Below are 71,769 nucleotides of genomic sequence, written 5' to 3'. Positions count from 1 at the left end.
CAACCTCCTCCACCAGTGGGTATTGCTGAGATTCTTGCCGCCCAGACGGAAATTTTGCGGCAGTTGGTTCAAGCTCAGCAACAACCACGGGGTGGGCATCATGCTCATCAAGCACAAGAAGCGAGCTACCAAGATTTTCTCAGTACTCAGCCTCCGCTGTTCACTAAAGCGGATGAGCCTCTGGACCCGAACGCTTGGATTCTCACAATCGAGTCCAAGTTTTCTCTATTGACTACTCGTTCAGAAGCGAACAAGACTCGCTACGCCACGCAGCAGCTTCGCGGATCAGCTCGTATGTGGTGGGATCATTACCACGGGATGCTACTGGCTGATCATGTGGTGAATTGGAATGAGTTCAAAATAGCTTTTTGGGATCATCATATTCCAGCTGGACTTCTTGACCTTAAGCTCAATGAGTTCTTGGCCTTAACTCAGGGCACTCGTACTGTAGTGCAGTATGCCTAAGCATTCAATCAATTGTGTCAATATGCTGGACATCACGCGGATACCGACGCTAAGAAGCGTGAACGCTTCCGTCGAGGCCTTAGCACCAAGTTACAAGAAAGGCTAAATCTTGTCCGTGCGGACTCCTTCAATGAATTGGTGAATATGGCTATCTCCCAGGAGGATCTTATTTCTGCACACCACGCTGAAAAGAAGCACAAGGCACCTGCTGGACCCTCGAGTGCCTCTGCACCGAGGTATCGCCTTGTGCAGAATAACCCACCCGCACCCTCTCAGAAGGCCCCTCAGCCAGGGCGTTGGATTATTCGTTCTCCTCAACAGCAGCAGCAGACTCGATTTGGGCTACCTCAGCAAGCTCGATTTGCACCTCAGCAGCAGTAGACCGGCCCTAGGCCGAGTACTCAGCAAGCCACTCGCCCTGACAACAATAACCGCTGTTTCAAATGCGGGAGTCCGGATCACTTTGCCAAGATGTGCCCCCAGGCGGGACAATCTCAAGGGCAGGCTTCTCGCAGAAATGATCAGAACAAGGGCAAGAAACAAACCATTCAAGTCAGGCAGGGCATACTTAACTTCACCAACCTTGCTGAACTTCCCGAAGGAGTACCAATTATGTCGGGTACATTCTCTATAAACCATCACCCCGCAGTTATCTTATTCGATTCTGGTGCATCTCATAGCTTCATTAGTTCTAAATTTGGAGCAAGGGTTGGGTTAGATTTTTGTCACACGAAAGGGTCATTCATGATATCTACTCCGGGTGGTAAAGTCGCATCAAACCAAATCGTTCATAATGCGCCACTTAGTTTGGGTAGTAAAACTGTTTCTACCACTTTAATCTTATTGCCACTAGAAGGTATGGATATTATTCGGGGAATGGATTGGATGAAAAGACATGGGGTATTGTTAGATATCTCTTCCCGAGCCGTTGAAATAAAGTCTCCAACTCATAGTCATTCGGTCCTATATTTACCTCATCACCCATGCAACAACTCATGTGCCTATGCCATGAAAGATATTCGCCTCGAAGATATTCCTATAGTCCGTGAGTATGCAGATGTGTTTCCGGACGACTTGCCTGGTATGCCACCAGACCGGGATATCGAATTTGTCATTGAACTTTAGCCTGGTACAGCACCTATTTCAAAAAGGTCGTACCGAATGCCGCCTAAAGAATTTGCTGAACTAAAAATCCAGCTGCAAGAACTTCTAGACAAGGGTTTTATTCGCCCAAGTGCTTCACCTTGGGGTTGTCCAGCATTGTTCGTAAAGAAGAAGGATGACAATCTGAGGTTGTGTGTTGACTACCGGCCTCTTAATGCGGTGACCATCAAAAATAAATATCCACTTCCCCGCATTGATATACTGTTTGATCAGTTGGCTAGAGCAAAGACCTTCTCCAAGATTTAACTTCGTTCGGAGTATCATCAAATTAAAATCAGGCCTTGTGATATTCCCAAGACCGCTTTCTCAACCAGATATGGCCTCTATGAATATTTGGTTATGTCTTTCGGTCTCACCAATGCTCCAGCTTATTTCCTGTATCTCATGAACTCGGTATTCATGCCGGAACTTGACAAGTTTGTCGTAGTTTTTATCGACGACATTCTGATCTATTCCAAGAATGAGGCAGAACATGAACAACACCTGCATATTGTTCTTCAACGTCTCAGAGATCATAAGCTGTACGCAAAATTCTCCAAGTGTGAATTCTGGATGGACACAGTCAAATTTCTGGGTCACACTATATCCAGTGAAGGCATCTCAGTTGACCCCAGCAAAGTACAAGAAGTGGACTGGAAACCTCCTACTTCAGTTCATCAGATTCGCAGTTTTCTCGGATTGGCGGGGTATTACCGCAGATTTATTCCGGACTTCTCCAGAATTGCAAAACCCATGAATGAACTACTAAGGAAGGATGTCAAGTTTTAATGGGATGCGAAGTGCGATGAAGCATTCCATACATTGAGAGCACATCTAACCACAACATCATTCTTGGCTCAACCTGACAACAATAAACCCTACGATGTTTATTGTGATACTTCAGGTACTGGTCTTGGTTGTGTTCTAATGCAAGACAATCGGGTTATAGCATATGCTTGCCGAGCTCTTCGGCCACATGAGCTAAATTATCCCACTCATGATCTTGAGCTAGCCGCAGTGATTCATGCTCTCAAGATTTGGAGACATTATCTTATGGGCACTCATTGCAATATCTATACCGACCATAAGAGTCTCAAATGCATTTTCACCCAAAGTGAGCTGAATATGAGGCAACGAAGATGGCTGGAATTAATCAAAGATTATGACCTAGAAGTTCATTATCATCCGGGCAAAGCTAATGTCGTAGCCGATGCGCTCAGTCGCAAGGTTCACTGCAATTGCCTTTCAGTGGAGTCATATAATGACACATTGTGTGCTGAAATGCAAAAGCTGAAATTGGAGATCATTCCTTTGGGTTCTCTGACTCATATTTCTATAGAACCAACACTGTATGACAAGGTCATCATGGCACAATTACATGACAAAAGTGTTGGAATCATCAAACAGAAAGTATTAGAAGGCGAAAATAAATACAAGTGTTTCTGTGTGGACCATAAAGGAATTTTGTGGTTCGAGGATCGCCTAGTCGTTCCCAAAAATCATGAGTTGCGGAAACAAATCATGGACGAAGCACATCTCTCTAAATTTTCTATTCATCCGGGTAGCACCAAGATGTACCAAGATCTCAGACAAAATTTCTGGTGGACTCGCATGAAGAGAGAGATTGCCAAATATGTCACAGAATGTGACACATGTCAGAGAGTGAAAGCTAGTCACTTGAAAGTTGCTGGAACTCTCCAACCTCTGCCAATTCCGTCTTGGAAATGGGAAGATATCAGTATGGATTTCATCATGGGCTTACCGAATACCTCTCAGATTCATGATTCCATTTGGGTCATTGTCGGCAGGCTCACAAAGACTGCTCATTTTATTCCAGTGCATACTGAATATCGAGCCAAGAAATATGTCGAAATCTATATCAATCGAATTGTCTATCTACACGGTGTACCCAAAACTATTATCTCTGATCGTGGTCCTCAGTTTGTGGCAAGGTTTTGGGAGCAGCTCCAAGAGGCTCTCGGAACTAAATTAATTCGAAGCTCAGCTTACCATCCACACACTGACGGATAGACCGAAATGGTGAATCAAATTCTCGAGGACATGCTTCAAGCATGTGTCATCCATTATGACAAGAACTGGGACAAATGTTTATCCTTGGCTGAGTTTTCTTATAACAACAGCTACTAGGCCAGTCTGAAGATGGCACCATTCGAGGCCTTGTATGGTCGACGGTGTCGAACTCCTTTGAGTTGGTCTCAGATTGGAGAACGCAAAATATTTGGACCCGAATTAGTGGTCGAGGCTGAAGAAAAGGTAAAAATAATACAACCAAATCTCCGAGCAGCCCAGTCTCGGCAAAAGAGTTATTTTGATAAAAGAAGGGATCCTTTGAAGTTCATGGTTGGTGACCATGTTTATTTATGAGTATCACCAACTCGAGGCGTTCAACGTTTCGGAGTCAAGGGTAAGCTAGCACATCGCTATGTCGGGCCATATGAAATCATTGAAGAATGTGGACCCGTGGCTTATCGTCTGCGACTTCCTTCACGACTCGCAGCCATCCATAATGTTTTCCACATATCCCAACTCAAGAAATGTGTTCGAGTTCCTACCGAAATCATCGAGCAACAAGAATTACTAGTGGAGCCCGACCTCTCTTATACTGAATATCCACTCAAAATTCTGGATCAAAAAGAGAGAGGCACCCGTCGAAAAGTGGTGAAAATATTTAAAATTCAGTGGTCACATCACATTGAAGAAGTCACTTGGGAGACGTGTAACACCCTAGTTTAAATTTCAGCATTTTATAATAAATTTAATTGGCTTTATTTAAATTTCTAAGGTTTAATGTGTTTAGCCTTGCATTTAATCTATTTTTGTCTCACAAAGTAATTAAAATTGTCTAAGTTTAAAAATTTGATGTTGCATTCATGCTGGTGCATGGTTTTGTTTTGTTTGTTTGTGTAGGAGTTTGAATTCAAATTCATTTGAATTCAAATAATTTTGAGTTGAGAAGAAAGAAATAGAAATAGAAAGGAAAAGGGAAACCCAAACCAAGGTAGCAGCTCACCCGGCCAATGGCCACCCTTCTCTTTTTCTAGTTCCAGCCCAACCCGCGGCCCACTTCCTTTCTCCCGAGCCGGCCCAGAAGACCGCCTGGCCCAGCTCACGTGGGCGCAAAGCCCAGCTCGCGCCGGCCTGCTCCCGCTGCCCCCGCTCTCCCTCACGTGCGTCGCCCGCTTGCTGCGCTCCCGGGCCCGCACGCCAGCGCCACTCCCTCTCAGCCGCGGCACTCCGCACGCGTTCCCTCCCCTCTGGCTGACGACACGGTCCCGCACGTCATGTTCGTCTCCCCCGCAGTGCAACGCCCGCGCCTGAATCCCGCCGAGATCGCCGGGATTCCCTTCCTTGCTCCCATGCCGAGATCTCCGGCCTGCCTCCTTTAAACCGCCCGCAACCCCCTGCGTCTCTCATCCCGCTAGCGCCGCCACCCCGCAACCCTAAAGCGCCACGCCGCATCTTGCTCTGCCACACAGAGCCCTGCGCCGCCGCGACCAAGCCACTCCACCGTACCAGAGTCTCAGCTAGGCCGCGCCGCAGCCTCGCCACGATCCCAAGAGCGCCACCGAAGCTACAATTCCGATCCCCAACCTCTGCAGCGGCCAGAATCGCCAAGACTATCTCCGGTGAGCTTTTCTGTCCACCATGCTAATTCTTGGATGCCGGCGATCTGCAGTCCCTTCCTGACCCTGTTCCGCCTTCGTAGCACATCGGCGTGTTGATTGGAGAGGACCCGAGTCTCGGAAGACCACTGCAGCGAGCCGGATCGCGAGCTCCGTCCGTGAGCCGCCGCCGAGCTTCGTCGCCGCGACTTCTGCACGATGCCTCTATTCGTTTCGAACCACGGTGAGCTACACCCCAATCCCCTCCTTCTTTTGTGCCTGTTCCCGTAGCCCGTGACGCGCAGGAAGCACCAGAACGCTGCACGCCGGCGTTTCGCCACCACCAACGCCGCGATCTCACCGCGGCGAGGTCACTGCAGTCCAACCCAGCCACGCCTGTGCCTTGTTTGGGCTCTGAGCATGCGCGTAGTAGCTCCCTGACTCCGTTGCGTCTTGAGCCGAGCCTCAACTTTGTGCAAACGCTAGCGCCGGCGAACCCTATGGCCGCTGAGCCGCCATCGCCATCGAGGTCCCTGCTCCGAGCCCAAACCGCCTCCCTTTTTGTCTCCAGTGGATCACGCATGGAGTGAGGAGCATCCCCGACCCAAGCTCGCTCCGATTTTGCCCTGGAAATGCCGGATTAACAAGCTCCGGCGAGTTCCCGGCGAAGCTCCGCTGTGGGGACTTAAGTCCGGCGACTCGCGCCGCCGCTCCCTCACCATCCCGACCCTGGGCCGTCCGATCAAGAAGGGACGCACCAGATTAGATCGACTCCCCATTAGATCTGAAACGCTGGATCTCGATCCTACGGCCCATACTCGTTGATAACGGTTCGGCCTAAACTTTTTGCTAAAGAGGCCCTGCCTTTTATGGATATCAACCCGCAGTCCATCACAAGTCAAAAGGAATTGCAGTTTGGTCCGAATTTTAGCACGCAGCCCCCTGAGCTTCCTGGAAATAGAACCCGCCGTCCAGCACTTGACTTTTTGCGTGTTAGCCCCTGAGTCTATGGGTTAATTGCATATAAGTTCCCGGTTTTTGCCCAGAAACCCCTGGAACTCCAGTTTTCTTACAATTAGGTCCCTGGATCTTGTTTTTAGCCTAGATTTTGCGTTTTAGCTCCGTTTTAGGCGTTCTTTATGTCCACGCGATCGTTGTAGCACGTAGAATAGTTCTAGACTAGTTTGGTGTGCTGTTTTCTTGTATTGTTGTACTATTTCTTAGTTTTTGCTAGTGTTTGTTTGTATGCTTATTGTTGTGCATTGTTTTGGCCATGTGTTCGTGAGTAGACGCTGAGTTACCGGAGGAGCCCCAGTACCAGTACCCGGAGCAGCCATCTTTCGAGCATTTTGAGTAGCAGCAGGAGCAGTACGAGGAAGGCAAGTATAACATGAACAACCTATCATCTTTAAATACAATTTCATACTGCATTTAATTCTGTATGCCTATAAGGACTGTCCTAGCCACTTTATATCCTTTATATATCCTTGTGGGTTGCATTTTGGTTAGTTGTGCTAGGTTGCTGCGCAATAACACACTCTGGTCCTTTTTAATTAATTTGATTAATGGTTTATGCAACTTAATTCTGGGAGTGGCCCTCTGTGCTTCGTGCTTGGGTGGCTCACGTCTCGTTAAAATATGGTTTTCGTAGAAACATGGTTTAGGGGGCCAGCACGGTGCTTAGTGCTTGGTTGGCCACTCTCTATAAGGACTGGTTCATAGAGCGACAACCTGGGACAACAGCGCTACCACAAGGCTAGAATGGGATAGACTTGGCGTAATAATTAGATCTTTTTGGTTTGGAGTAACTTACCTGCGGGGCAGGGGTGGTAAGCTTCTATGGCCCTCGTGCTGAGTGGCCTCGTCTGTGCTTCGTGTCTTGACGCCCACTAGACCTGCTCCATAGTCGCCGATCCACCCTCGCGGTTACTCCCTACCAACGAGATTCTTTGTAAAGGCCTCGTAGTGAGTCGCTAGTCATCTCACCTAAGGACGTGTGATGAACCTCTAGCGTAGCTCACGACTTGTGGGTAAAGATGTGCAACCTCTGCAGAGTGTAAAACTGGTATACTAGCCGTGCTCACGGTCATGAGCGGCCCAGATCCTCCTTTTGATTAGTGGGGTTGTCTCCTTCCGACGAGGGAGGTGCCTCTCGGGGTTACCTTGGTGGCTTGGTTGTGGTTTGGTTCTCAGTAGTAACATGTTTAATCTCGATTAATTACTATGTTACTAGGTTAATGGTAATTCATCAACTTGTAGTAATTAGCTTTAATAAAATTTTGCCAAGACTTAAAAGCTAAAGCAGTTGAGTCAGCCAACCTAGAGCCTCATAGTTTGTGTTATACTTGTTGAGTACAAGTTGTGTACTCACTCTTGCCTCTTCCCTACTTTTTCCTCTTGGCTACGCTACTGCTGCTCAGTTCTTGCCAGCACGAGGGAGTTCGCTCAGCGCTTCCAGAACTACGAGGACTTCTAGGTGTTCGTCTCCCAGTCGACGTCCCTGTGGCGCCCTGCTTCCGAGAGCTTCTCGTATATGTTTTTACGCTTTCGCTTACTCTGTATCGGACATTTTTGTCATTAATGTAATAAATAATATTCGTATTTTGATTTATTATGAATTATTCGTGATATGTGCTGTGATATACTGTTCATTCTGTTGTATATACATGTGACTTGATCCTGTCACGTATATGATTGCTCGGTTTATGTTCTTTTATAAACCGGGTGTTACAGAGTGGTATCAGAGCCGTATCGACTGTAGGACGAAGCCTAGATAGAATTGGTCGAGTTGTAGGACTTCTTCTCTCCAATCCTTGCCTGCTGAAACTATTTTACTATTATACCCCTTGAATTCTATGACTTTTACTCGTCTTGCCTTGATTTCTCTCTCTGAAAAATAGTTTTCGTAGATTTGGCCTGAATCAGTCATCTGACCACCATGAGTAAGCTAGGTGACCCTTTTTAATATGATAGTACGTTCTGCGACGCGTTGTGGTTAGTCGAGTCGGATGTCAAACTCGGCTAAGTTGTTAAAATTGTCTGCTTGTTATTATGCTACATGTTTGATTTGGATTTTTGAATGATTGCATAGCTTAGTGGTTTAAATTTGTTTAAAGAAAATCACTCTCATGTTAAAGTTAACTAATTAATAAAATGAGTTAGATCGTTGGGGGTAAAACAGTCCACTCTATCCTATCTACTTTATCATGGCTGAGTCTTTTTCCGCAAAAAGTTATCCATCTGAATTTATTCCTGCAATATCCTTACTCGTGAAATCTTTTGTCCAAAATCAGATGGTGAACACCAGGCGTGGTTCTGACCAGTAGGGGCAGAACAACCAGGGTCAGAACACCCAGGGGACCGGTATCCCGATGCCTCCGCCTTTGACTCCGGAGCAGTACTTCCAGCTCCAGATGCAGATAATGGCTACCCTGAACAACACGGTTCAGGCTCTTCAGCAGGCTCACACTCAGCCTCCGCCTCCTCCACCACCATAGCCTCGCGACAGGTGTGCTGAGTTCCTGAGGGGTCACCCGCCGACATTCTCTCACACGTCCGACCCTCTTCAGGCTGACGACTGGCTCCGTGCAGTGGAGCGTCAGCTGGACATCGCCCAGTGCGATGATCGGGAGAGAGTTCTGTACGCAGCAGGACAGCTGCGAGGGGCAGCTTTGGACTGGTGGGAGTCCCACCCAGTTCATGACCGCGAGTCTCTCACTTGGCTCCAGTTCAGGGAGCGTTTCCGCAGCCACAACGTCCCCGCGGGCGTTATGAAGATGAAGCAGAAGGAGTTCCTTGCACTGAAGCAGGTAATCTTAAATATAATCATTCAGCGGTTTCTTTTGAGCTAATGCCCCTTGTTCTATCCTTATGAATCTTGAGTTAATCTTTCGATATCTATCTGTCTTTGTCGCATCAGGGGACTATGTCGGTCACGGAGTATCGTGATCGCTTTCTGCAGCTCGCTCGCTACGCCCCTACCGATGTTGCGGATGACCGCAAGAAGCAGGAGCACTTCATGGAGGGCCTTGAGGACTACCTCCAGTATGCACTGCTCAACCTCCGCTTCGACGACTTCAACCATCTGGTTGACAGCGTGCTCAACACTGAGCGCAAGCACCTGGAGATGGAGGACAAGAAGAGGAAGATTGTCCCCGTTGCTTCCGGCAGCAACACTCGTCCTCGCCTCCAGCCGCCCCAGCAGTACCAGCAGCAGTACCGGCCTCCCCAGCCGTACCAGCCGAGGCCGCAGCAGTACCCGCCTCGACAGCAGCAGCAGGCAGGTCAGGGCCCGAGGTTACCGGCACCTCCGGCTTGTGCTGCTCCACCAGCTCCGCCAGCACCTTAGGCTCCACGTCCGACAGCTCCTACCGGACAGCAGGCTTCGACACTTGCACGCGTCTGCTATCACTGCGGTCAGCCGGGGCACTACGCCAACACTTGCCCCCGGAAGGCGCAGGCGGGACAGCAGGGGCGCCCAGCTCAGCCCAGGGCTCCAGCACAGGGTCGGGTGAACCACGTGACGGCCGAGTCAGCGGCCGAGGCTCCTAACATGGTTATTGGTACGTTCATGGTCAACTCTCACCCCGCTACAGAGCTTTTCGATACCGGTGCTACCCATTCATTCATTTCCAAGTCATTTGCCGAGCAGCATGGTATACCGGTTTCTTGTATGAGGATAGCTATGGTAGTTACCTCACCTGGGGGTTAGATACGTACATGTTCTATATACTCCAGAGTTAGTACTGTCATAAAGGGGGTAGAATTCCGCACTGGCTTGATAGTTATTGACTCCTCGGGGATAGATGTGATTTTGGGCATGGAGACACTTACCAGATGGGGAGTCCGTATTGATTGTGCTCAGCGGACAGTTCACTTATCGGCATCTGATGGCCAAGAGGTGACAGTCAGTGCTTCAGAGCCTTCTGGATTTCTTCATCAGATGGAGGCTAGACCCACGGAAGGTATTCGCGTGGTGTCTGAATTCCCGGATGTCTTTCCGGATGATCTGCCAGGTATGCCGCCTGAACGAGCCAATGAGTTTTGTATTGATCTCTTGCCTGGCACAGCTCCTATTGCAAAGCGGCCCTACCGTATGGCACCTATAGAGCATGAAGAGGTCAAGAAAACTATTGATGAGTTGCTAGCCAAGGGCTATATCCGTTGCAGCTTCTCTCCTTGGGCTTTTCCATTGTTGCTGGTAGATAAGAAGGATGGCTCGAAGAGAATGTGTGTTGATTATCGGGAGCTGAATGCAGTCACTATCAAGAACAAGCATCCACTGCCCCGTATTGAGGATCTCTTTGATTTGCTTCGAGGTGCTCGTATATTCTCGAAAATTGATCTTCGCTCGGGTTATTTTCAGCTGAGGATCCGTCCTGGGGATATTCCGAAGACGGCATTCACCTGCAAGTACGGGCTATATGAGTATACGGTCATGTCCTTCGGCTTGACTAATGCCCCAGCTTTCTTCATGCATCTGATGAACATGGTCTTCATGGATTATCTGGATGTCTTTGTGGTGATTTTCATTTATGATATTCTGATCTTCTCCAAGACAGAAGAAGAGCATGAGGAGCATCTGAGACTCGTATTGCAGAGATTGAGAGAGCATCAGCTGTATGCCAAGTTTAGCAAGTGTGAGTTTTGGATTGACGAGGTTCCATTCCTCGGTCATGTTATCTCTCAGGGAGGCATTGCTGTTGATCCAAGCAAGGTGAAGGATGTGCTAGAGTGGGAGACACCACAGACAGTAAAGGAAGTCAGGTCATTCTTGGGCTTAGCTGGATATTATCGGAGGTTCATTGAGAATTTCTCCAAGATCGTGAAGCCTTTGACTTCTTTGCTAGAGAAGAATGTGGCATTTATATGGACTGATGAGCGTCAGAAGGCCTTCGATGAGCTGAAGAAAAGGTTGACTACGGCGCCAGTCCGGACTCTGCCAGACCAGACGAAGAGGTTCACGGTGTATTGTTGTAACACCCTAATTTTAAATATCAGTATTTATTAACAAATTAATTGGCTTTAGTTAAATTTTCTAAGGTTTATTGTGTTTAGTTGGCATTTAATCTAATTTTTGTTCCTAATTAATTAAAATTTATCATAGGTTTAAATTTTTGTTGCATTCATGCTGGTGCATAATTTTATTTGAGTGTGGTTTGAATTCAAATTCAAATTTGAATTCAAACTTTGGTTGAATTAGATTTAGAAAGGAGAAGAGTAGGAAATAGAAAACCCAGCCCAACCCCAAACCCAGCAAACCCCCAAACCCACCTCAGCCCAGGTCTCCCTCTCCCTTCCCGCGGGCCCACTTCGGCCCAGCTCGCCTCCCGCTCCGGCCCAGCAGCAGCCCAGCCTTCCTTTCCTTTCCCCGGCCCGCTCCTTTCCTTCCCTAGCGGCCTAGTCCGCGCGCCAGCAGCGCCTCAGCCAGCCCGAGCCGGCCCATCCCGCCCGCACTCCCTCTCCCCTCTCCGCGTCGCCGCCCGACCTGCCGGTCCCACCTGCCAGCGCCTCCCCGCGCTCGTCCCGCGCGCACGACCCACGCCCGCTCGCCCGCGTTCTCCCTGACAAGGCTGGCCCGCTTGTCGGCTCCTTCTTCCTCGCCGTGACGCCCGCTCCTCTGCTCCGCTCCGCAGCGCTGCTTCCCATTGTCCCGTGGCCCCGCTCCACCCCAAGGCCGTGGCCCCACTGGCCAGCCTCCCGAGCACCCCCTCCTTCTAGAAGCGCCACATCAGGGCCAGGATCACGCCAAGAGATCCGCCTTCCCCGCGCAGAACCAACCCGCCGCGATCTCTGCGCTACGCCAGCCGAGCACGCACGCCGAGATTAGCGGGCCCTCTTCTTTAAACTCCAACCCGCATCCCCCTGCGCATCCCATCTACGTCTCATCCACCGCCCTAGCCACGAGAGCAACCACCAGCGCCGTCAATTCTCCGCTAGGAACGCCGCCGCAGGTGAGCTCGTTTCGAGCGATTGCTCGTCGCCGGCGCATCTCAGGCCCATCTGACCCCTTCTCTGGCTTCACAGCATTCTCGCACATCGACCCGCGGACCAGGACGACCGGAGTTGCCGTCCAGTGACCCCGCCGTCGAGCTCTGTCCGCAACCGCCGCCGACCTCGCCGACGACCTGCCAGCGCGGTTTCCTTGCTCGCTTCTGACCCGTGGTGAGTACCCCCGAGACTCCGCCGCATTGTTACGCTAGCTACCTTAGATTGTAGCGTGCCCCAGCAGCCGCGCGAGCGCTCGCCGGCGGTGCCCCGCCGCGCACACCCGCCTGCACCGTTGCGCACGCCGCCCGAACCCATGTCGAACCCCGCTCTGAGCCCTAGTGGTCTACGCATGCCACGTACAAGCTTCAGGGCCAAGCCGCTGTCCAAACCGGCCACGGGGACGCCGGATTGGCCATCACCGGCGATCCCCCGCCGCGGAAACACTGTTTCCGGCGAGTTCCGCCGCCTCCTGTGCCCCTTTTCACCTCAGCCGTCCAATCCGTAGCCAACGACCCAGATTAGATCTTGCCCCATTTAGATCTGAGCCGCCAGATCTGAATCCAACGGATCAGATCTGAGGATACCGGTTCGGCCGGAACTTTTGCTAAAGAGACCCCCGGTTCTGTCGAAATCAACCCGCGGTCCATCGGTTTAGAAAAATATTTACTTACAGGTCCTGTTTTTAATGTTTAGGCCCCTGCCCTTTCCGGAATTAGTGCCCGCCGTCCCTGTCCTTGTGTTTTTGCACGTTAGCCCCTATAGCTACGCTTTAATTACGTTTTAGCCCTCGGTTTTAGCAGAAAAGCCCCTGGAACTTCAGTTTTATTACAAATAAGCCCCTAGAACTTGTTTTTAGCCCAGAAAATGCGTTTTAGCTCCGTTTTTAGCGTTCTTTATATCCACGCGATCGTTGTAACGCGTAGAACAGTATTAGACTAGTTTAGTGTGCTGTTTTTATGTATTAATGTACTGTTTCTTAGTTTTTGTTAATGTTTGCTTGTATGCTTATTATTGTGCATTGTTTTGGCCATGTGTTTGTGAGTAGACGTTGATCCATCTGAGGAGCCCCAGTACCAGTACCCGGAGCAGCCGTCTTCCGAGCACTTTGAGCAGCAGCCAGAGCAGTACGAGGAAGGCAAGTATAACATGAACAACCTATCACCTTTAAATACAATTTCATACTGCATTTTAATACTGTATGCCTATAAGGATTTCCTAGCCACTTTATATCCTTTATATATACCTTTGGGTTGCATTTTGGTTAGTTGTGCTAGGTTGCTGCGCTATAACACACTCTGGTCCTTTTTAATTAATTTGATTAATGGTTTACTTGAATTTAATTCTGAGAGTGGCACTCTGTGTGGCTTGAGTGGCTCACTTCTCGTTAAAACTGGTTTTGTTAGAAACATGGTTTAGGGGGCCAGCAAGGTGCTTACTGCCTGGTTGGCCACTCTCCATAAGGACCGGTTCATAGAGCGACAACCTGGGACAACAGCGCTACCACAAGGCTAGAATGGGATAGACTTGGCGTAATAACTAGATCTTTTTGGTTTGGAGTAACTTACCTGCGGGGCAAGAGTAGTAAGCTTCAATGGTCCCTGCTCCTCCGGCTTGGTCTGTGCTTGGATTGCGCTCCTGTGCTTGTACCCCCGGAGGTGGGCCCCATCGTCGCCGACCTATCTCTCGCGGTTACGCCTTACCAACGAGATTCTTTTTAAAAGGCCTCGTAGTGAGTCGCTGGTCATCTCACCTAAGGAAGTGTGATGAACAACTGGCGTAGCTCACGACTTGTGGGTAAAGATGTGCAACCTCTGCAGAGTGTAAAACTGGTATACTAGCCGTGCTCACGGTTATGAGCGGCCCAGATCCTCCTTTTGATTAGTGAAGTTATCTCCTTCCGACGAGGGAGGTGCTTCTCGGGGTTTACCTTGGTGGCTTGGTTTTGGTATGGTTCTCAGTAGTAGTATAATTAATTCTGATTAATTACTATGTAACTGGGTTAATGGTAATTCATCAACTCGTAGTAAATAGTTTTAATAAAATTTTGCCAACACTTAAAAGCTAATGCAGTTGAGTCAGCCAGCCTAGAGCCTCATAGTTTGTGTTATACTTGTTGAGTACAAGTTGTGTACTCACTCTTGCCTCTTCTCTACTTTTTCCTCTTGGCTACGCTACTGCTGCTCAGTTCCTGCCGACACGAGGGAGTTCGTCTAGCGCTACCAGGACTACGAGGACTTCTAGGTGCTTCGTCTCCCAGTCGACGTCCCTGTGGCGCCCTGCTTTAGCTTCGGAGAGCTTTTATCGTATTTTGTACTTCGCTTCCGCTGTATCAGACATTTTGTCATTATTGTAATAAATAACATTCGTATTCGCTTTTTACGTGATATGTGCTATGATATACTGTTCATTCTGTTGTATATACGTGTGACTTGATCCTGGCACGTATATGATTGCTCGGTTTATGTTCTTTTATAAACCGGGTGTTACAGAGTGGTATCAAAGCCATATCGACTGTAGGACGAAGCCTAGATAGAACTGGTCGAGTTTTAGGACTTCTTCTCTCCAATCCTTGCCTGCTGAAACTATTTTACTATTATACCCCTTGACTTCTTTGACTTTTTACCCTTCTTGCCTTGATTTCTCTCTCTGAAGAATAGTTTTCGTAGATTTTGGCCTGAATCAGTCATCTGACCACCATGAGTAATAGCTAGGTGACCCTTTTATAATAATACGATAGCACGTTCTGCGACGCGTTGTGTTAGTCGAGTCTTTTGCTAAACTCGGCTAAGTCGTGAAAATTGTCTGCTTGTTATTATGCTACATGTTTGATTTGGATTTTTGACTGATTGCATAGTTTAGTAGTTTAAATTTGTTTAAAGAAAATCACTCTGATGTTAAAGTTAACTAATTAATAAAATGAGTTAGATCGTTGGGGGTAAAACAGTCAACTCTATCCTGTCTACTTTATCATGGCTGAGTCTTTTTCCGCAAAGAGCTATCATATCCATCTGAGTTTATTCCTGCAATATCCTTACTCGTGAAATCTTTTGTTCAAATCAGATGGTGAACACCAGGAGCACCGGTTCCGGTTCTGGCCAGCAGCAGGGTCAGAACAACCAGGGTACTGGGATCCCGATGCCTCCACCTTTGACTCCGGAGCAGTACTTCCAGCTCCAGATGCAGATGATGGCTACCCTGAACAACACCGTTCAGGCTCTCCAGCACGCTCACACTCAGCCTCCGCCTCCTCCACCGCCGCAGCCTCGCGACAGGCGTGCTGAGTTCCTGAGGGGTCACCCGCCGACGTTCTCTCACACGTCCGACCCCCTTCAGGCCGACGACTGGCTCCGTGCAGTGGAGCGTCAGCTGGACATCGCCCAGTGCGATGACCGTGAGCGCGTCTTGTACGCAGCAGGACAGCTGCGAGGTGCAGCTTTGGACTGGTGGGAGTCCCACCCGGTCCATGACCGCGAGTCTCTCACCTGGCTCCAGTTCAGGGAGCGTTTCCGTAGCCACAACGTCCCCGCGGGCGTTATGAAGATGAAGCAGAAGGAGTTCCTCGCTCTGAAGCAGGTAATCCTAAGTATAATCATTCAGCGTTTTCTTTTGAGCTTATGCCCCTTGTTCTATCCTTATGAATCTTGAGTTAATCTTCCGATATCTATCTGTCTTTGTGAATTCAGGGGACTATGTCGGTCACGGAGTATCGTGATCGCTTTCTTCAGCTGGCACGCTACGCCCCTGCCGAGGTTGCGGATGACCGCAAGAAGCAGGAGCACTTCATGGAGGGTCTTGAGGACTACCTCCAGTACGCGCTGCTCAACCTCCGCTTCGACGACTTCAACCATCTGGTTGACAGTGCGCTCAACACTGAGCGTAAGCACTTGGAGATGGAGGACAAGAAGAGGAAGGTTGTCCCCGTTGCTTCCGGCAGCAACACTCGTCCTCGACTCCAGCAGCCCCAGCAGTACCAGCCTCAGTACCGGCCTCCTCAGCAGTACCAGCAGAGGCCACCGCAGCAGTACCCGCCTCGACAGCAGCAGCAGGCAGGTCAGGGCCAGAGGTTACCGGCACCTCCGGCTCGTGCTGCTCCACCGGCACCGTAGGCTCCACGTCCGGCAGCTCCTACCGGACAGCAGGCTCAGGGACCTCCTCGCACCTGCTTTCACTGCGGCCAGCCGGGGCACTACGCCAACGCTTGCCCCCGGAAGGCGCAGGCGGGACAGCAGGGGCGCTCAGCTCAGCCCAGGGCGCCAGCACAGGGCAGGGTGAACCACGTGACGGCCGAGTCAGCGGCCGAGGCTCCCAACGTGGTTATTGGTACGTTCATGGTTAATTCATATCCAGCTACAGTGCTTTTTGATACTGGTGCTACGCATCCTTCATTACTCAGTCTTTTGTCGAGCATCATGGTATTCATACTAGCACATTAAAGAGGTGCCTGTTAGTATCTTCACCGGGAGGACAGTTGAGGTCTCACACTTACTGCCCGAGAGTCAGTGTTTCTTTGAGGGGAGTAGAGTTCTGTACTGATCTGATGGTGCTAGACACCAAGGGCATTGATGTCATTCTGGGAATGGAGACTCTGGCCAAGTGGGGAGTTCGGATAGATTGTGCTCAGAGGACAGTCTTGCTATCAGCTTCCAGCGGCCAAGAGGTTGTTATCAGTGCAGTAGAGCCTTCTGGATTTCTTCATCAGATGGAGGCTAGACCCACGGACGGTATTCGCGTGGTGTCTGAATTCCCGGATGTCTTTCCGGATGATCTGCCAGGTATGCCGCCTGAACGCGCCATTGAGTTTTGTATTGATCTCTTGCCTGGCACAGCTCCTATTGCAAAGCGGCCCTACCGCATGGCACCTATAGAGCATGAAGAGGTCAAGAAAACTATTGATGAGTTGCTAGCCAAGGGCTATATCCGTCGCAGCTTCTCTCCTTGGGCTTTTCCATTGTTGCTGGTAGATAAGAAGGATGGCTCGAAGAGGATGTGTGTGGATTATCGGGAGCTGAATGCAGTCACTATCAAGAACAAGCATCCACTGCCCCGTATTGAGGATCTCTTCGATTTGCTTCGAGGTGCTCGTATATTCTCGAAGATTGATCTTCGTTCGGGATATTTTCAGCTGAGGATCCGTCCTGGGGATATTCCGAAGACGGCATTCACCTTGCAAGTACGGGCTATATGAGTATACAGTCATGTCCTTCGGCCTGACTAATGCCCCGGCTTTCTTCATGCACCTGATGAACATGGTCTTCATGGATTATCTGGATGTCTTTGTGGTGATCTTTATTGATGATATTCTGATCTTCTCCAAGACAGAAGAAGAGCATGAGGAGCATCTGAGGCTCGTGTTGCAGAGATTGAGAGAGCATCAGTTGTACGCCAAGTTCAGCAAGTGCGAGTTCTGGATTGACGAGGTTCCATTCCTCGGTCATGTTATCTCTCAGGGAGGCATTGCTGTTGATCCGAGTAAGGTGAAGGATGTGCTCGAGTGGGAGACACCGCAGACAGTGAAGGAAGTCAGATCTTTCTTGGGCTTAGCTGGATATTATCGGAGGTTCATCGAGAATTTCTCCAAGATCGCGAAGCCTTTGACTTCTTTGCTAGAGAAGAATGCGGCATTCAAATGGACTGATGAGCGTCAGATGGCCTTTGATGAGCTGAAGAAAAGGTTGACTACGGCGCCAGTCCTGACTCTGCCAGACCAGACGAAGAGGTTCACGGTATATTGTGATGCTTCGAAGGATGGTCTTGGGTGTGTTCTGATGCAGGAGGGCAGAGTAATTGCTTATGCTTCACGGCAGTTACGTCGACATGAGCTGAACTATCCTACTCATGATCTTGAGTTAGCCGCAGTTGTGCATGCTCTGAAGATTTGGAGGCATTACTTGTATGGGCAGCGGTGTGATATCTACACTGATCACAAGAGCCTCAAGTACATTTTCACGCAGAATGAGCTGAACATGCGGCAGAGAAGATGGCTAGAGTTGGTCAAGGATTATGATCTGGAGATTCACTATCATCCGGGCAAGGCCAATGTTGTAGCAGATGCTCTGAGCAGAAGAAGTTATGTCAACATGGCCGTGGCTTTCCAGATGCCTCCAGAGTTATGCGAGGAGTTCGAGCAGTTGAGTCTGGGCTTCTTGCATCATACCTCCAATGCAGCATTTGAGGCAGTACCGACTCTAGAGTCAGAGATCAGGCAGCATCAGAAAGATGATGAGAAGCTGCAGGAGATTCGTGAGTTGCTCAAGAAGGGCAAGGCTCCTCATTTCAGAGAGGATGATCAGGGTACTTTGTGGTACAAGAACCGGATCTGCGTGCCTGATGTGCATGACCTTCGGAAGTTAATTCTGAGTGAGGCCCATGATACAGCTTACTCTATTCATCCGGGCAGCACGAAGATGTATTATGATCTGAAGGAACGTTTCTGGTGGTATGGGATGAAGCGTTCAGTGGCAGAGTACGTGGCTATTTGTGACACCTGTCAGCGTGTCAAGGCTGAGCATCAGAGGCCAGCAGGTCTATTGCAGCCTTTGAAGATTCCAGAGTGGAAATGGGAAGAAATCACTATGGACTTCATTGTTGGATTGCCTCGTACTCAGAAAGGGTACAACTCCATTTGGGTAGTAGTGGATCGTCTGACGAAGGTTGCTCACTTCATTCCAGTGAACACTACTTACTCCGGTGCTAGACTTGCAGAGTTGTACATCTCTCGGATTGTCTGCTTGCATGGTGTGCCGAAGAAGATTATATCTGACAGAGGGTCTCAGTTCACTTCTCGTTTCTGGGAGCAGCTCCATGATTCGTTGGATACGAAGCTGCGTTTCAGTACGGCTTATCACCCTCAGACAGATGGGCAGACAGAGAGAACCAACCAAGTGTTGGAGGATATGCTGAGAGCTTGTGCTATTCAGTATGGTACTAGTTGGGATAAGTGCCTGTCTTTTGCCGAGTTCTCATATAACAACAGCTATCAGGCCAGTCTAAAGAAGTCCCCATTCGAGGCATTGTATGGCAGAAAGTGCAGGACTCCTCTCTATTGGGATCAGATTGGTGAAAAGCAGCTCTTTGGCCCTGAGATCATAGATGATGTAGAGCAGATGGTCCAGGCTGTGCGAGAAAATCTGAGGATTGCACAGAGCAGGCAGAAGAGCTATGCTGATGGCAAACGGAGAGACCTGACTTTCAGTATCGGTGATTATGTGTATCTGAAGGTGTCTCCGATGAGAGGAATTCGCAGATTCAATGTCAAGGGAAAGTTAGCACCTCGTTATGTGGGGCCATTCAAGGTGCTAGAACGGAAAGGCGAAGTTGCTTATCGCCTGGAGTTACCCCTCAGCCTCTCAGGAGTTCATGATGTTTTCCATATATCTCAGCTGAAGAGATGTCTGCGAGTACCCGAGGAGCAGGCACCCCTGGATGGAAGTAGATGTCCAGGAGGATCTGACTTATACTGAGCATCCGGTGAAGATTCTGGAAACATCAGAGAGGGTCACTCGGAACAAGCGCATCAAGATGTGCAGAGTTCAGTGGAGTCATCACAGTGAAGCTGAGGCTACTTGGGAGCGAGAAGATGAGTTGAAGAAGACATATCCAGATCTCTTTGCTAGCCAGCCCAGCTAAATCTCGGGACGAGATTTCTTTAAGGGGGTAGGGTCTGTAACACCCTAATTTTAAATATCAGTATTTATTAACAAATTAATTGGCTTTAGTTAAATTTTCTAAGGTTTATTGTGTTTAGTTGGCATTTAATCTAATTTTTGTTCCTAATTAATTAAAATTTATCATAGGTTTAAATTTTTGTTGCATTCATGCTGGTGCATAATTTTATTTGAGTGTGGTTTGAATTCAAATTCAAATTTGAATTCAAACTTTGGTTGAATTAGATTTAGAAAGGAGAAGAGTAGGAAATAGAAAACCCAGCCCAACCCCAAACCCAGCAAACCCCCAAACCCACCTCAGCCCAGGTCTCCCTCTCCCTTCCCGCGGGCCCACTTCGGCCCAGCTCGCCTCCCGCTCCGGCCCAGCAGCAGCCCAGCCTTCCTTTCCTTTCCCCGGCCCGCTCCTTTCCTTCCCTAGCGGCCTAGTCCGCGCGCCAGCAGCGCCTCAGCCAGCCCGAGCCGGCCCATCCCGCCCGCACTCCCTCTCCCCTCTCCGCGTCGCCGCCCGACCTGCCGGTCCCACCTGCCAGCGCCTCCCCGCGCTCGTCCCGCGCGCACGACCCACGCCCGCTCGCCCGCGTTCTCCCTGACAAGGCTGGCCCGCTTGTCGGCTCCTTCTTCCTCGCCGTGACGCCCGCTCCTCTGCTCCGCTCCTCAGCGCCGCTTCCCATTGTCCCGTGGCCCCGCTCCACCCCAAGGCCGTGGCCCCACTGGCCAGCCTCCCGAGCACCCCCTCCTTCTAGAAGCGCCACATCAGGGCCAGGATCACGCCAAGAGATCCGCCTTCCCCGCGCAGAACCAACCCGCCGCGATCTCTGCGCTACGCCAGCCGAGCACGCACGCCGAGATTAGCGGGCCCTCTTCTTTAAACTCCAACCCGCATCCCCCTGCGCATCCCATCTACGTCTCATCCACCGCCCTAGCCACGAGAGCAACCACCAGTGCCGTCAATTCTCCGCTAGGAACGCCGCCGCAGGTGAGCTCGTTTCGAGCGATTGCTCGTCGCCGGCGCATCTCAGGCCCATCTGACCCCTTCTCTGGCTTCACAGCATTCTCGCACATCGACCCGCGGACCAGGACGACCGGAGTTGCCGTCCAGTGACCCCGCCGTCGAGCTCTGTCCGCAACCGCCGCCGACCTCGCCGACGACCTGCCAGCGCGGTTTCCTTGCTCGCTTCTGACCCGTGGTGAGTACCCCCGAGACTCCGCCGCATTGTTACGCTAGCTACCTTAGATTGTAGCGTGCCCCAGCAGCCGCGCGAGCGCTCGCCGGCGGTGCCCCGCCGCGCACACCCGCCTGCACCGTTGCGCACGCCGCCCGAACCCATGTCGAACCCCGCTCTGAGCCCTAGTGGTCTACGCATGCCACGTACAAGCTTCAGGGCCAAGCCGCTGTCCAAACCGGCCACGGGGACGCCGGATTGGCCATCACCGGCGATCCCCCGCCGCGGAAACACTGTTTCCGGCGAGTTCCGCCGCCTCCTGTGCCCCTTTTCACCTCAGCCGTCCAATCCGTAGCCAACGACCCAGATTAGATCTTGCCCCATTTAGATCTGAGCCGCCAGATCTGAATCCAACGGATCAGATCTGAGGATACCGGTTCGGCCGGAACTTTTGCTAAAGAGACCCCCGGTTCTGTCGAAATCAACCCGCGGTCCATCGGTTTAGAAAAATATTTACTTACAGGTCCTGTTTTTAATGTTTAGGCCCCTGCCCTTTCCGGAATTAGTGCCCGCCGTCCCTGTCCTTGTGTTTTTGCACGTTAGCCCCTATAGCTACGCTTTAATTACGTTTTAGCCCTCGGTTTTAGCAGAAAAGCCCCTGGAACTTCAGTTTTATTACAAATAAGCCCCTAGAACTTGTTTTTAGCCCAGAAAATGCGTTTTAGCTCCGTTTTTAGCGTTCTTTATATCCACGCGATCGTTGTAACGCGTAGAACAGTATTAGACTAGTTTAGTGTGCTGTTTTTATGTATTGATGTACTGTTTCTTAGTTTTTGTTAATGTTTGCTTGTATGCTTATTATTGTGCATTGTTTTGGCCATGTGTTCGTGAGTAGACGTTGATCCATCTGAGGAGCCCCAGTACCAGTACCCGGAGCAGCCGTCTTCCGAGCACTTTGAGCAGCAACCAGAGCAGTACGAGGAAGGCAAGTATAACATGAACAACCTATCACCTTTAAATACAATTTCATACTGCATTTTAATACTGTATGCCTATAAGGATTTCCTAGCCACTTTATATCCTTTATATATACCTTTGGGTTGCATTTTGGTTAGTTGTGCTAGGTTGCTGCGCTATAACACACTCTGGTCCTTTTTAATTAATTTGATTAATGGTTTACTTGAATTTAATTCTGAGAGTGGCACTCTGTGTGGCTTGAGTGGCTCACTTCTCGTTAAAACTGGTTTTGTTAGAAACATGGTTTAGGGGGCCAGCAAGGTGCTTACTGCCTGGTTGGCCACTCTCCATAAGGACCGGTTCATAGAGCGACAACCTGGGACAACAGCGCTACCACAAGGCTAGAATGGGATAGACTTGGCGTAATAACTAGATCTTTTTGGTTTGGAGTAACTTACCTGCGGGGCAAGAGTAGTAAGCTTCAATGGTCCCTGCTCCTCCGGCTTGGTCTGTGCTTGGATTGCGCTCCTGTGCTTGTACCCCCGGAGGTGGGCCCCATCGTCGCCGACCTATCTCTCGCGGTTACGCCTTACCAACGAGATTCTTTTTAAAAGGCCTCGTAGTGAGTCGCTGGTCATCTCACCTAAGGAAGTGTGATGAACAACTGGCGTAGCTCACGACTTGTGGGTAAAGATGTGCAACCTCTGCAGAGTGTAAAACTGGTATACTAGCCGTGCTCACGGTTATGAGCGGCCCAGATCCTCCTTTTGATTAGTGAAGTTATCTCCTTCCGACGAGGGAGGTGCTTCTCGGGGTTTACCTTGGTGGCTTGGTTTTGGTATGGTTCTCAGTAGTAGTATAATTAATTCTGATTAATTACTATGTAACTGGGTTAATGGTAATTCATCAACTCGTAGTAAATAGTTTTAATAAAATTTTGCCAACACTTAAAAGCTAATGCAGTTGAGTCAGCCAGCCTAGAGCCTCATAGTTTGTGTTATACTTGTTGAGTACAAGTTGTGTACTCACTCTTGCCTCTTCTCTACTTTTTCCTCTTGGCTACGCTACTGCTGCTCAGTTCCTGCCGACACGAGGGAGTTCGTCCAGCGCTACCAGGACTACGAGGACTTCTAGGTGCTTCGTCTCCCAGTCGACGTCCCTGTGGCGCCCTGCTTCAGCTTCGGAGAGCTTTTATCGTATTTTGTACTTCGCTTCCGCTGTATCAGACATTTTGTCATTATTGTAATAAATAACATTCGTATTCGCTTTTTACGTGATATGTGCTATGATATACTGTTCATTCTGTTGTATATACGTGTGACTTGATCCTGGCACGTATATGATTGCTCGGTTTATGTTCTTTTATAAACCGGGTGTTACAATTGTGATGCCTCGAAGGATGGTCTTGGGTGTGTTCTGATGCAGGAGGGCAGAGTGATTGCTTATGCTTCACGGCAGTTACATCGGCATGAGCTGAACTATCCCACTCATGATCTTGAGTTAGCCGCAGTTGTGCATGCTCTGAAGATTTGGAGGCATTACTTGTATGGACAGCGGTGTGATATCTACACTGATCACAAGAGCCTCAAGTACATTTTCACGCAGAATGAGCTGAACATGCGGCAGAAAAGATGGTTAGAGTTGGTCAAGGATTATGACCTGGAGATTCACTATCATCCGGGCAAGGCCAATGTTGTAGCAGATGCCCTGAGCAGAAGAAGTTATGTCAACATGGCCGTAGCTTTCCTGATGCCTCCAGAGTTATGCGAGGAGTTCGAGCAGTTGAGTCTGGGCTTCTTGCATCATACTTCCAGTGCAGCATTTGAGGCAGTACCGACTCTAGAGGCAGAGATCAGGCAGCATCAGAAAGATGATGAGAAGCTACAGGAGATCCGTGAGTTGCTCAAGAAGGGCAAGGCTCCACATTTCAGAGAGGATGATCAGGGTACTTAGTGGTACAAGAACCGGATCTATGTGCCAGATGTGAAGGATCTCCGGAAATTGATTCTGAGTGAGGCCCATGATACAGCATACTCTATTCATCCGGGCAGCACGAAAATGTACTATGATCTGAAGGAATGTTTCTGGTGGTATGGGATGAAGCGTTCAGTGGCAGAGTACGTGGCTATTTGTGACACCTGTCAGTGCATCAAGGCTGAGCATCAGAGGCCAGCAGGTCTGTTACAGCCTTTGAAGATTCCAGAGTGGAAATGGGAGGAAATCACTATGGACTTCATTGTTGGATTGCCTCGTACTCAGAAAGGGTACAACTCCATATGGGTAGTAGTGGATCGTCTGACGAAGGTTGCTCATTTCATTCCAGTGAACACTACTTACTCCGGTGCTAGATTGGCAGAGTTGTACATCTCTCGGATTGTCTGCTTACATGGTGTGCCCAAGAAGATCATATCTGACAAAGGGTCTCAGTTCACTTCTCAGTTCTTGGAGCAGCTCCATGATTCGTTGGATACGAAGCTGCGTTTCAGTACGGCTTATCACCCTCAGACAGATGGGCAGACAAAGAGAACCAACCAAGTGTTGGAGGATATGCTGAGAGCTTGTGCCATTCAGTACGGTACTAGTTGGGATAAGTGCCTGTCTTATGCTGAGTTCTCATATAACAACAGCTATCAGGCCAGTCTGAAGAAGTCCCCCTTCGAGGCATTGTATGGCAGGAAGTGCAGGACTCCTCTCTATTGGGATCAGATTGGTGAGAAGCAGCTCTTTGGCCCTGAGATCATAGATGATGCAGAGCAGATGGTTCAGGCTGTGCGAGAGAATCTGAGGGTTGCACAGAGCAGACAGAAGAGCTATGCAGATGGCAAACGGAGAGACCTGACTTTCAGTGTTGGTGACTATGTGTACCTGAAGGTGTCTCCGATGAGAGGAATCCGCAGATTCAATGTCAAAGGGAAGTTAGCACCTCGGTATGTGGGGCCATTCAAGGTGCTAGAGAGGAAAGGCGAAGTTGCTTATCGCCTGGAGTTGCCCACCAGCCTCTCAGGAGTTCATGATGTCTTCCATATATCTCAGCTGAAGAGATGTCTGCGAGTACCCGAGGAGCAGGCACCACTGGATGGAGTAGATGTGCAGGAAGATCTGACTTATACTGAGCATCCGGTGAAGATTCTGGAGACATCAGAGAGGGTTACCCGGAACAAGCGCATCAAGATGTGCAGAGTTCAGTGGAGTCACCATAGTGAAGCTGAGGCTACTTGGGAGCGAGAAGATGAGTTGAAGAAGACATATCCAGATCTCTTTGCTAGCCAGCCCAGCTAAATCTCGGGGACGAGATTTCTTTAAGGGGGTAGGGTCTGTAACACCCTAGTTTAAATTTCAGCATTTTATAATAAATTTAATTGGCTTTATTTAAATTTCTAAGGTTTAATGTGTTTAGCCTTGCATTTAATCTATTTTTGTCTCACAAAGTAATTAAAATTGTCTAAGTTTAAAAATTTGATGTTGCATTCATGCTGGTGCATGGTTTTGTTTTGTTTGTTTGTGTAGGAGTTTGAATTCAAATTCATTTGAATTCAAATAATTTTGAGTTGAGAAGAAAGAAATAGAAATAGAAAGGAAAAGGGAAACCCAAACCAAGGTAGCAGCCCAACTGGCCCATGGCCACCCTTCTCTTTTTCTAGTTCCAGCCCAACCCGCGGCCCACTTCCTTTCTCCCGAGCCGGCCCAAAAGACCGCCTAGCCCAGCTCACGCGGGCGCAAAGCCCAGCTCACGCCGGCCTGCTCCCGCTGCCCCCGCTCTCCCTCACGCGCGTCGCCCGCTCGCTGCGCTCCCGGGCCCGCACGCCAGCGCCACTCCCTCTCAGCCGCGGCACTCCGCACGCGTTCCCTCCCCTCTGGCTGACGACCCGGTCCCGCACGTCAGGTTCGTCTCCCCCGCAGCGCAACGCCCGCGCCTGAATCCCGCCGAGATGGCCGGGATTCCCTTCCTTGCTCCCACGCCGAGATCTCCGGCCTGCCTCCATTAAACCGCCCGCAACCCCATGCATCTCTCATCCCGCTAGCGCCGCCACCCCGCAACCCTAACGCGCCACGCCGCATCTTGCTCTGCCACGCAGAGCCCTGCGCCGCCGCGACCAAGCCACTCCGCCGTACCGGAGTCTCAGCCAGGCCGCGCCGCAGCCTCGCCACGATCCCAAGAGCGCCACCGAAGCTACAATTCCGATCCCCAACCTCTGCAGCGGCCAGAATCGCCAAGACTATCTCCGGTGAGCTTTTCTGTCCACCATGCTAATTCCTGGATGCCGACGATCTGCAGTCCCTTCCTGACCCTATTCCGCCTTCGTAGCACCTCGGCGTGTTGATTGGAGAGGACCCGAGTCTCGGAAGACCACTGCAGTGAGCCGGACCGCGAGCTCCATCCGTGAGCTGCCGCCGAGCTTCGTCGCCGCGACTTCTGCATGATGCCTCTGTTCGTTTAGAACCACGGTGAGCTACACCCCAATCCCCTCCTTCTTTTGTGCCAGTTCCCGTAGCCCGTGACGCGCAGGAAGCACCAGAACGCTGCACGCCAGCGTTTCGCCACCACCCACGCCGCGATCTCACCGCGGCGAGGTCACTGCAGTCCAACCCAGCCACGCCTGTGCCTTGTTTGGGCTCTGAGCATGCGCGCAGTAGCTCCCTGACTCCGTTGCGTCTTGAGCCGAGCCTCAACTTTGTGCAAACGCTAGCGCCGGCGAACCCTATGGCCGCTGAGCCGCCATCGCCATCGAGGTCCCTGCTCCGAGCCCAAACCACCTCCCTTTTTGTCTCCAGTGGATCACGCATGGAGTGAGGAGCATCCCCGACCCAAGCTCGCTCCAATTTTGCCCTGGAAATGCCGGATTAACAAGCTTCGGCGAGTTCCCGGCGAAGCTCCGCTGCGGGACTTAAGTCCGGCGACTCGCGCCGCCGCTCCCTCACCATCCCAACCCTGGGCCGTCCGTCTTTAAATACAATTTCATACTGCATTTAATTCTGTATGCCTATAAGGACTGTCCTAGTCACTTTATATCCTTTATATATCCCTGTGGGTTGCATTTTGGTTAGTTGTGCTAGGTTGCTGCGCTATAACACACTCTGGTCCTTTTTAATTAATTTGATTAATGGTTTATGCAACTTAATTCTGGGAGTGGCCCTCTGTGCTTCGTGCTTGGGTGGCTCACGTCTCGTTAAAATATGGTTTTCGTAGAAACATGGTTTAGGGGGCCAGCACGGTGCTTAGTGCTTGGTTGGCCACTCTCTATAAGGACCGGTTCATAGAGCGACAACCTGGGACAACAGCGCTACCACAAGGCTAGAATGGGATAGACTTGGAGTAATAATTAGATCTTTTTGGTTTGGAGTAACTTACCTGCGGGGCAGGGGCGGTAAGCTTCTATGGCCCTCGTGCTGAGTGGCCTCGTCTGTGCTTCGTGTCTTGACGCCCACTAGACCTGCTCCATAGTCGCCGATCCACCCTCGCGGTTACTCCCTACCAACGAGATTCTTTGTAAAGGCCTCGTAGTGAGTCGCTAGTCATCTCACCTAAGGAAGTGTGATGAACCTCTAGCGTAGCTCACGACTTGTGGGTAAAGATGTGCAACCTCTGCAGAGTGTAAAACTGGTATACTAGCCGTGCTCACGGTCATGAGCGGCCCAGATCCTCCTTTTGATTAGTGGGGTTGTCTCCTTCAGACGAGGGAGGTGCCTCTCGGGGTTACCTTGGTGGCTTGGTTGTGGTTTGGTTCTCAGTAGTAACATGTTTAATCTCGATTAATTACTATGTAACTGGGTTAATGGTAATTCATCAACTTGTAGTAATTAGCTTTAATAAAATTTTGCCAAGACTTAAAAGCTAAAGCAGTTGAGTCAGCCAACCTAGAGCCTCATAGTTTGTGTTATACTTGTTGAGTACAAGTTGTGTACTCACTCTTGCCTCTTCACTACTTTTTCCTCTTGGCTACGCTACTGCTGCTCAGTTCCTGCCGGCACGAGGGAGTTCGCTCAACGCTTCCAGGACTACGAGGACTGCTAGGTGTTCGTCTCCCAGTCGACGTCCCTGTGGCGCCCTGCTTCCGAGAGCTTTTCGTATATGTTTTTACGCTTTCGCTTACTCTGTATCAGACATTTTTGTCATTAATGTAACAAATAATATTCGTATTTCGATTTATTATGACTTATTCGTGATATGTGCTGTGATATACTGTTCATTCTGTTGTATATACATGTGACTTGATCCTGGCACGTATATGATTGCTCGGTTTATGTTCTTTTATAAACCGGGTGTTACAAGACGGAAGATTATCTCAATCGACATTATCCGGGTTTTCTTAGCTCCACCTCAGGTATCTCATTTTTTCCTACATAAATTCAATCATCCAATCTTGGGGCGAGATTCTTTTTAAGGGGGGTAGGTTGTGACACCTCAGGTGTCAGTACTCCATTTAAACTTAAAAGGAAAATGTGGGAAATTAAGTCAAAGAGGAGAGGTCAAATAAAAGTCAAAGTATATAAGAGAAATTAAAGGAGAAAGAAAAAGGAGTGAAAAGCTACTCAAATTTCAATTCAAAAATGTGCACAAAATTTTAGTTGGCTCATGAGAGGTACTTCAATTGACATGTACTCAATTGAACTTCAGCCAAAAACCAACCAAAAACTGAATAAAACCAAAGCCCTTTTGTGCAAGTTTAAAAATTTACCAATAGTTCAAAATTTGAGTTTCAAATGAAAATTTGCATAACACAAAAGTTGTAGATCTTAAAAAGTTATGCAAAATTGGTATTCAACACTTTTTCATTTGAGACCTCTAAGAAGGAGATATTTTTAGTTTACCGAGAGGTCCCAGAATTTTCATAAATCACAAAAGGCCCTCACCTCCATCTCTCTCCTCTCGGCTGCTCTGTTTCGCCCGCCGCACGCCGTACGCCACTGGTGGACCTCATCCACGGCACGTCCGCGGCCAAGTGGACCCAGGGGAGTGCTCCAGTGCCACCTGGCCTGCCCCTTGGCACATCTCCAAGAGGACACGCGCCCTTGAGGCCCTCCCGAGCAGCCACGCCGCCCCGCCATGCAGCTCACCACCTGCTCGCTCCGCCCGCTCGCCGTCGAGTCACCCCGGACCAAATCGACCTCCCCCAGACGCCAATAACCTTGCCCAGGTGCTCTCCGGCCTATAAAGAGGACCCAAGGCCCGCAGTCGCGCGACTTTCCCTCCTTCTTCCTCCTTCCGCCGTCCGCCATGGCCGGCGAGATCTAGCTCGCGCGGACCGACCACCACAGCCCCGCATTGCTCCATCCAACCACCCCAGCAGCTTCACCACACCCTAGTTAAGCTCCACGCGCGCAGAATCGAGCCCAAACCTATTCCCGTGGCCGTTCCTCTTCCGCGCCGCCGCCAGCGAGCTCGGGCTCACCGCGGACCGGCCAACCCAGAGGGAGACCGTGCACGAGAGCTACCCTAGGATCTTCCTCATGCTTTCGTGGTGCTCGTGCGCGCGACGTTCCTCTGCCCTGAGCCCTCCTTCGCCTACACCGCCGGCGACCCGACCTTCACCTCCGCCATTGACGCCGACGAGCTTGTTTCCGGTCACCATACACTCGAACGCCGACCTCGGTAGGTGTTCCTCGACCTTCTCTCTCTCACGCGCCTCCTCGTTGCTGCCAAGGTAAGCCCTGCCTAGTAGAACACCACCGACAAGATGCAACGGCGGAGAAGGCCGGCGAAGGACCCGATTGTAATTTATTTTTTCGCTCAAGGGTGTGTTTGCAAGATTTCCAATGTTTGTCAGTGAACTTCTAAAATGCTAAACAAATCACAAAAAAATCATAAAAATGAAAAATTAACTGATCTGGAATCCTTGTAATAAGATCTACAAGTTTTGTAACAGTGAAGTCTGCAGAAACTCTACCTAATTTAATCTAGGAAAAAAATAAGAAAATCAACCCATGCATGTTCAGGAAGTTCCACTCAACAAAAGACCTTGATTTTTGAATATGTTGTCACTTATGGAATATTAAGCTCACAGTAAAAAGATGGAACCCAACCAAAATAGTTATCATGTTGGAACAATCAAGATTCTCTAATCTATTGTTGACTTTCAGAATTTAATACTGGAAAACATATACATAAACTTTCTCTGGAATTTCTGCTGCATGCTTGTGTAACTGAAACCTTGTTAATCCTTTAATTTCAGATTTATTAGAGTTCATTTGCTGTATACCATGTGTAATGCTTGTTTAATCAACTTAATTCATCATATATAGTTTTTGTCCTCAGAAAAATCTATATTTATTTCTGAAGTCTCACTTTAGTTCTGTGATCCCACCTAAAAATTTTGAGCTACATTTACTGAGTTTTGCTTTAGTTAAAAATCATGCTTACCATCTCATGGTTAGATTTACCATTTTTGTTATGAGTAAACTAGGCCGTATCTGATCAACTTTTTTGGACATGTTCTTAGTTAGAGTTTATGCTCATTATAATAAAAAGTTCACATGCAGTACTGATCAAATGAACTTTGAAAAATTTATGCTAACTCATGATAAGTTAACTGCATAACTAATTTATCTTGATGTTATAAAGCTTGATAATTTTTGCAGAATATGTTTAGCTTATGACTAGGCTCTGGTAAAAAATTGAGGACCATATCCCTAGTATAACTCTCTGTAGAATTAATCTTAGTTAATGGCTTGCTAAATTTGTTCATTTTGTCACCTCTGCTATATAAGTGAATAAAATCTGGAAAAATTACATTACTGAGTAGATACTTTGTAGATGCTCCCGTAAAATTTGTAGATACTCTTGGGATGAAAAGCAACAAGTTTGGCAAATGGTCACCAAGTTGGGAGGGTCCATACAAGATTATCAAGGTTATCTCCGATAATTCATACATGATGGAGATGGTGCAAGGGGAGCGTCTACCAAGGGCTATCAATGGGAGATACTTGAAGAAGTTATATCCTAGCGTATGGCAAAGTGCATGAAGACGAAGACGGAAGGTATTGGATATCGCCCTTAGTTTTATTTCTAGACTTGTATGATCTGTGTAAAACATGTACATCAGGATAGTTCTTGCTTTTTGGCTTGCGAAACTCACCAAAAAGTAGGGGGAGCATATGTTGACAGCCAATTTTGGCAGTTCAGAGGCCGACCGGTCTGACCGGTCGGGCCGACCGGTCTGCCCAGTTCTAGTCCTAGTAGGAATTGTTTTATTTGTGGAAAGTTTGTATAATCCGACTTGGAGAAGGGGTACGACTTCCCCGGCCTACAAATATAAAGGATAAGGCCGATTGAGCTATTCCCAATCGAATCAATACAAAATACATCTACTTTTAGTTCCTCTCAAACCCTAGCCTTTTCCAACCCTAGATTGCTTTCTTCCTTCGTCTCTACGGTGTTTGAAGACGTTCTGAGTGGCCTGCCGACCTCAGAGCAACCCTATGTTCACGAGCTCCGACGGGTCCCTCCCGAGCTCGTTGTTCTAGGTCATCGTGAGTTCCTTGCCTGCACCGGTTAGACCGGTCCGCCCAGGGTTTTCGCTGTGTTGATCATTTTGACGATCGTCACACGTTCTAGCGCATTCAGGTGTGTTTGGTGCGATTCTGTGTCAACACATAGGATGGCCGCCACACGCACCCATCCTCTACGCACCCTTGAATCGATGCCTCTAGCATCCGGGTCATCGCGCACGTGCCTATAAAGCCCCTGTCGGTCGCCTGGAGCCCTAACCTTCGAGCACCCCCTTGGCCCCCGCTACTAATTCGGGAGTAGAGAGGGAGCCACGAAGGGAATGAGGAGCCGGGGAGGAGATCGTCGCCAGAGTCCCATGCCGCGATCGAGCAAGAAGGAGAGAGGTGAAGAACGCAAGGAGAATCCCCGGGAGGAGGACGCCGTGGAGCACCAGAAGGGGAACATCGTCAAGCCCGCATGGGACCTCACCGCCGAGGGCGTACCACCGTGCCTGCGCCTGATCGACGACGACAGCAAACCGCGGGGCACTGCACGGTCTCGCCCTCACCCGCGTCAACTCACCACGGCACCAAGCACATCGTCTTCAGGCCCGACTGGTGAGCCACCGCCGATTGCCGTTGTTTTACATCGTGCTTGCTTGAACGCCTCGCTGTCGATGCGTTCCGCCGCGTCACCGCCTTGCCGTGGCCGTGCCCCACACGCGCACACACGCCGACGATGCTCCGGCCCCAAACCACGTCTCTGGACCCTCCACATGCGCTGCCCTGCCGTAGAACACCGCCGCCACATCGCGTCGCGAACCCGAAATGCCGGTGCACCATGCATGAGATGGACACGCTGTGTTCTAGGGTCACCAGGGGTCCACACGTGAATGCACGTCCCCGCGCTGACCCAAAGACCGACCTTGATCCCCCTCGTGTATGCGCCAAGCCCCGCCGAGCTCCGCGCGGCCTTACCTCGCCAGAGCAGAGCCGCTCCGCCGAACTTAGGCACGCCGACGCCATGGCACGACGTGCCCACACAGCCAAGGCGGCCAAAGGTCGCGCCTTTGGACCTATTGCTGCACACGCCCGCTTCTCGTCGCCACCTCGTCGTCGATGCTTCAAGAACATAGGAAGGCAAAGAGTCGCCATAGTCGAGGAAGATGATGGAGCCCGCCAGGCCGCCGCCGCCGCACCGGTCTCACCCCGTCCAAGCCACCATCGCTGCCCCTGTCCCACCTCGTCTAGGCCACCACGCACGCCACCACTCCGGCCAAACTCGAACCGCCCCGTGACCCAACCTCACCTCGCTTCGCCGACCCTCTGCCGCCGTCGACCCACCGCTCACCGACGGGATGTCGCCGTCATCGCCACCAAGGGAGAGCATAAGAAATCGCCATCGCCAAACGGGGAGGAGAAGGCCGCCACACCGGACTTCTTCGCTAGACCGCCGCTGCTGAAGACCTCCGCCGCCACCGCCGCCAGGAAGAAGACCGCCGCTGCCGCCATTGATGCAACACTCCGCCACACACACGCGCACACACACCTTCATGCCGCATCAAATCGGCTCAGCCACACCGGATCCCACATCCACTAACCAATGGGCCCTGCCTGTCATTATAGGGGCGAACCGCTGACCGGCGGGCCCAACCTATAAGCTGCGGAGTGAGAGAGGGAAGAGTAAGGGAAGGAGCCAACTGGGTCGTGGCCTATTTTCCCCTCAGCCCGCCAAGCTTCCTCTTTCAGCCCAATCTGAGCCGGTTGGCTCTCGGGCCGAACTAAGCCGGTCCACCAAACGGAGCCGAGGCATATGAGCCGATCACCTAAGCTGAGCCGAGCCGTGTGGGCTGAGCTGAGCCGACCCATCTTCTTTGATCCCAATACCCAGCCAAGCCTTCTCTTTTTCTTTTTCCTTTTGACCCGCTGACACGCGGGACCGACACGTCAGCCTCTGGCGTGCGGCTGACAGGTGGGTCCACTGACCTGTTGATCCGTTGACTTGGTCAATGTTGACCGAGTCAACGCTGACATCAGCAATAACCATGCTGACGTCAGCAAAAGGCTGACCCCGTGCTGATGTCAGCATGACACGTGGCACGCCCAGAGGCTGCCACGTGTCAGCCTGTGTGTTTTTATTTTTCCAAAATTCATTTAATATTTTTAGAAATAGATTTAAACTTCAAAAATTCATAATAATTCTATTTTAACTCCAAAAATTATGAAACTAGTTTCATAATTTTTCTAAAAACATGATCTACATGTTAGAATAGGTTTTGGGTGCTATTTGGGTCTTATTTGAGAAGTTTTTGCATATTTGCACTTTGGTCCCTGCATTTATATGTAACTACAAATAGGACCCTATGCTGAGAAGTCGAGGGACATCCCGGATGACGAGGAGACCCCGGAGGCCCAGAAGGACTACGAAGACATGCCAGGTTCACGCCTATCTATGATTTGAAACCCCAGTCGCCATTGCTTGCTAGTTTTGCTATCGCTTTATTGTTGTTGATAAGATGAACATGTATGCCCTACTTTTATACCCGTACTCCTTGATCGCCTACTCATACCATGTTAAATTGTTGAGATGCTTGCATGTGTTGTGAGGGTACTAGGACTTTAGCTGGGGGTGAGTGAGTTAACATGATCTTCGGATCAGGGGCTGGGGGGCCCGTGTTGGGCACGCCCTAGACCGAGGAAGTGCGTTGGCACATCCTGCAGAGCAACTATGGCGGGTGTGTGTTTTCCCTCGGGGAAACCCTTCCTTCGGGAAGACGTGGTGGATTGGAGGAGTAGAGGGGCGAGACCTGTGTTGGGTGCCCACTACGGACTGCTGTGGCAGATACGCATAGGTGACGAAGATGCTTACCCCGACATATAAGGAACCGGTTGGGGTAACTATGATCAGTGGGACTATGTAAACATACACAACACTTATCCTTTATGAGGGAGGATCCAGTCCGAAGCTAGCAAGCGTGGCATCTGGGCGATAGGGCATTGGTGTCGAGGGAGGAGGTGCTGACCTCACGTCCCCTGTGTCGCATGTTAGGCTTCACAGTCCTGGGGCGATCTCCTGTGGGACGATGCGCCCAGACCTGGGAAAGCAGGATGGTGCTATGGCTACTAGTTCTCATTCTCAGTAGACTGTTGCTTCGGAGATAGTCGGAGTTGCTGCCGGCTATCCTTGTGGCGAGTGGGTCCAGGTGTACAAGCTCTGTAGAGTTAAAACTATACGTATAACCGCGTACTCGGTCATGTACAACCCTACTTTTCTGTTACTTCCATTAGTTAGTTTTCCAGAGAGATTTCTACCGTTGTGCAGCTAAGTTACGAGGAGAGGGAGTTCTCGTACCGACTGAGTGAGTGAGTGAGTGAGTGAGTGTTTGAAGGAGAGATTGACCGGGAGTCCGGGATGCCGGAATGGCCCGTGTCAGGAGTTTGGCAGATGCTATGCTTTTGCTGCTGTTGCGTATGAAACCCCTGCCTATCCTTGGTTACTCATTTATACTCGTGCATTCCACTTAAAGCTGCATTCAGATGGTGACGTGAGCCTATCCCGTCCTTGGGGATAGTTTGTTAGATGCAGGATCCAATTCGACGATCAAGTTGGATAATGATAAAGGATGCTAAGGATGGATCGTGGTGCGCTTGAGTTGCCTGTGGAGGAATAAAAGCCTGAAGATGATGGATGCCCAGAAGACTAGCTACCCTTCCGAGTTCTGTTTGTTTTCCTTTAGCCCAAGGGGATTGTACTTTGATAATCGTACTGCAAATCCTCTGGATCATGTGTAATTAAACCCATGTAATGACTTCAATCGATAAGTACGACTATGATATGTAGTTGAAATGAGTTTTGTATGTGATAGCTACTGATCCAGGGACTATCACGAGGATACAGGGAGTCGGATTCTCCTTTCGGAAACCCGGTTCGTTTCAAAAACTATTCATTCATGTAGACATATGCCACCAAAAGCTGTGGCATGCTCTCCAAAACTACCACCTTTTCTTGTAGTGATGGGAGGAGGAAGGAAGTGGAGTCTAGAGTGGAGTCCGTCCTGCCAACAAATGACGTCGGATTAACTCACTCCATCTTCCAACAAATGGAGTCATCGGCCTATTTTCTGAGGAAGATAGCCATTGTTGATTGTCAAGGAGGTAATACTCAGATGCACCTGTGGGACGCTCTAGGAAGGCAGAGCCCAAGGTGGAGCTAGTGGCAGGCACATCAGGGACTCCAGCGGCGGCAGCAGTGGGCACGGCCAGAACTCCACCGACGGCAAGGATGATGCCAATTCCTATTAATCAGAGAAGATACTTTGAAGGCTTTATCGGTCAATCCAAGAAGCCTCCAATGGTGATTTGGTTCCAGAAGAAATTTGCACGTTAAACGATTTCCCTTATGATGCAGATATGGAAGTTCCTAGTGCAACTGATTTTCTCTCAAGTGCTTGGCAGTGCAAGTGCTCATATGAAACACAACTGAATGCACTGCTCGAAAAATATTTAAATATTTAATATGTATTTTTATCTCAAATAAAGTAGAAATTCACTATGTCCTAAGAAATTATGCAAAGATGGAAAAGGACTAAAGTGCAGGTTACGAGGGCCTTATGATCCACGGAAAAAATCGTCGACCAATCATAGCGCAAAATTCAGGCTCACATGGATCAAAGAGCCCACATGCAGCACCAAACCGACGTACCAGAAGCTCAGGCATGTGGAAAAGGGGTAAGAAAATACGTGGAAGGCCACTGGAGAAGGCTGAAGGTGGTTGGGCCCAACTGCCAGTCGGCCGACCACCATGGTCGGTCGAGTGGGCCCCACCTCCACCGACTTTCAGCCTTGGCAGGAAGCTTCCTCACTGTTTCCTTAAGGTGGTTTGGGGTGCCACACATCCTCCAACTAGGCCGAGAGCCTCCCTTGAGCTCCCCCTATAAATATGTGTGGGGGTAAGAATAGGGTGAAGCACAAGCAAGCACTCTTCTCAATTCCTCTCTTGAGTAGTTTTAAGGCTAGTGGAGTTTAGATGAAGTAGTTGTCGGGTCGCTGGACATTCTTCAGGGAATAGATATGGGTTCGCTACTAGATCTCTTTTGCAATGTTCCGTCGTGTATACTTGACTTATCTTATAGTTATTTATATTTGTATGATTTATGCCCTGCGGTGTCAGACATAGATTTCATATTAAGTTTACTTTGTTACTATATACTTTGCCTGGTTAGAAACTTAGTTCTAGTTAACTTTTACATGCTTAAGAATTCGTATGCTTGCTCTAGTATGATGTCTTCCCATCTAAATGGTGGGGGCTCTGCACGGGATACTAGAATATCACTTGCTAGTGTAGACATGGTGTCTGGGTTAGTTAAGTGTTGCTGGACGTCGCCCTTTCCCATGATTTGTAGAGGTAGCCTGCCAGTGGTGACAGCCCTGTTTTGTGCCATCGTAATCCTCCACATTTGATTAAGGGGGTAGGTGGGTATAAATGTCTGTGGTGGCTAGAATGTCACATCTGTCAGCCATTTGCACAGTGCCGCCTTGTATTAGGAATAACTAGATAGAGACTAATCACATTAAGTGTAAAGTATAAAGTGCTAGTAAACGGTATAAACAACTAAAGAACATTAGATAGACCTTGACTAACTAACTTCTGCCTAGCTCCCTGCCTTCTTTTACCCTGTTTATTAGAGGTATGAGTTGCTTGTGTCCCACACTACCTCTATCCATATTTATCTTACCCCTATTTATGCATTTAAATATTTCATTGAGACAGTTCATGTTTCCTACCTACACAACTTAGTCGCCGGCTTCCCTGCGGAATTGTAAATGACACACTGATATACTCACTGGATAAAATGATGCACCAGTTATTCTGTCCGCTTGCGAAATGATTCATAGTTCATTAGTTTGGTTATCAGTAATTGCTATATAAAATGTTGAGGCATTTGTTGGCACCGATACCTGGCATTTCTGAAGCCTTTACCGAAATCAGGCTGAACAACCCAGTTTCTGAAGTAGACGTTACGAATTACCAACAGCCGACCAGTGGGCCCAGCTACTGGCCACCGCCTTTGTCCAGTGAGCTTCATGGAAGGTTCTTGCTACATTGCCACGTGCCAGAGCCTTTGTAATGTCGGTTTGACGCTCTGGTGGGCCCTCCAATTCATGTGATGACTGCGTGACGACGCGTGATTGGATGGCGTTTTTGCTCCTTGGATCAAAGGGTGTGATTGCCCTTCATTTTCAGCCAAAAACCTGCACTCATAAAATTCTACAAGGACATGTGGAATTCGGTGATTTATTAGCAATATGAGTATAAGAAATGTAAGCTCATCCATTTATTTGGACATTATTGTCGCTCAGAATGGATCGTTAATGAGCATCAACAGCGACGACACTGACCACCTCCTATTCTCGGCTTGCACAACAACTTCAATCGGCAACGGAAAAAGCTCTCCATTGATGAAACTAAATTACCACCTCTATCCCCTGGAGCATTCTGAATTTATTGCATCCATCAAGAATGGAACTATTAGTGGGATGATTGGCAAGGAGGTAACTTTGTTAAACTGCTTTGGTTTGCGAATAGGCCTCTAGCTGCATTGGTTAGGTGGCTCTAGTAGCATTGAGGTCTAGGGTTTGACTCCCCATCGGAGCAAATTTTCGGGCTGGGATTCAAAAAATCCCCTCGTCTCACACGAGCTAGGGTGCCTCTGTATAACGGCCTGTTTAGTTCGTGAACTTTTTTGGATTAGGCTACTGTAGCAGTTTCGTTGTTATTTGACAATTAATGTCCAATCATAGACTAATTAGGCTTAAAAAATTTATCTCGTCATTTACAGCTGAACTATGTAATTAGTTATTTTTTCAACTGTATTTAATGCTCCATGCATGTGTTTGAAGATTCGATGTGATGGGTACTGTTGGAAAATTTTTGCGAACTAAATAGGGCCTTAGTTTCAATTGATTGCAGCTGAGGGTAGGGCCAACCCTATTTTGTTGAATGAAATCCTTGGAGAGAAGTTAAACGTATTTCCATCACATGGATTAACGAGCACGACAATGGGTGAAATCCCAGAGAATTTTTTGCCGGCTAGCAAATCCCTTGTCTGGGTCTGGAAGTTATTACCACTACTCCATTAGATTCAGAATGTGATTAGCACTTTCGTTTACTTGTGGATATTGTAAAAGTCCAGTTCACAATACGCATCTGTGTACTTGACTCGCTCATTTGAAAAGCATACCCGTTGCATCTTATGCAAGCAGCAAGCATAACTGAAGATTAAAATTGCATTCGCCTTCCATGGATTTTGTACTGGTATTATTGACAATCTCCATCTTGATTTATAATTCGCATTCGATTTCCATGGATTTTGTACTGCTATAATTGACAAGCTCCATCTTGGTTTATAATTTTCTCTGTGACATAATAACATTTTATATGGAACCAAAAGTTGCTAAACAGAATGATGACTCGAATTGTGAGAATGAAATCAAGTCACACTACAGCTGATTGATCGTGAGAAAGAAATCATGCTCACACAATACTACGGCTGATTGATAGTGAGGAAAAAAATATAAACTTCACGCAATACCTGATCGATCATGAGAAAGAAATCAAGTTCCCTCCATCTCAAATTGTAAATCATTTTTCCTTTTCAAGTAAAACTATATATCTAGAAAAAACTAAAACTACGTATAATTTGGAATGGAGGGAAGGCCAAAATAACCTATAATTTGGAACGAAGTATATATGATTGCAGCAGAGAACAAAACAACAGCATATTACCATGTCATACAACAGAGAATCACTGATAAAATATGACAATATAAATAGTCAAGCACTCCTCAAATACTGGGTTAAATATAACAAAACACTTGTAGTCAATCATGTAAAATAAGAGGCAACTACCAAGCAATTATTGGGAACAAAAGTTAAACAGGACAGCTACATAACTGCATCACATCAGCAGCCCATCACAGCTAAGCTGTGGCAACTACTTCAAACTATATTTACATTTTACAACACCAGAACAGTCCTGTTAGTGCATACAATGAGGACGACCATGACTAATCCTCGTTGTCGTAGTCCTCATCCTCATCAACCTGCACCGTCAGATGCCCAAAACCAGATGGACCGACACCAATGTTTCCAATGGCAGCATCTGGCATTGGCCAATCTGACTGATGGTCAGTATACGCTTCTTCCACCTTAGATGCACCTGGCGCAGCTGCTGGTGCGGGAGCCTCTACTGGAGGTTCTGCACTTTGGGTTATGTTTTCATTGCTATGGTTGCTCTCTGGAACTGTCTCGTCTCCTGGTAAAGGTTCACCTTGTTCAGCAAACATGCCGCTCTCATCCTCAAATTGTACATAACCAACTTCCTTTCTCTTGGTTGGTGGCCTCCCTCGCCCCCGGCCTCGACCTCTCCCACGTCCTCTAGGGCTGATGTTCGCACTTCTTATGACCTGAAAAGGCGAAGATCCATTACTACAAAGCCACGATATTAATCATATGGGCTGTGGTGGTTGATGCAGCCATACCATTTTGCTGGATCTTGATTCATCATTCTCTGGGTCACTGCCATTTGATTTTCTGTAAAGTGTATTTCAAGCACTAATAAGGCACTTGTTGCAGTGAGACATGAAGAGCTGAATAAACAACTGACTTTACCTTCTTCTAGGTAACCCTCTTTCATCCCCACAAGAGTCTGCACCACCAAGGTCTGGTACCTTGTTGACAACTTCAGTTAGGAAATCAAAAGAACTGTACCTTTTCACACATTGCTTCCTGATGATAAAAAAGATAAACATAGAGCTGTTAGGCACTAGTAGCTCAAAGCCGAAAGACCAAGCATACAGTAATTGTGAATACAGAGATAAAGCTGGAACAAAATATAGCTGTCATGGGTAGTCAGCTGGGCTTATTGGGCCATTTGGGCCGATGTACTGTAGCGCGCGCGGCACTGTAGCGCGCCAGCCCTCTAGGGTTTGTTGGTTAGGGATAAGTTACTTAGGGGTTAAGTAAGTCTCTCTATATAAAGAGAGAAGATGTATCAATCGAGGGAGGCAAGAATTATGAGAAATCAATCTAGTCTCAATCCCCAATTCATCTCCCCAGTCTAGATCCAATCCCAGTCTAATTAGCCGTCGCCATCCGGCTATCTTCCCGGCGGATGTTTATCCAGTTATGAACTAGCCACATAACAACTGGTATCAGATTGCTCAGGTCCTCCGTCCATGGCCACCATGGATTCCCTGTTGAAGGCGCTGGAAGACATGAAGGCAACGATGACTCAGATGAACTCCACCATGGAGACCTTGGCGCCGCTGGCCCCAAGTGCTGCCGATTTGGCGGCCCTGCCTGGCAAGGTTGCAGACTTGCAGAAGAGCGTGCGAGATGTGGGCGATCAACTCCAATCCGTCAGTGTCGCGGTGAAGCAGTTGGAATCCGGCGACCGCTCTGCTGAGTCTTCGTCAGCAAAGCAAAAAGTGTCTGCGGGTGATGGCCTAATGGGGGCGCCGCTGCTGCAGCATCATCGGCCACCGCCGCCGCCGCAGACGTCCTTCCACATCCGCGTGGGGCGACTGCTTCTCGGCTTCGCAATGCGGAAGGAGTAGTCGGCTAGGTCCATACGGCCGCGAACCGGCTGCCCACGGCGCTCACAGCGCAGGCCACAGAAAGGCCGCCTCTGCAGTCCGCCGCCTACAGGCGTGCGGCGCCGGCCGCCCCGAGGCCGCTGCCACCGATGGCAGCTGCGGGGTCGCCTTCGCTGGCAGCCGTGGAGAGCTTCTTCGAGCCACCGCTTGCCACCGACTTTCCACTCCGCCTTGCTGGTTTCTAATCCTCAGCGGCCAGCACCATCTGTGGCGCAGATTGCAGCGCTGAACGTGGTGACGGAGCTTGTGTCACCTGTGGAGAGATGCCGAGCACCAGAGATGGGCTTGTGGTGGGCCAAAACAGTTATTGTTTGACCGGTGGGCTGCCACATATTCCATGACACAACAGTTCACGTGCAGGCCACAAGTTTGCTGTTTCCGTGGGATCAAGGAGATGGTTTCCACGTACGTATACAGCACCTAGGGGATGACGTGCTCATGTGTCGGGAGACGGCGCAGCTGGTCTTCACTAGATGTCACGACAGTTGCTTCAACATTCTATCTCTTCGTGCATCAGGATGGGGTCCTCCTAAATTTGAGAGAGCTCCACAAATCAAGTCTTTAAAATTAGTTTGTGTCGTAGTCGAAAATAAGAAAATAAGCCAAGATGTAAAAGGCTTATTTTTTTTAGGTGTGATAAGTTCACGTTGGATCAAGTCAAGTCCTCGATCGGCGATAGTTCCACTGCAGCTCGTGGGCGAGCTGCTCCGAAAGAGGGGAGTAGTGTCATGGGTAATCAGCTGGGCTTATTGGGCCATTTGGGCCAAGGTACTGTATCGCGGCGCGGTACTGTAGCACCGCCGGCCCTCTAGGGTTTGTTGGTTAGGGATAAGTTACTTAGGGGTTGAGTAAGTCTCTCTATATGAAGAGAGAAGATGTATCAATCGAGGGAGGCAAGAGTTATGAGAAATCAATCTAGTCCCAATCCCCAATTCGTCTCCCCAGTCTAGATCCAATCCCAACCTAATTAGCCGTCGCCGCCCGGCTATCTTCGCGGCGGATGTCTACCCCGTTATGAACTAGGTACATAACAATAACATTAAGGAACAGATGACATCACAAGCCACAATGTGACATTCTTTTTTTTAAAAAAAGAAGAAGTTCGATAATCCATCTACATACATTTTAAAATGGAATTAACTTATGAGAAAATAACCCACATTTGCCTATATGAGATGAGAGAATTATCTGCTCAGTTTCAGTAGATACAAATCTCCTTGAGTTCAATTCCCAGAAACCACACTATAGCACTTTGCACATTGCAAACAAATAGTGCCGTTTCCAAATTGGTTACCATTACCAAAACCAACCTGCTTTCATGTTCAAGATTCAGATCTTAAGACATTATTTTGATGTGACACTTCCGCTGAAAGCGATCAGCGTATCGCTTCTTTCAGATCTCAGTCAAGAACATTAGTTGAGTCTAATCTGAGTACCTTATGTTTTCCCTATACAAATTAGTTGGCCATAGGCAGGGACCGACCTGTTCTCGAACCCCACCTACAGATATTATAAACATTAACTTAGATAACAGCTACTTTTTAAACAGTGCACTTTTTTAGATCAATGAATTCTCACAAAACGCCATATGCAATTGTATGAAAAAGTGCCATAGTTATGAGGCATGTGGTGCATCCACTAAATTATCCACCAAGTTGTGGGCAAATTGTTCAATAACATAAACAAAGGTGTCCTCAACCAAGATCATCGGCCTACAGTGGAAGCCAGCCAAACTTCGACGTGGTTAAAAACAAATAGATGTTGGAGCATATCAATGGTAAAAAAAAGGAAAACTTTCTCATCTTCACCAAGAATTTTTTTTTTGGAAAATGTACATGCTATAAAATGATGATATAGGTAAACAGCGCAGCTTATATCATACTTAAAAGTTCAAAATTATCAATGGTCGCTGTACATTATTAGACCAGTACGTAACCACTTTACAAGATATTTATTAATCTAAAGAAACATTGAGGGATACATATAATACATCGCCAGTCTGTCAAAATCAAAGTGTGTGGTGGTACTCACAGGTGGAAGGAATTCAAAGTCTTTGCACCGCTCTGAAGAGTAATTTCATAGGTCCGATCAATCAAATCTTGCAAAAACAATTCAAGAGCCCTTGCTGCATGCATACAAAAAAAATCAAAATGTCAGGAATTCTATTTATATGCTTCAACATGATTTCAATAACAATTTACAAGGGTTAGACGCTGTCGAAAAAAGCCATGCCCCCCGACCCCTCCCCAACCCCGCAGATCCGCCGCCGCAACCAACCGGCGGAACCCCAGCCACCCCCCACAGCCAAGCTCCTCCGCCGACCAACTTCCCAGGAAAACTCCGCCCAGCATCAACCCCTCCAGCCCTTGCAGCGTCTCTCCGACTGGGAGAGGTTCTTCTGCAACTCCCCCCCCCCCCCCCCACCTCCCTACCATGGTTACCCCGTCCAGGACGAGGTGGTTTGGGTCCCGGCCACGCCAGATCTGAGGACTGCCTCAACGGATCCGGCCCCATCCTATGCGGATGTGGTGAAGCGTGGTGGATCCGTTGCCGGTTTCGCTGCAGCTGCCTTCACTCCGCCCTGTCGGTGGGACAGCCTCCTCCGGTGTGCCCCTCCGCATGGCAGGGGCAGCCACTGAAGGCATTTACCCCTCCGCATCATCACCTGCAAAGGGGACACATTTACTCCAGCCGTGGCACAAGGACGTGGGCTGGCAGACTTGACACGGCGACCTTTCTAACCTTGACAATGGCTAGATGCCTGCCAGGGGATGCCGCAAGCGCCCCCCGCGCGGCGAGGCAACCAGCTTGTGCCGACGGGACAACTACCATGATCGTCATTCAAGTCGCTGCAGGGAAGCAAGCCAACCTTCAAGACGCCCAACCACCAGAGGCCTTGACTCATTCAACCACGCCAAGGCCACCTCACTGCGGCTTGCCGGGATCCTTTTAGATGCTTCCATTGCCACTAGTCCAGGCACTGGGAGCGTGAGTGCTGCCAGAAGCCCTGCCCAACCTCTAACCAACCGCCGCCGCCGCCGCCCCCACCGCGCTTCCACCCAACGCCTCCGCTGCACTCCCCACCACCACCGCTACCGCCGCCAGCCGCCTCCCTCCTCCCCTACGCCCAGGGGTGGTACCCATGGCGAATGGGGATCCGCACACACGCCCTGTGGAGGAGACAGTCTTCGTCCCCACACACGCCCAGAAGAGACAGTCTTCGTCCCCAACTCCTTCGACCTCGAGCACGTTGCTCGAGACTAGGAAGCCTGTACCCTGGTGCCGTGGGCAATGCACCTACCAGGCGGCGCGAGGGCGAGAGACATCGAAGGCCTGCTCGACGAGCTGAACCGTCCATCAGCCGGAGCCCTTCCTCATCCAGTTTGAGCGGAAGGACTATGACATGGCACGGAGCCATGGAAGATTCAAGTGTTGCGGCATCGACATCTGCCTTCGGCACTGGCGGAGCTTACACATGCGATGGGGCTGCGCCTCTTCTATTGTGTTCGGCTCTACCTCGACAGCATCCCCGGCCATGCTTGGACGCCGAACATCGTGGAATGCATCATTGGACGCCGAACAAATGAAACCTTGCCCAGAAACTCAGGAAATAAATTGATAATGCTGACCGTAACCTCCTGTAAACTTATAAGGTGACTCTTTTCTATAATTTATGTAGTAAGAATGAACCCAAATTCAGTTTGTGCACAAAGTTATTAGCCAGATGACCAGACCTCAGACAGGCCAACCTTTTTCATGTCCCACTGGTGTAGTAATACTAGATTATTGTGGTCTAAGAATGCAGTTAAGTAAATACCAAAGAGCAATGACTCTTACGAAACTTACAAACTAAAACAGGCACGGCTAGTGCAATCTTGCCAACGTCCTCATCTGCTTGCATTATCTTTTTTATCCGAGCCTATCATAACAGAGAAAATAATTAGGGGATAACTTCACATCGTTAGAACTGTGTAAATATTCAAACATTGCTCAAAAACAGCATATAATATGGAATTAGTGCACCTCATACAATGAAAGCAGTAAGACAAATGGTCAAAATTATCTAAGAAGATATCCCAATCTACAGTAATAAGCACAGGCACCAAAAGGCAAAACCAACTTTCAGATATCAGCACATTGATACAGACATCAAAGTTGTTAAAATCATATTTTCCCGCATGATAAATAAAGCAAATGCTGCAATTCGCAAACATTAGCCAGGTAAATACAATAGATAAGGCTTGCTCCTGCAGCACAAACCATGAAACTATGTTGGCTTGGAGCTGTGTAGATTAGAACTTCAACTATGTTGGCTCCATGAAAACAGAAGAATGGGAGGTTTCCAATATTCAGAACGAACACAAAACTTAGAACGAATAATTCTGCTTCAGCACTACACTGCAGGTCCGATGAATTGATGCTTGCATGTTCAGTTCAGGTAATTCTGGGACCAAGCATGCGAACAGAATACATGCTCGCATGATCTGGAAATATAACGACCAAACTACGCGAAGGAACAGTGGCACTAGGCCACGAATCTAGCCCATCCTATGCATGTAGGACGCCATGCGAACAGAGCACAAACCTGTGGACTGGAGATCACACCAGGTCGCCCTGTTCGCACGAGCTTTCACATCCACGACAAGCCCATAGCAGAGCTGATTCCTGGGCAGCGAGCCCCCACAAATCTCTCCATTCTTCCACCAAAGCCAGCCTTCGTGATCTGCGCCTCTCAGAAATTCCGACCCCAGTTCATCACCACCGAGACAGGTAGGCTTCGAAAAAATAAAAATAAAAAATAATGGGAAAAATACCAAAACGAATTAATTTTTCCGTGCGCACGCGAGCGAGCACGGGAGCGGATCTACGCCTACGCCTCCCCTTCCCGCAGAACGGCACAACCCAGCCACGAGAACAAAACAACGACGCAGCGGGTCAACGGCGGCGGCCGCCGCCAACGGATCCCGCCCGCGGACACGAAGATCCGCACCTCGCGCAGCGACGCAGATCGGATCACGCGCATGCGCGCAGGAGGGGGCGGATCAGAGCCACATACAGACGCACGGAGAGAGAGGTAGGGAGAGAGAAGCCACGCACCGCGGGGAACCGGGTGCCGAGCTTCTTCCGCATCTTCGCCGCCACCGGCTCGACGGACGCTATCGCAGTCTTCTCTCTCTCTCAATTTTCATCCTGTTTTTTTTGGGCGGCTTCGGCCTCTTTTCCTTTTGTGCCGTCGCCCCGCTTCCCCACGCAAGCGCAGGCGCAGCGCACGATAGACGGGCGCAGCGCACCTTGACGCCGTCACCCATCCCGACGAGGCCGTGGTAACTGGTAAGCCTTGTTTAACATTGGATGGCTCAACATCCGAATCATTCGGATTCATATTCACTTAAAATATTAATATGAATACCTGTATTCGTATCCATTTAATAAATTTGGAACATCCAATCATATCTATGTACGTAAATAAAAATACAGCGCCCGGATGTTCGATGAGAATGACTCCCATTGTATGGTTCATGCAACATACAAAAATAATGTCTGCAACATAGAAATTTAATACATGCAACACTAAATTTAAACATTTGCAACATCAAAATATGTTGTAAATTTTTATTATACATCCATCAATGATGAGAAAAAAACCCACCGCAACATCTATTTCATGTTGCCTGAAACATTCTAAATCTCTCGATAAAAATGTAATACTTAGATAAAACACTTGCAACATGTATGTGTGATGGCATTTCTTAACGCAATCACTAGGAATGGGGTTGTTAAGCTCGTCCCTAGCAACAGCGCCAGAAATGCTGAGTTGGTATGTCTTAACGTTTACTGAAAAATCCGCAAACGCACGGATATACCGTTTTAGCATTTCACCCAGAAGTATTCAGGGTATCGTTATTTATATTTTTCCAAGGGATGGCGAGATAGTATAAAGATGTCTACTAGTTACATAACCATGACATTATGAAATAAGGTGTAGACTGCTGATTATATAGTGGTAAGTGATAAATAAAAGATAATCAGGGGTAATGTGACAAACACAGAACAACCAACTTTCGTGAATAAAGAATAAACAAGCACACCTAAGGTTAGTGGGAGCATAGTCACAGATCCTAGTATACTATTTATGTTTGCAGATAAGTTATGTTAGCCACATGCTTAGAGCTGCAGGTGCCAGGAAATTAGAGACATCGGGGAGAATGACCCGCACTGGAGAACATCCAGTCCCGTTTCATCTTTGCATGAACTCCTACACGATACCCGAACGTCGGGGAGTACGCTAACCGAGAAGCAGCTTCCCAGCGGACCGACAGGGCTGTCAACATCTGCGGTCTACCCCAGTCAAACCGTGGAGCACCATCATATCCAAGAGATCCCGCATACTCGGGCACCATGCCCGCATATGAGGTCACTACCTTAGCACCCGGGCACCATGCTCGTTGTTGATGAGGAGTTGCTACAATGTTGAATTTCCAACTCATACTTTGGCACAACCGAATGCTTCTTATCTTGATTTTGAATAAGTTGGCTTTTGTTCTTACCTCTTACCTTACTCCTGTGGAGTTTATAGCTTCACCTTATCTTTGGCGGTTGAGAGTCAGAATGGTATCATAGAGTGCTCATATTTTTTTTCTTTAGTTCAACCGTCAATCCGGAGGTTTTGTAAAGTTTTTCAAAAGAAATTTATAAAGTTCCTCGGATGATCTCTCGGATCGCTCAATGTGTATAATTCCTCACCAAGGCTTTTTATTATGCCTTTCTTCCTCAACCAATCTTTAATGGCTATTTTTTTGTGGAGCTGTAGGTATGGAGGATTTGAAGGCATGTCTGCTTCTCATATTTTGCTAAGTCAAAGACCAGATCCAAAGGAGAAACAAGTCATAAACCCTGATCAAGATGTGGAAGTGTGTGGATATTTTTGGTGGATGGTGTATGAACTGCTTTGCATGCACCATCTCTCTTTTCTTTCTTTTTGGATAAGGGGCTATCTTTTCTCTTTTTTTGACATGCCTAAGCATGTGGCATACCTTCTTTGGGTATGCATCTTTTATTCCTTCTTTTTTTTGACATGCCGAAGCATGTGGCATACCCTCTTTGGGTATGCGTCTTTTATTTGTTTCTTTTGTATAGCCCCACATCCTTACATCCTTGATATATTTCCGAGAGAGAGGTGTCATACATAGACTTGGAGTTTTATTTTGTGGATGGATGTTTGCTTACTTCTAGTGTAGAAGCATAGCATGTGATGGAAATGTGTACGTGATCTTGATCATTGATCATGGGAGTATGAAATGAATCTCACTAAGGGTCACAATAATTTGACAAAGCTCAATGAGATAGCAAGTTACATATGTGGAAGATTTTGCAATGAAAACAGTATATGGCTTTGGATAGGAATTTCATATCATTGAGGAACTTTATTATTATTTTTGTGTTTTCAAAATGATCATTGCAACTCTACTTAACCATATCATAGCTCACAACAACTTAGATTCGGATCATACTTTTTGCTACCCATAAGTTTCAAGTTTAAGGTTTGAACTTTTAAGCCACCAAACCCAAAACTGGGTAGAGCATAAAGTTATAACTAAGCATACGAAGGAAATTAATAGAGCAACTATTCATCATCTCAACAAGGAAAACTTATACCATGCTTACTACACATATTAAAGAAATATTTTTGGTGTTTTAAAAGTTTTGCAAATTTATTTATTTATTTTTAGTTATGCAAATTTTTATGGATTTTCTAGATTTTGCAAATTTTTATGGGTTTCATGCAAGGTTATGAAAGCAGTAAAGATAAATGATACAAGTTACCTCTCGTGGGGGTCCTCCCCCAAACTAGCTTCAGGCTCACTATGGCTGGTTGGGGTTGAAACCCGTCCAGCGGTAGTAGGCCCTCCACTCCTCCTGTCGCTGCAACTACAACGGCTCCATGTTGTGGAGTCTCTCGCCAGTGTGACGCTGCCATGCTTGGGATGCATCGATGTGTTGGTGCAGCGTCTCTTGTATGTTGTCGCCCTGCACCCGCAGCTCACCTAGCTGCTGGGTGATGGCGCCGTAACCTCGGGACGAGGCCGTCCGTCTAATGAGGTTCGGGGCTCCGCTGGAGCTAGAACTGGTGGACCGGTGGTCTGGTGCCTGCCGTGCCCACTCAGTGTTGGCACTGTGCCATGATGGGCCACCGGCCTTGTGCTGATGTGAGTGCTGTGGTTGCTGAGGCGGTGGTGTCGGTTCTGCTTGCCTTCTGGTCCTGCTTCTTGTCATCCTGCCAGGTAAACTAGAAGATCTATCCCTACGAGCTCCTTCTCGTGGAATGAGAGGGATGGTTAGTGAATGGCAATACAAATGGAACTCTGCATTAGATAACGGAATCTCATTTGTAAAGTCCAAGTAGAAGAAAATCAAAGAGTCATCCGGGCCTTTTTTTGAGTGTGTGACCTTGGATCCGATAAGCCTCGTCGATATACGCACGGTCGCCCTCAATGAAAGGAATAAAATTTCCCTCTAAGGCACCAACACGTGTAGCGATGCGAGTAATCAAAGAAGTGCACTCAATAGGTCCCGTCATCTTAAAATTCGAAAGCCATTGCTTAACCAAAACTTGCGCGGGGGAGATTTTGATCTTGTTGACCATGGCATATAATATGAGCAACTCATTGTTGCGCATGGGTCGGACATCATCTCTAGGAAAGAAAGTGATGGCTAACCATTTGTGCATCAACTGAAGAGTTGAATTATGAATATCGTTGCACCGAGGTGCAAACTTGCCATGGACAATTTGATCCGAAATCTGGCCCAAAAATTCATGACGATTAAAACCGCGGCAAGCTTGCTCAAGAGAAATTGGCTAGCATTTGTTGAAGTCGAGGTGGCCAACAAAAGTTTTCTAAGAAAGCAAATACTCTTTCCCGAAAAGTCGAAAATAAACCTCGTTTTCCACCTCCCGAAGAGTGCAAAGAAATTGGATGGTGAGGAGTCGAGAACCATACTCCTCAATGGGACGAAGTTATCCCATCCAATTTCTTGCTAAACATTAGAGAAGTCTTCGTGCATACCTGTTTTGATGAGGAGATCAGGATCGAATGCTCGGGTGTGGACGAAACTTCGGTTCTTAAGGATGGCATAGCCTTGGCGTTCACGATCATCTCGCAAGTCGAGGTAGGGGGCATCTTTTGCGTCAATTTCTATGGCCTCGGCTTGCGGTTTGGCTTGCATCTCTTCGTATTGTATTTCTTCCTCATAGTCCATCGTGCTTGTGTCGGCGTAGGTTCGGGTGTGTACGAGCCTAAGCCACCTTGTCGGTGTTTACCGCCAAGCCTGCTCAGGGATACCCTTAGCAATAAGGTTTGTAGGTAGGGATCGACTGCTCTGGAACTTGACGGTGCAAGGAACACAAAGATTTAGACAGGTTCAGGCAGCGAGTTGCGTAATACCCTACGTCCTGTGTGGTTGTTTGTATTGCCTTAGGTGTTGATGATGTTTTGAGGGGGTCCCTGCTCGCCCTTATATATCCGTGGGGACAGGGTTACATGGAAAGTCCTAGCCGAGTACAGTTGGAATCATACTACAACACAATCAGGTAGTTTCCTTTGTACTGCAGCTAGTTCTACGCCTATTCGGGTAGTTACAAGAGAGGTAAGGTACATCCATGAGCTATCCCTTAATATAGAACATTCTATGTCTATAAGCAGTCCCGCTGCCCCAGGTCTGACAAGCCCCCGAGCTCTTTGTAGCCGAGTCCTGCAGGCGTCGAGTACTTGGCTGGGTGTCTTTGTGTTCTTCAAGTAGTCAAACGTCCTTCTGATTGCTTCTAGGCCTTCCTTCAGATACGTCGAGTAGTCCTCCAAGTACTTCCGGTTGCTCCGAGGCTGTGAGATGCTCAAGCCCCGAAATCTTGATCATATATGGTGTGCGAAGTACTCGCGCTCCATATGGAGTAGCCCCCGAGTCTTAGGTTGAATCATAGAATCAGGCTGAGGGTCACTTCAGTCTTTTTTCCTTCATTATTTTCCAAAAAAAATTGAAAAATAAATCTCTGATGCACATATCCCACAACCCCCGAGCCTTAAATCAAAATCCCTTATTCTGCGGGTAGCCCCTGAGCAAAGATTTGGAATTAAGGATCTAAGACGTGGCATCAGATTTTATTCTTCAGAATATCTGCAGGTTTAATCAGATCCGGTATTCGAAAAGACCCCTTTTCGGGTACAAAATCCTAGAAAAATGATTCGATTGGATACGCCACACTGATTGCACCCGAAATATCTTAAGAAATAAAACCCGGGATGTATATCCTTTTACTGTACGCTCACATGGGACTGTACTGTATGGAGAATCTGCATTATTGCGTTCATGAGTGCTGCTACTGTAGCATCACGGGTTGTCCTCCAGTAAGGTCCCTTGCGGCTATAAAAGGTGGGTGAGAAGCCCTGGCAGAAGCACTAGCATTCAGAAGTTATGGCTTGCATTTCTTACTCTCGCCCTCCTGAAGTTGATGTAGTCCTTTCTAGTAAAAGATGCTAGAAGAGAACTTGCGAGTGACAAGAAAAGTCCCTGCTACCTCATCCTGCAACCCCAATGCTCTCATCGGATCCATTCTGGACATCATGCCCTTGCATATTCCAATGTGGCAGGTTCTCTGTTGATGGGTTGAGTCTTGTTGTGTCACATCCTTGGGGTTGTCTGTTTTTGGGTGCCCAAGAACTGACATCTCTGGTAAGGAGACTTAATCTTGTCACTACGTATTCAAGGAGAAGAAGAAATTTCTCTGCAAGATGCTACAAGAGACCTTGCGAGGTGATTACTATAATCTGCCTCCAAACTCTTGAATCTTTTCTCACAGAATACGAGTATCATTATTCCCTTAATGGGAATAACAAGTTTGTACTTTGTCACGGCCTCGAGCCGATCTAGCAGCAGTAGGCCTCGACTAGAAGCTCCAAGAGATCCAGGAGGTGTACGCGTAGACCCGAGTCATTATAAAGGTTTTAGAAGGAAGTACTCCGAATATAATATCGAGTAGTTGTACTATGTCGAGTACTTCTCCTTTATTCTGGAATGTAATCCTAGTAGAAGAAAGTAAAGTCGAGTAGTTGTCAAGGGATGTGAGTGTTTTCTTTTTCCAGAATATAATCTCAGAAAAAAGATATGTCTCAGAAAATCTCGTCTTTTCCGCAATTGGTAACTGACTGTTGGCCTTTTGAATATTTTACCATCCTGCCACTGCTACTATAAAATAGAATGGTAACTAGGTTTTTAGCCCACTGGCCACCATTCCCTTTTACTGTTTAGATCTGTTCTTGCCCTTAGTGTCAAGCTTTCAGATCTAGAATTCCTTGCTTCCCTTGCCCCCAAATCCATTAAGGTTTTAGCTAGTTTATGCGTGTGAAGCGCTCTGTGGATTTCCGGATGGCTCAGAAGAAGTCAAGCAAGGACAAGAGTGTAGCTGCGGAACCAACCCACGAGGAGGGATGGGTCTCAAGTAAGTGTTCTAAATCTGACCTAGAAACCTTAGTTTTTGCTGGTCTTTTGCCGAAAAAATTTGTCATCCAATGGCGTCCTGCCTTGGGTGTGGATCGTCCGTATTAAAATACGGGCGAAATCGTGACCTTTGCTCCTTATTTGGAACGGGAATTGGGGCTCCCTTGTTCATTTTTCTTCTTTGGGCTCCTGCGCTACTATAGGATCCAGCTTCATCACTTGAACCCCAATTTCTTTGTTCACATTTCCATCTTCGTGCATTTGTGCGAAGCTTTTCTGGGCATCGAGCCCCATTTTGAACTCTTCCGATTTCTATTCCATCTTAAACCGCAGCCAGATTCCTACGTTTTAGATGTAGTAGGAGGTGTGGGTTTACAGCTTAGGCAGGGGAAGGATAAAATTTATATCCCCTATGAAACGAACATGGCACCATTTATGCCATTTCGAGTGATTTTGGTGATCGAATGACAACGCAACACTTGGACTAATATGATTGTTAAGATGACCATTCTCAGGCTCTTCGGACAGTAGCACCGGAAGAACCGACGCCAAGGGTATTGGTGCATCCGATGGTTGTCGGAAGAACCGACGCCATGGTATTTTGGTGCAGAAGGGAATCAATGCCGAGTCAGCTTATAGGCACCGGATGAACCGATGGTTCAAAAAGGGGCATCGGTGCATTGGGCGTACTGTGTTCCAGAGATGATGCAAGTCGTGCTAGAGCCAAGTCTTCAGCACCGGTTGAACCGGTGAAGCATCGGTACATTCCATCGGTGTAATGACGTCAGCAGAAGAGGAGGATGTTGTGATTGACCGGTTTAACCGACGGGAAAGCATCGGTTCAACCGGTGGTCACTGTGTCAGTTGTTAGGAGTTCAACGGCTACTTCGGGTATTAGAGTGACCGGATGAACTGACGCTACCCCTGCCAGAGGCATCGGTTCATCTGGTGATACGCAAATTTTCTGCTGACCGTTGCAGCAACGGCTACAAGACTTGGTGGCCTATATATACGCCTCACCCCGCCCATTTGAAGATTGCTGGAGTTGCTGGACATCCCACACACACCCAAGAACATCTCCAAGCCATACAAAAACATCAAGATCATATCCTTAGCCCTTAGCACACTTTGAGAGTGTTGTGTAAAGGTTAGCTCTTAGTGAGTGTGATTGCAAGGCCTAAGCCTTTTGTGCTATGGTTCTCTAGTGAACCAAAACAAGAGCTTGGTGAGCCGGCACCTTGGAGCTTTGAAGCTCGCCGGCAACGTCATCGACCCTCCGACTTGGTGTGGAGCGGCGACGACACTTTGTGCGGGGGACGTGGAGACCCCCATCCTTTGTGGAGAAGCTCCTTAGTGGAACCCGGGGCCAAGGTGACCGTGATTGTGTTCACGGAAGAGACTTGGTAGCCGAGTAGCAATACTCTTAGTGAGTGCTACAACAACGTGGATGTAGGTGTGCCTTTGTGGCTAACCGAACCACAGGATAAACACCCGCATCAAGAGTTTGCTATCTCCTATCCCGCTCATTAAGCTTCCGCATTTCATACTAGCAATTTGTGTGACTTTACTTTCATAGAATAGTTTCTTGATAGGAAAGGCTATAGGTTGCTAAACTCTTTTGGGATAGGGGTTTCACACTAGAACAACCTAGTTGCAAATCTAGATAGCATGTTTTAGTTTAAGTTTTGTGCAAACTAGTTGGAGCCATAGGTCTAAATTTTTAATTCACCCCCTCCCCCTCTTAGGCTAGAGCACCCAATAACTTTCACCCTATAAGCTTGGTGGTAAAGTAATAGACTGGAAACCCAAATGGTTATATGTAGAGAACCAATAGGAGAGTGTACCATCGATTACTCCAGGCTCTCCAATTCAATGGCCTGAATAGAATAAGAAACCAGTCGACAGTAGTCAAATCCCTAAGCTTCTTTCAAGAATAGCTAATTTTAGGCAAAAGAATTTGACTGGAGATGCTATTGTATTCGACTGGATGAAAAGGAGAATCTAGCCACTACAGGCTTGGGAAACATTTGGTTTCCAGTATCAGGGAATATCTGATTCATCAAGATTCTTGGAGGAAGAGATCTTAGATGAAGAAGTGTTTAGTCGAATACAGTGACTACTTAAAAATGTGAAAGATGTACCTGTTGTTCCTGATACTTTTTCTGCTGCGAATCCTCCGAAGCAGGTACTGATAAAAGTAGTCAATTTGTAGTAATCGAGTACCTTATCTTAGTGTGATTCTGATAGAATTTTGCTTTCTATAGGAGGACGTGGAGCGTTTTAAGAGTAGTTCACTACTGCTTGGCACTTAATCGTCCTTTTTTTTCTTCTTGCGCTCTTATACTGTCAACCATGTCCTAGAATATTCACATGAATTCTTATATAATCAGTACTAATATCTCACCTTGGTTGTGTAGATGAAGAGGCGGCTGGGGAGAGAGTGACAGGGAACACAGCCCCGCTCCAAGCGCAGATACCCACGCCGGGCATCCGAAGGGTGCGCGGTCAGTGGTGAGGAAGCGTGAAAGTGATCGGGTGCTCTAGCCTAAGAGGGGGAGGGGGTGAATTAGGCACTAATAAAAACTTAGACCTATGGCTCCAACTAGTTTGCACAAAGCTTAAACTAAAACAAGCTATCTAGATGTGCAACTAGGTTGTTCTAGTGTAAAACCCCTATCCCAAAAGAGTTTAGCAACCTATAGCCTTTCCTATCAAGAAACTATTCTATGAAAGTAAAGGCATACAAATTACTAGAATGAAATGCGGAAGCTTAAAGAGCGGGATAGGAGATAGCAAACTCTTGACGCGGGTGTTTATCCCGTGGTTCGGTTAGCCACAAAGGCACACCTACATCCACGTTGTTGTAGCACTCACTAAGAGTATTGCTACTCGGCCACCAAGTCTCTTCCGTGAACACAATCACGGTCACCTTGGCCCCGGGTTCCACTAAGGAGCTTCTCCACAAAGGATGGGGGTCTCCACGTCCCCCGCACAAAGGTGTCGTCGCCGCTCCACACCAAGTCGGAGGGTCGATGACGTTGCCGGCGAGCTCCACGCTCCAAGGTGCCGGCGCACCAAGCTCTTGTTTTGGTTCACTAATGAACCACAGCACAAAGGCTCTAAGCCTTGCAAACTCACTCACTAAGAGCTAATCCTTTACACAACACTCTCAAAGTGTGCTAAGGGCTAAGGATATGATCTTGATGCTTTTGTATGGCTTGGAGATGTTCTTGGGTGTGTGTGGGATGTCCAGCAACTCCAGCAATCTTCAAATGGCCGGGGTGAGGCGTATATATAGGCCACCAAGTCTTGTAGCCGTTGCTCCAACGGTTAGCTGAAAATCTGCGTACCACCGGAAGAACCGATGCCTCTTGGCAGGGTAGCGTCGGTTCATCCGGTCACTCATAACACGAAGTAGCCGTTGGACTCCTGATGTCTGACGCAGAGACCACCGGTTGAACCGATGCTTTGTACCGATGCCTCACCGGTTCAACCGGTGCTGAAGGAATCTTCTCCTGGACGCTGACGTCATTACACCGGTGGTATGCACCGATGCACCGTCGGTTGAACCGGTGCTGAAGAAACTTCTTCTGGGCACTTGACATCGTCTCTGGTACAAAGGACGGCCATTGCACCGATGCCCTATTTTAGACCGTCGGTTCAACCGGTGCCTATAGGCTGACTTGGCTTCGATTCCCTTCTGCACCAAAGTATCAAGGCGTCGGTTCTTCCGACTACCATCGGATGCTCCGATGCCCTGGCGTCGGTTCTTCCGGTGCTCCTGAATCGAAGAGCTTTCAGGGCGCTGCCCTGAGACCCGCGAGGGGCGGCTCCCCCTCGACCCCCGTCCGCTAACCGGGTAGCGGAACCCCCGTAGGGGCTGCCCATCGGGTCCTTGCTACGCCTATCTTCTCTTTCTCTTTGTCATCACTTGAACCTAAAAGCCTGAGAATGATCATCTTAACAATCATATTAGTCCAAGTGTTGTGTTGTCATTCGATCACCAAAATCACTCGAAATGGCATCAATGGTGCCATGTTCGTTACAAAGCGTAGCAGCTCCTCACAAGCTACCAGCAATAGGTAAGTAGCTAGTTGATTACAATCAAGTACTTTACCTAGTTTGTCGATATACATATGTAAATCCTTTGCTTCTTCAAGTCTAGCAGCTAAGATGCCGCAGACTACAACATCTGGGGATGATGCTGTGGTGGGACGAACCGTCCCTTCCACCACAGCGGACCCATCAAAAGGGATTGGGACTACTCTACCGGCGAGTAGTTCCAATGTACATGATGCTGGAGATACGGGTAGCAAGGCCGTCATCGTGAGGCCTACCTGAAAATTTGGCACAAGGAAGCTTGCCCTGACAAGGGCCCCTACGTTAGTTTCTCGGAACTTATAATTGTAGGGTTGTCTTTGTATTGAGCACCTTTTAACTGATTTGTTTTTTCAGTGATGCACTCTTAGAGGCTCGAGGGGAAACTGAAGATGATTCAGCCCCCAAAACAGCGGTGGAGAATCTCCCGAGCACTCCAGAGATGGATGCTCGACAAGCAGAGGAGATAGCAAATTCCATGATGCGGAATTCACCACTCCCGGATCCTGAGAGGAGTGAGGAGAAGCTCCCAGAAGGTGATGGTAGCGAGAAGCTTCCGAAGGAAGGAGGCGGCGAGAAGCTTGCTGAGGAGGAAAGCGGTGAGAAGCTGCCTCAAGAAACCCCTACAGGTAAACTTATAAAGCCTTGTACTGATAAAAGTACTTGTCTTTGCTCTGAGTTTGGTTAAATAACCCGTTTTTCCTCTAGGTTCCCAAAATCCAGGGAATACTGTGGGGAGGATCGAAGATGTGTCGGAAAAGGCGTCTCTGAGGTGCGGGGCGAGTGCTTCCCAGGTCTCATCGGGGAGTGTCGTGCCGCAAGAGAAGCTACAGCTTGCCTTCAAGCTGTTGGGGGTAAGTAGTTGAGTATCTTGAGTACTTATTTCCTTGGATCGAGTAGTGGGTACTGATCCTCATGTTTTCACTTTTTTGGCAGGAGGTGTTGGAGCAGGGGAGTAGCCAGCCCCTAGACAATTTAGAGCTAAATGCTTTGAGAGAGCAGGTAAAGAAGCTCTCGTCCGAGAAGACTTCTCTCCATGAGGAGATTAAGAAACTCTCCAAGGCCAAGAAAGGTTAGTCTTTGGCATATATGATGCAATCGACTAGATTAATCTGCTTGGTGTTTATAAGCCTTTCTTTTATTCGAGTACACAGCTATCTCGAAATCATTAAAGATTGAGGAGAGCTTGGTACTGGATTTAAAGATTCTTATGTACCGAAACGCAGATGAAATCGAGAAGCTCAAGAAGATTAAGGCGGATTCTGATCAAGAAATTGCAATGGTTCTTCAGCAGCTCAAAACCTTGTCAGAATCCTGGGACTTGATGCAGCGGGAGCTTGAAGAGCTTAGAGATGTGAAAGATGCTGCTCAAGATGTGGCAGGACTTATGGAGATCCCGGAGGGAGATGAAGATGAACCGCTCACGTTGGTGGGGAGGCTTCGTAAAGTACCCGAAAGCTTTGAAAGGTACGTCTCCACAACCACCCAACAATATGTGGGACATGTACTCGGGTTGGTAAAGCCCTACTGGCCATGCACTCCACTTGATCTGCTTAGGCAGGGTGCAAAGGCTGATTGCACTGATGATCAGTGCAATTAGTATCTGCAAGAAACCTCCGCCGTTGCAGATAGGATAGTGGAGACATTGAACAAGTCCGGATCTCCTTGAGCTGCTTGTAAAATTTGGCATGTGGCCACAAGTACTTTGTACAAATGTTTAAATTTGTGTAATGTCGAGTACTTGTCTTATGGGAGGATTACGTAATCCTTTGACATGTCGAGTAATGATACTCTGTAACACCCGATTTACAAAAGGACATAAACCGAGCAATCATATACGTGCCAGGATCAAGTTACACGTATATACAACATAATGAATAGTATATCACAGCACATATCACGTAAAAAGATATAATAAAGCGAGTACCAATGTTATTTATTACATAAATGACAAATGTCTGATACAGAGTATGCGGAAACATAAAACAGGTACGGAACTCGAAAGCTGGGCGCCATAGGGACGTCGACAGGGAGACGACCGCCTAGAAGTCCTCGTACTCCTGGTAGCTCCGGGTGATCTCCTCCGCGTCGCCGGGAACTGAGCAGCAGTAGGGTATCCCCAAAAGAACAAGAGGAAAAGAGTAGAGGAGGCAAGAGTGAGTACACAACTTGTACTCAACAAGTATAACACAAACTATGAGGCTCTAAGGTTGGCTGACTCAACTGCATTATCTTTTAATCTTGGCAAAATTTTATTAAAGCTAATTACTACAAGTTGATGAAATTACCATAACCCAGTTGCATAGAAATTAATCAAATTAATTAAGAACTTCTGAGAACCGTACCGAAACCACCAAGGTAACCCCACTAATCAAAAGGAGGATCCGGGCTACTCATGACCGTAAGCACGGCTAGTATACCAGTTTTACACTCTGCAGAGGTTGCACATCTTTACCCACAATTCTGAGTTACACTAGTTGTTCATGACACTTCCTTAGGTGAGATGACTAGCAAACACACTACGAGGCCGTTACAAAGAATCTTGTTGGTAAGGCGTAACCGCGAAGAGTTGGATCAGCGACGATGGGGCCCACCTCACGGGGGTACAAGCATGTAGCACAGACCAAGCCGGAGGAGCAGGGACCATTGAAGCTTACCACCCTTGCCCCGCAGGTAAGTTACTCCAAACCAAAAAGACCTAATTAATAAGCCAAGACCGTCTCATTCCAGTCTTGTGGTTACGTGGTTGTCCCAGGTTGTCGCTCTAATGACGTACGGTCCTTATGGACAGTAGCTAGCACAAAACACAGTGCGAGCCCCCTAAACCAAGTTTCTAGAAAAATATGTTTTAAGGAGACGTAAACCACTCAAGTACAGAGCACAGTGGGTAACACTCAGAATTAAGTTGCATAAGACCATTAACAATTTAATTAAAAAGGGCCATGTGTGAGAGCGCAGCACCTAGCACAACTAACCAAAATGCAACCCAAGGGATATATATAAGGTAATAAAGTGGCTAGGATGATCCTTATAGGCATACAGTATTAAAATGCAGTATGAAATTGTATTTAAAGGTGATAGGTGGCGTTCATGTTATACTTGCCTTCCTCAAAGTTCTCCTGCTGCTCAAACTACTCTGAAGACGGTGGCTGCTCTGGATACTGGTACTCCTCTGAAGGATCAATGTCTACTCACGATCGCAACGCCAAAACAAGTCCAGCACATACACATACATGCAAACAAGAGCAAAAGCTAAGAAACAGTACAACATTACATAAAAATAGCAAACAAAACTGGTCTAGAACTATTCTACGCGTTACAACGATCGCTTGGACTTAAAGAACACCTAAAACGGAGCTAGAACATGAAAACTAGGCTTAAAACAAGATCTAGGGGCTAATCTGCAAGAAAAACAGAGTTTCCAGGGGTTTCTGCGCAAAAACCAGGGACCTATACATAAAAAATGAAAAGATTTGGGGGTCGGCGCGCAAAACTGCAGGGGTTGGACTGCGGGTTCCATTTCTATAAAGCTCAGGGGCCTAAGCATTAAAAACAGGACCTATTTAGAAATACTTTTGAACTAACGTGGACCGCGGGTTGATTCGGGAAAAATCCGAGGGATCTTTAGCAAAAAGACCGGCGAAGCGTTACGCTGTGTCTAATCTGGCGCGTCCGTTACTGATCGGACGGCCCGGACCTACTCCGCGCGCAGGAGCGGCGTCGCTCGCCCGCCGGGAGCTCTGTCCGCGGCGGTGCGGCGCGGGGCTTGCCGGAGATGGCCGAACTCGGCCCTCCGGGGGTCTAGACGAGCGGGGCTTGGCCTGGGAGTGAGTTCGTGCGACGGCGAACTTGTCTGGGCAACCGGGGTGGCGGATTAGGGTTTGGTTGTGGCTTGCCACGGCGAGGGGCGGCGCTGGGTCGCGGGTGCACCGCGTTCGCGCAGTTCCGTCCCCGATTTGGGTCGGGTTTTGCTACTGAGAGCATCTACACATCATGGCTAAGATACACAGAGGCCTGGCGCGGGGTTATAGCACCGCTGGGCGGGGTCTGGCCAAGGCGCGGCGGCACGGAGCGCCGGCGTGCAGCGTGCTGGGACCTAGAGGGCGCTACGAACTACCACATCTAGCGCAAAAGGATCAGGGAGAAACGCTGATGCTCACCAAGGGCTCAGATTGGGCCGGGATGACGTGCAGAGGCGTCGGCGGCGAGGTTCGGCGGCGGGGATCGATGCTGCATATGCGGACGAGTCATTGCAGGGATGCTCCGGACTCCTGGGGTCCACGGGTCGACTCGAGGAACACCTGCGGAGGTGCTACGGGGTCAGGGAGGTCCGGGGATCGCCGGCGGTGAGCAATTGCTCGGGAACGGGTTTACCTGCTCCGGGGGGTTCGAGTGAAATTCCCGGGTGTAGCGCGATGCAGAGGGCTGAGGAGGTGACCTGTGATGCTCCTGGCGCTTAGGCGGAGCTCCGGCGGTGGCCCTCGGTGGTCGTGGTGCAGCAGAGCGGCGGGGGCACGGCGGCGCAGGGGCTCTGCGCGTCGATGGCATGGTGGAGCGTGGATGCTGGGGTGCAGAGGCGGCTGCGGGATGGAGGTGAGACGCAGGGCGACCGCGGTGCTAAATAAAGAAGGCGGCCGAGGGTTTGGGCGTGCGTGCCCCAGAAGGAAGGCCGGCGAGGATCATGGCCGGGATCGGTGCCGCACGGGGAAAGCGGATCGAGCCGCTGCTCTGCGTGATCCCAGGCTCGGTGTTGCTTCTAGAAGGTCGAGGAGTGCGGGGCGGGCTTACCGGTGGGCCTACGGAGCCGGGGCAGGTCCACGAAGCAGAGCGGGGTCGCGGCGCTGCAGAGCGGAGCAGAGGGTGGTCGGTGCGTGGAAAACGGGAGGAAGGTGATGACAGGCGGGCCCGGGCTGGCAGCGAGAGCGACGGGGCGCGGGCGACGGTGCTGGACTGAGCGCGCGGAGGGAGAGAGCTGGGCCGCAGCGCTTGGGCCGGTGCGGGAGAGGGTGGGCCGAGCGGGGAGAGGAAAAGAGGGAGTGGGCCGGCTGGGCTGCTGGCGCTGGACTGTACCGGCAGACTGGGCCGAGTGTTGGGAAAAGGAGGGGAGCGGGTTGGGCTGGTTTTCGGGGTTGGGCTGGATTTGGTTTTCCTATTTCTCTGGTTTTCCTTTCCTTTCTTTTTCAAACTCACTCAAACTAATTTGAATTCAAATCAAGTTTGAATTCAAAACCCTATGCACTCAAACAAATAAAACTTATGCACCAGCATGTATGCACAAACAAGTTTAAACCTAGAAAAAATTTAATTACTTGTGAAAGAAAAATTAAATTAAATGCAAGGCTAAGCATAATAAACCTTAGAAATTTAAATAAAGCTAATTAAATTTATTATAAAAGCTGAAATTTAAATTAGGGTGTTACAAATCCTACCCCCTTACAGGAATCTCATCCCGAGATTCTGAGGGCTGGCTAGCAAAAGGGATCAGGATAGGTCTTCGTCAGCTCATCTTCTCGGTGTGGTCACTCCATTGCATTTTGTACGTCTTGATCTTCTTGTCCCAAGTAACTATCTCAGACGTCTCCAAAATCTTCACCGGATGTGCGGTGTAGGTCAGATCTCCTGCACATCCAACCCTTCCAACAGTGTGTATTCTTCTGGCACTCTCAAGCACTTCTTCAACTCAGATCTGCATAATTCTTCTGCCTCGTCTGAGAGATTCTCAAATTCTCCTGTACTATCTGTAGGCCGGGGTGTCACATACTCGAAAGGCATGAGTTCTGGCGGCATCGCGCCTACTCAATTCTGATAAAAGGATACAAATAGTTGTATCCATAGGTGTCTTAGGAGGCAGAGTATTCTCGAGTAGAGTCGAGTTATATGGTTCTAATCAGAACTCTAGTGCTGACCGGTTAGGATTGAATCCCGCAGGATTAACCAAGTGGGAAAAGCACTTTGCAGGAAGGTGTTTTGTAGCTTAACGCGGATTTCTTTTATGAAAAGAAATGCTTTGTTAGAGTGATCCTCTTATGCACTTAATTGTCTAACGAGGGAAACTCTTGTCGAGTACTTAGGAGCTTGGATGTTCTTCTTCGATACATAGGTGAACAGGAGACTCTCGACAACTACTCAGGGTACCAAGGGAAAATGGAACACTTTATGAACTTGGTGTCTCGAGCAAGCAGGTAAAACCCGTTAAGTACTCGAGGCAACAAGCTCAGTAGTGTAACTCCCTCAATGGTCCAAGCAAGCAGGAGACTCGTGTCGACCTTTTTAGGGTACCAAGAACTTGTTTTATGCTCCTTGGGATAGTTTTTCAAAGTTGACCAGTTAGGATAGACCTTATTTGGTCACCCAAGTAGGAAAAACTTTTTATGAAAATATCCCCAAACTACTCGATCTAGCGAGTAGCATGTCCTATACCAGGACTGGATTGATTTCTAAAATAGACTTGTTAGGATGAACTCCGTCGAGTTATCCAAGACAGAAATATTTTAGAAATATCCCAAACTTACCCGAGCAAGGCGAGTAAGGTGTCCTACCCAAGGACTGGAGTAATTTATAAGATAGATCTGTTAGGATGAACCCCGTCGAGTTACCCAAGATGAAACCATCTTAAAAAAATCCAAAACCTGCTCGAGCTAGCGAGTAGGGTGTCCTAACCAAGGACTGGAGTAATTCCTAGGACAAGTCTGTTAGGGTGAACCTCATCAGGTTACCCAAGATGAAAACATCGAAAGAATATCCAAAACCTACTCAAGCCAGCGAGTAGGGTGTCCTAACCAAATACTGGAGTAATTCCTAGGACAAGTCTATTAGGATGAACCCCGTCGGGTTAACCAAGATGAAAATGTTGTAAGAATATCCAAAACCTACTCGAGCTAGCGAGTAGGGTGTCAAACCAAAGACTGGAGTAACTCTTAGGACAAGTCCGTTAGGATGAACCTCGTTGGGTTACCCAAGAAGAAAATATCGAAAGAATATCCAAAACCTACTCGAGCTAGCGACTAGGGTGTCCTAACCAAGGACTGGAGTAACTCTTAGGACAAGTCTGTTAGGATGAACCCCGTCGGGTTACCCAAGACGAAAATGTCGAAAGAGTATCCAAGACCTACTCAAGCTAGCGAGTAGGGTGTCCTAACCAACGACTGGAGTAACTCTTAGGACAAGTCTACTAGGATGAACCCCATCGGGTTACCCAAGAAGAAAATGTCAAAAGAGTATCCAAGACCTACTCGAGCTAGCGAGTAGGACGTCCTAAGCAAGGACTGGAGTAATCCTTAAGACATGTCTGTTAGGATGAACCCCGTCAGGTTAACCAAGATGAAAATGTCGAAAGGATATCCACAACTTACTCGAGCCAGCGAGTAAGGTGTCCTACCCGAGGACTGGAGTAATTTTTAAGACAGGTCTGTTAGGATGAACCCCGTCGGGTTACCCAAGATGAAAATGTCATAAGAGTACTCGAGGTAAACCATAAATACTACTCGATTGCTGCTCTAGTGCTGAGCATAGCTTTCAGAGTGGTATTTAGTGATGGGGCATAGGTCAGATGAGCAAAGTAGTTGATTTATGAGGGAATCAACTTTTATTGAAAATTTATCGAGATTACATTGATTGTAAAATGACAGACACTAACTCTTAAGACCTACCCCTTGCTCGTATACATGAGCAATGGTTTACACAACTGAATAAAATTATTTGCGGGTAAACTAATCGATACAACAATCGACTAGATTTTGGGTAAAGTCTCCTTTACCAGTGGTGCCCCGAGGGATTTGCGGAGTGAGTTGCACTCGAAGATCGTGTGAGAGCTTTTTGGGTGTATGAAGCACTTGCGTAGGAGCATTTTGCTGATCTTGTCTCCGCCAAGAGATGTTTCTCCATGGTGTTGGGTGCGAGGCTTACCCTGAGGAAGGGTACTTGCTAGATTGCGCTTCTTGAAGGATGCGGAAGCATATGCCGGGATGCGGTAGTTGGAAGAAGGGATGTATGCCTCTATTTCCTCACGCTCCTTTCTCCTTGAGATGATGACGTTGCGGGCATCACGACCAATGTTGATCACATTGCAAAGGTTGCTGTTGGAGTAGTCGTAGTTGTCGCCTTACTGTTCTTGCTGGCGGTTGGAGAGGCACTGGCGCTTGAACGCCCTCTTCTAGTTAAGCAAACGGTGACACTTGTAGGGATCTTGTGCTGCATGCTGCTCCTCCAGTTGGACAGTAACTGTTACTGCTGGAGGAGGTGCAGGCAAATCTTGCTTGGTAGCAGCTTGGGTTTCTGTGACCGTGGGGGGGGGGAGTAGTTTCCATGTTGTCGGAAAGGTACTCGTCAAAGTCATCTGAATTGGAGTCGTCGAGATTGAGATGCTCCGTGGAGTCATCCTTTGGTTCATGGACTTAAGAGATGCGAACCATGAGGATTTCACGGCAAAGATCTTGAATTTTTTGTTCTTGCTTGCTTGATGATAGGTGTAGTGGAATGCTTTGCTGGAAGGGAAGATCTGATGGCCGAGAGTTGAAGGCGTTAGAATCTCGTGTTTCCTTGAGGCGCACTGTCCGTCCTTGCGGCGTTGCATATATGACCAAGTTTGTGAGGGAGTCCTGATCGGACTTGGTATTCTTAGTCGAGTTGGATTCAACTTTCTTGTTGTACTAGATAAGATCATCCAGTTCATCCTCCGAGTTGGAAGAGTACTCGGAATCAGAATCGGTTAATCCACCGATTTTAGAGTATGTGTGCTTTGGGTGAGCGAGAAGCGGAATGCCCATCTCTACGCGGAGGGCGTTCTCGTTCATCCAATATAGCCATGATTGCGTGGGAGTTAGTCCCTCAGGCTCCTTAATCCAGGGTCTGCCGAAAATCAACTTGCTGGATTGTTTTGGAGCTTTAGATTTTCCCTTTTTGAGCTTGGCCAGTTCCCAGAGGGCGTCAGCATTCTGGGGTGGATGGGCCATGGCGTCCATGAACAAGTCGATATTATCTGACCAGTCTTCGAGATCATCGAATGGTTCAAAGTTGTCGAGGCTGTTCATGAATTGATCGAAGTCCTGATCAAACAAGGACTCAGAGGTGTCGGTTGGTTCAGGAATCCAACTATGAGCAGGTTTCGGTGAAGGGTTCTGAGGTTTCCTGGAGAAAGACGGTCCCATCCGGACAAGCCGGGGGTTTGTCTTTCCAGATCTCCCGCAGATTCCTCCTCCCGATTTCTGCATCCTGTTTTGCAGAGTGCCTTCAGCCATTTTAATGCAGTCGACGAGCGTGGAATCTACTCAATCGATCCCTGAGAGTATATTGCCCGACCGTTCCTGTGGTGGGTTCATTGCTTCTGGGTTTTGCTGTGATTTAGATGGGCCAAGGACGTATTCTGCAAGTTTGATGTATCCCTCTATTGATCGAGAAACCTGATCTACACCATCGAGTAGTTCATGGTTGACAATCTTAGGGCGTTTGATTGACTTGAGGTAAGTCATGTATTTTCCGAGGGTTTCAGAAAAGTGAAGTTTTTCGGAGTCAGAATTTGCATCGAACTCAACTGACCCAAGAATTCGAGTTGGAGTTGACACATTTTCTGTAGTATCCAAATTGAGCTTGAGTACAGCTCCTTTTCCATCGAGATCTGCGATCTCGCAGACGTTGGCAGGTTGGGGGACGACTTTCGGTTTAGGCGAGTTGAGCGTGACAAGGTGGCTAGAGAAGCCGCCCGATCCGTCAACCGTGCAAGCCCAGAAACCGAAAACGAGAGTTGTGCCCTCGGGCACGTTGTTGGCGTCGCTTGATCCGGCCATCGAATTCGCCGATGAACTCGCCGAATCCCCTACCTGGCGCGCCAGCTGTCAGTCTTTACCACCAAGCCTGCTCAGGGATACCCTTAGCAGTAAGGTTTGTAGGTAGGGATCGACTGCTCTGGAACTCGATGGTGCAAGAAACACAAAGATTTAGACAGGTTCGGGCCGCGAGTTGCGTAATACCCTACGCCCTGTGTGGTTGTTTGTATTGCCTTAGGTGTTGATGATGTTTTGAGGGGGTCCCTGCCCACCCTTATATATTCGGGGTGACAGGGTTACATGGAAAGTCCTAGCCATGTACAGTTAGAATCCTACTACAACACAATCAGGTAGTTTCCTTTGTACCGCAGCTAGTTCTACGCCTATTCGGGTAGTTACACGAGATGTAAGGTACATCCATGGACTATCCCTTACTCTAGAACATTCTATGCGTATAAGCAGTTCCACTGCCCCGGGTCTGACACACCCTGAGAACGGGATGAACTTCCACTCGTCATCTTCTTGAATGCGCCAGAGACCTTCTGCCCTAAGCCTTTCATGATGGAGAAAAAAACACGTACAACTCGAAATGGGTTATGTTAGTGAAATTGAAATGAACGTTCTTACCCGCGAGTTACTCCTTCTTTCTTGCAGCAAAGAAATGAGAGAGTGTAACACCCGGTTTATAAAAGAACATAAACCGAGCAATCATATACGTGCCAGGATCAAGTCACACGTATATACAACAGAATGAACAGTATATCGCAGCACATATCACGAATAAGACATAATAAATCGAAATACGAATGTTATTTATTACATTAATGACAAAATGTCTGGTACAGCGGAAGCGAAGTACAAATACGGTAAAAGCTCTCCGAAGCTGAGCAGGGCGCCACAGGGACGTCGACTGGGAGACGAACGCCTAGAAGTCCTCGTAGTCCTGGTAGCGCTGGACGAACTCCCTCGTGTCGGCAGGAACTGAGCAGCAGTAGCGTAGCCAAGAGGAAAAAAAAGTAGAGAAGAGGCAAGAGTGAGTACACAACTTGTACTCAACAAGTATAACACAAACTATGAGGCTCTAAGGTTGGCCAACTCAACTGCATTAGCTTTTAAGTGTTGGCAAGATTTTATTAAAGCTATTTACTACGAGTTGATGAATTACCATTAACCCAGTTACATAGTAATTAATCAGAATTAATTAAGAAACTACTGAGAACCAAACCAAGCCACCAAGGTAACCCCGAGAGGCACCTCCCTCGTCGGAAGGAGACAACCCCACTAATCAAAAGGAGGATCTGGGCCGCTCATAACCGTGAGCACGGCTAGTATACCAGTTTTACACTCTGCAGAGGTTGCACATCTTTACCCACAAGTCGTGAGCTACGCCAGTTGTTCATCACACTTCCTTAGGTGAGATGACTAGCAAACTCACTACGAGGCCTTTACAAAGAATCTCGTTGGTAGGGAGTAACCGCGAGGGTGGATCGGCGACTATGGAGCAGGTCTAGTGGGCGTCAAGACACGAAGCACAGACGAGGCCACTCAGCACGAGGGCCATAGAAGCTTACCGCCCCTGCACCGCAGGTAAGTTACTCCAAACCAAAAAGATCTAATTATTACGCCAAGTCTATCCCATTCTAGCCTTGTGGTAGCGTTGTTGTCCCAGGTTGTCGCTCTATGAACCGGTCCTTATGGAGAGTGGCCAACCAAGCACTGAGCACCGTGCTGGCCCCCTAAACCATGTTTCTACAAAAACCATATTTTAACGAGACGTGAGCCACCCAAGCACGAAGCACAGAGGGCCACTCTCAGAATTAAGTTCAAGTAAACCATTAATCAAATTAATTAAAAAGGACCAGAGTGTGTTATAGCGCAGCAACCTAGCACAACTAACCAAAATGCAACCCCAAGGGATATATAAAGGATATAAAGTGGCTAGGACAGTCCTTATATGCATACAGTATTAAATGCAGTATGAAATTGTATTTAAAAGTGATAGGTTGTTCATGTTATACTTGCCTTCCTCGTACTGCTTCTACTGCTGCTCAAAGTGCTCAGAAGACGGCTGCTCCGGGTACTGGTACTGGGGCTCCTCAGATGGATCAACGTCTACTCACGAACACATGGCCAAAACAATGCACAATAATAAGCATACAAACAAACACTAACAAAAACTAAGAAACAGTACATCAATACATAAAAACAGCACACTAAACTAGTCTAAAACTATTCTACGCGTTACAACGATCGCGTGAGCGCAAAAACCACCTAAAACAGAGCTATAAATAAAAAGATATAAGCATTATAAGATACAAGGGTTTATCTGAAATACTGTGCAAATCACAGGGATTAAACTGTAATGGGCGTACTGTAACGTGAACAGTAACCCCAAAACTTGCATCAGAACATGTTCTGGGGTGTCTTACGTACAAGGTTTAGGATCAAAACAGTGATTAACAAGGTATTCGAGGGCTAGAAGGCAATATTAGCATGACACAGAAAAGTTGTGCCGCAATATCAATTAAGGACAGGGTCTGAATTGCAAAAGTGCATCTATACAACAGCCCTCACGTGGAGATATGTTGTGTACTATACTGTGAACTCAGTCTATAAGATCCATGGACCAGAGAAGAAAGAACTGTGGTCTACGGTGAACCGGGTCCACACGAAGGGGTATGAAATACATCTATTATGGACCATAGATTTCAGATCCAAGGGCTCATAGCCCTTCTCCTACCTCTGTTCATCAGAACGTGATTAGAACCTGAGAAACGCAGAGACTCCATGAACGCACCCACAGAGGCTCCCTACTCCACCCTAGATCGATCCACGCTTCACGGAAAATGCCCGGAAGTGGCAAAACGGAAAGCTCTCGGCACGGGGATCTCACCTAGGGCACTGGGGAGAGCTACGATGGCGCGGGCTGATCTCAGGACGTGGAGAGCTCGAACTGGGACTTCCTAGAACGGCGACAGCGGGCGACGTCCAGCGGCAGCGTTCTGTTCCGTGGGCGACGACGTTCTGACACGGCACGACAGGTGATGGCTTCTGTTCCTGCTTCCTGGGCGGTGGCGCTTGCGGTGGCCGGCGATGGCTTGATTCTGTTCGTGGTCATGCAACCAGGACTGGGCGGCGGTGATGATCTGATCGGTGACGTGAGGCATCGAGAAGCCAACAGTAGGCGGAGTGCATGCAAGGCCAAGGGCACGCAGGGCTTGCCGGCCTCGGGTAGATGGGGGCGCAGGTCTGTAGGGCAGTTCCTGGGGCAGCGGCGCTCAGGGACGAGTAGACCTGGGCGGCGCGAGGCAGGACGCAGCAGGTCTGCGTAATCAGGGGGGAGGGCGCAGGGATCAAGGGTATCGTGCGGCAGGGAGTCCTGGCCTGCAGGTCTGCGGGATCAGGGGAAAGGACGCATCGCTGCAGGAAATAGGATTAATAGCTGGCCTTCTGGTGGTGGCGCTGGGTGGGACGTGAGGCAAGCAGGTTTGCGTGATCAGGGGGAAGGACGTGAGGCAAGCAGGTCTGCGTGGGCATGCAAGGCTGGGCTCTTAGCCCTTTTTTTTCCACGCGTGGCAGGGAGGGTGCGGTGCACCTCGTGTAGGCCTGGGCCGGTGGAGCAAACAGCAGGTGGCTTGCCGGGCTGGGACTCAGTCTTGGCCTTGGCCTTGAGTCCAGGTTGGTCACCGAGAAAAAAAAATAGATGGGCTGATCAGCAGGTCCCATGATTCATTAGCAAGAGAAAGAGAGGAAGGTAGATACATGAAGGTGCTCCCCCACGTTCTAGTCTTCATGATAACGGAGCTTCTCAACAACGAATCGAGAGTTGTGACCAATGGCGAGGATGCGGCGATATATCGGCAGGGGCCAAATAAAGCAGGCCCAAGCATCCTGTGCGTGCGCGCTCGGGCGTGATCCCGGAGAGAATCGCGGGCGGCTGTTACTGCGCGAGCGCGAGGGTTTTGGCCGAGGATCCTGGCCGGAGCTGCGCGGCGCGACGGGGAAGGCGGAGCCGACAGGTGGGCCAGGGCTGTCAGCAACGGGGCGAGCGCATTGCGCGGGGCGTGGGCTGAGCGGCGTGCGAGCTAGCCGGCCGAAGCGGGAGCGGGCTGTGGGGAGAGGGAGAAAGGAGGGGAAGGGCTGGGCCGCTTCGGTTGATGGGCTGGAGAGAGAGCGGGAGGGAGTCGGGCCAAACGGGTCAGCTAGGCCGATTTGCTGGGTTGGGTCGCTAAGGTTTTCTTTCCTACTTCCTTTCCTATTCTATTTCTAATACAAACCACTCAAATTCTAATTGAATTCAAACTAAATTTGAATTCAAACCCTATGCACTCAACCAAATAAGAGAGATGCTCCAGCATGAATGCACAAACAAGTTTAAACCTAGAAAGATTTTATTTATTTGTGAAACAAAATTATATTAAGTGCAAGACTAAGCGTATAAAACCTTAGAAAATTAAATAAAATCAATTAAATTTATTATTAAATGCTGTAAATTAAATTAGGGTGTTACAGATCTGACCCCCTTACAGGAATCTCGTCCCGAGATTCTGGGCTGGCTAGCAAAGAGATCCGGATAAGTCTTCCTCGGCTCATCTTCTCGGCATGGCCAATCCATTGCATTTTGCTAGTCTTGATCTTCTTGTCCCAAGTAACTCTCTCATACATCTCCAAAATCTTCACCGGATGCTCGGTGTAGGTCAGATCTCCTACACATCCAACCCTTCCAACGGTGCTTATTCTTCTGGCACTCTCAAGCACTTCTTCAACTCAGATCTGCATAACTCTTTGCGGAAAAAGACTCAGCCATGATAAAGTAGACAGGATAGAGTGGACTGTTTTACCCCCAACGATCTAATTCATTTTATTAATTAGTTAACTTTAACAATATAGTGATTTTCTTTAAGAAAATTTAAACTGCTAAGCTATGCAATCATTCAAAAATCCAAATTAAACATGTAGCATAATAACAAGCAGACAATTTTCACGACTTAGCCGAGTTTAACATACGACTCGACTAACACAACGCATCGCGGATCGTGCCATCGTATTATTATAAAAGGGTCACCTAGCTAATACTCATGGTGGTCAGATAACTGATTCAGGCCAAAATCTACGAAAACTATTCTTCAGAGAGAGAAATCAAGGCAAGAAGGGTATAAAGTCAAAGAAGTCAAGGGGTATAATAGTAAAATAATTTCAGCAGGCAAGGATTAGTGAGAAGAAGTCCTAAAACTCGACCAGTTCTATCGAGGCTTCGTCCTACAGTCGATACGGCTCTGATACCACTCTGTAACACCCGGTTTATAAAAGAACATAAACCGAGCAATCATAT

At 48.4% G+C, this 71,769-nt stretch overlaps 1 protein-coding gene across 3 annotated transcripts; it reads right to left on the bottom strand.

Moving 5' to 3' along the window:
• Window positions 1–39,224: 39,224 nt before the first annotated feature.
• Window positions 39,225–46,349, bottom strand: LOC120674399 (dr1-associated corepressor-like). Of its 3 annotated transcripts, none has more exons than XM_039955580.1 (7): window positions 46,186–46,325; window positions 45,674–45,811; window positions 44,935–45,007; window positions 43,120–43,213; window positions 40,103–40,219; window positions 39,973–40,024; window positions 39,225–39,897 (listed from the first exon to the last, which is right to left on the bottom strand). In XM_039955580.1, the coding sequence occupies exons 3-7, from the start codon at window positions 44,987–44,989 to the stop codon at window positions 39,499–39,501; spliced, it is 717 nt and encodes a 238-aa protein (XP_039811514.1). In that variant the 5' UTR covers window positions 44,990–45,007; window positions 45,674–45,811; window positions 46,186–46,325; the 3' UTR covers window positions 39,225–39,498. The 3 variants fall into 3 exon arrangements, with proteins under 3 accessions (XP_039811514.1, XP_039811515.1, XP_039811513.1); XM_039955581.1 differs by lacking the exon at window positions 45,674–45,811 and adding an exon at window positions 44,390–44,678 and having other exon boundaries at window positions 46,186–46,250; XM_039955579.1 differs by lacking the exon at window positions 45,674–45,811 and having other exon boundaries at window positions 46,186–46,349.
• Window positions 46,350–71,769: the final 25,420 nt, after the last annotated feature.

Source organism: Panicum virgatum, chromosome 5N (genome assembly GCF_016808335.1).
Source record: "Panicum virgatum strain AP13 chromosome 5N, P.virgatum_v5, whole genome shotgun sequence".
NCBI lineage: Eukaryota > Viridiplantae > Streptophyta > Magnoliopsida > Poales > Poaceae > Panicum > Panicum virgatum.
Note: the sequence above shows the minus strand (reverse complement) of the source record. Positions and strands in the feature narration are given on the sequence as shown.

What these genes read in the sequence shown, in the direction of transcription:
- LOC120674399 (XM_039955579.1), bottom strand. Translation starts at nt 46,218, where the DNA reads ATGCGGAAGAAGCTCGGCACCCGGTTCCCCGCG. An exon ending in AGCCGTGCCTGTTTTAGTTT is followed by an intron (nt 43,214 to 44,934) that starts GTAAGTTTCGTA and finishes GTATGCATGCAG; the next exon opens with CAAGGGCTCTTGAATTGTTT. An exon ending in AGAGGGTTACCTAGAAGAAG is followed by an intron (nt 40,025 to 40,102) that starts GTAAAGTCAGTT and finishes TACACTTTACAG; the next exon opens with AAAATCAAATGGCAGTGACC.